Source organism: Capsicum annuum, chromosome 1, assembly GCF_002878395.1.
Source record: "Capsicum annuum cultivar UCD-10X-F1 chromosome 1, UCD10Xv1.1, whole genome shotgun sequence".
NCBI lineage: Eukaryota > Viridiplantae > Streptophyta > Magnoliopsida > Solanales > Solanaceae > Capsicum > Capsicum annuum.
In genome coordinates, this window is record NC_061111.1 from 171,288,911 (window position 1) to 171,360,999 (window position 72,089).

The window sequence follows — 72,089 nt, forward strand, 5'->3', positions numbered from 1 at the left end:
AAGATGTAGCTTATCAGTGGCATGAGTGGTAAGAACAGCTGAGAGGTAATGATATTGAGGAGAAATTGTGGGATGAGTTTTTAGGTGCCTTTCCTTATCATTTTTTTCTTTAGGAGCTGAGGAAAGCTAAAGTCGAAGAGTTTCTGAACTTGAAGTAAGGTAAGTTAAGTGTGAAGGAGTATACTCTACAATTTTAGTAGTTGTTCCATTATGCTCCGAAGTTAGTGGCTAATAAGAGATCCACAATGAGGAAATTTGCTTTTGGTCTGTCCTTTGAGTTGGTATTAGAATATAAGGCTGCTATGTTGAACAATGGTATGGACATCTCCAGGCTAGTGGTTTATATACAGTAGGTAGAGGATGAAAAGAAGAAGCAAGTAGAGATAGAATAACGGTAGAACAAAAGTTTAGGTATTCAGAGTAGGGTGAGAGCAGAACAGTGAGAGAGATGAAAGACAGTGGACCAAGAAGAAGAATTAGGGACGTAATTATTCGACAGTTGGTGCTCCTTATCCTAAGCCTATGGGTGATCGTCGTTTACAAACTAGTAGTGGTATTAAGGTACAAGGTGCCCAACATCAGGCCAATGGGGCTCAGTCAGGCCTACCTTATCCTTCTTGCTGATTTTATAGGCAACTTCATTATGGTTACTGTAAGGAGGGGAGGAACTTATGCTTTAATTGTGGCCAGCCTAATTATATATAGAGAAATTGTCCTATAGACAAAGTTTCCACTGGAACTAATAAGGTTTTGGTCTCTACTTCATCAAATCCTATACCTAAGGGCGCCACTTCAGGTACCGACACTGGATGAAATTGTCTCTATGCACTTGCTACTCCAGTAATATATGGCATCCCCCAATGTTGCCATTGGTATGTTACAACTTTTCTCCCATAATATTTTTGGTTTGCTTGATTTGGGTTCTACACTATCTTATGTGACCCCTTATGTAGTTTTACACTTTTTTTTAGTCCTGAAAAAAATTTCCTACCCCTTTTTTGTTTCTACTCTGATGGGTGATCCTATAGTTGCTAGAAAAAGCTATAGGGGTTGTGTGGTGTCCATCTTTCACAGGGAAACATTAGTTGATTTGGTAGAGCTTGATATGGTGGATTTTAATGTGATCTTGGGATGGATTGGATCCATTTGTGCTTGCTTCTCTAGATTATAGGACCCAAAAGGTTAGTTTTCAATTTCCTAATAAATCGGTTATCGAATGAGAGGGGAGTTCCATAGTGCCAAAAGGAGGATTATTTCCTATCTTAGAATCCAAAAGTTAATTTCCAAAGGGTGTCTGTATCATCTAGCTAGGGTTTAAGGATTTTAATTTTGAATGTCTTTCTTTGCAATTTGTCCCTGTGGTTAATGAATTTTCTAAAGTGTTTCTCGATGATCTTCTTGGTATTCCTCCTGATAGGGAAATAGATTTTGGGATTGATCTTCTACAGAATATCGATCTTATCTCCATTCCTCCTTATAGGATGGCTTCAACTAAACTAAAGAAACTTAAGGAGCTGTTGAAGAATCTTCTTGATAAGGGCTTTATTCAACATAGTATTTCTCCGTGGGGTGCTCTTGTACTTTTTATGTGAAATAAATATGGGTCTCTTCAGATGTGTATAGACTACCATCAATTAAACAAGATTACAGTGAAAAATAAGTACCCTCTTTCTAGGATTGACAACCTATTTGATCAGCTTTAGGGTGCTAGGTCTTTTTCTAAGATTAATCTTCATTTGGAATATCATCAATTGAAAATTCGGGAGGTTAATATCCCCAAGATTGATTTTCAAACTCGGTATGGTCAATATGAGTTCCACGTTATGTCATTTGGGTTGACTAATGCTCTAGCTACTTTCATGGATCTCATGAATCGAGTGTTCAGGTAGTTTTTGGACTTGTTTATGATAGTTTTCACTGATGACATCTTGGTGTACTCTAAGAGTGAGAAGGATTTTCCCAATCACCACTGATTATCTTACAGACGCTTAAGGACTAGAAACTGTATGCCAAATTTTCTAAATGTGAATTTCGACTAAGTGTTGTGACCTTTCTTAGGCATATTGTTTCTGGTAAAGGGATCAAGGTGGATCTACAGAAATTTAAGGAAATTAAGAAGTGGACTAAACCCACGACTCCGACCGACATTAGGAGCTTCTTGGGCTCTGCTAGGTACTATAGGAGGTTTGTGGAGAGTTTTTCTTCTATTGCTGCTCCATTGACAAGGTTGATACAAAAGAAGTTAAGTTTTTGTTGTCCGAAGTGTATGAGGTAGCTTTGAGAAGTTAAAGGACAAGCTGACTTCTACGCCAGTATTGACCTTGCCCGAAGGCTCTAAGGGGTTTATTGTGTATTATGATGTGTTTTGTATGGGATTGGGTTGTGTTTTGAGGCAGCATGGTAAGGTAGTAGCCTATGCTTCCAGGAAACTTAAGGTTTATGAGAAGAATTATTCAACTCATAATTTAGAGTTGGCGGTTATGGTTTTTTCTTTGAAGATCTAGAACCATTATTTGTATCGAGTGCATATGGATATTTATTCAGATCATAAGATCTTACAGTATGTGTTTACTTAGAAGGAATTGAATCACAGGCAGCGGCGATGGCTCAAATAGCTTAAGGATTTCCATTTGAGTTTTCACTACCATCAAGGTAAAGTTAATATTTTTTGTATGCTCTTAGTAAGTTATCTATGAGGAGCTTATTCCATTTTGATGAGGAGAAGAGAGGATTGGTGAAGGATATTCACAGGTTGGCCAACATGGGAGTCCATCTCTTGGACTCTGAGGATGGGGGAGTAATTGTTCAAGAAGTAGTTCAATCATTTCTTGGTGTTGAGGTGAAGGATAAACAGGTTATTAATCCCATACTTATGCAAATTAAGGATGATGTGGATAAGAAAAAAGGTTAAGTCTTTCCAAATTAGGGGAGACGACATTTTGAGGTATTAAGGAGGGTTGTGTGTTCCTGATATTGATAGTCTATGGGAAAGGATTTGACTGAGGCTCATGAGTCCAGGTATACCATTCATCCGTATTTGACTAAAATATACCATGACTTAAAAGAAATCTACTGGTGGAATAATATGAGGAGGGATATGGAAAACTTTATGGCTAAGTATATGATTTGTCAACAAGTCAAGGTCGAACATTTAAGGCTTGGTGACATATCTCAAGAGATAGAGTTGCCTATGTAGAAGGGGGATATGATCAATAAGGATTTTGTTATGGGTCTTCCGCGGTCTCGCAATCAGTATGATTCTATATGGCTCATTGTGGATAAGATGACTAAGTATGCTCATTTCTTGCCTGTGAGGACTAAATACTCAAGAGAGGATTACGCTAAGTTGTTCATTCAGTATATAGTAAAGTTGCATAGAGCACCAGTGTCTATCATTTTAGACTCAGGTATGCACTTTTCTTCTCACTTCTGCATTTGTTTTAGAAAGGTTTGGGTGCTCATGTGAACCTTAGCACCGATTTCCACCCTCAAACGGATGGACAAGCAGAGCGGACTATGAGACTTTGAAGGATATGCTAAGGGCCCGTGTGATTGATTTTAAGAGTAGTTGTGTTGATCATTTGTCTCTTATTGAATTTTCTTACAATAATAGTTATCATTCTAACATTCAAATGGCTTCTTTTGAGGCACTTAATGGTAGAAAGTGTAGGTCTCCTATTGGGTGGTTTGAGGTAGGTGAGACTAGGTTGTTTGGTCCTGACTTGGTTCACTAAGCTAAGAAGAAGGTGAAAGTGATTAGAGAAAGTCGTAAGACTGCTCAGAGTTTTCAAAAGTTTTATGTGAATGTGAGGTAAAGAGAGTTGAAGTTTGAAGTTAGTGATAAGTATTCTTGAAGGTGTCTCCTATGAAAAGAGTAATGAGATTTGGAAAGAATGGGAAGCTCAGTCCTTGTTATGTTGGCCCGTATCAAATTGTGAGGTAAATTAGGAACGTCGCTTATGATTTAGATTTACCAGTATGTTTCCTTTAATTCATCTTGTTTTTATTGTGTCTATGTTGAAAAAGTGTGTGGGTGACCCTTCTTTGATAGTGTATGTTAAGGATGTTTGAGTTTCAGACTCATTGTCTTATGAGGAAGTTCTGTTTGAGATATTAGATAGACAAGTTCATAGATTGAGGATAAAGAATGTAGCTTCAGTAAAGGTCCTTTGGATAAACCAAAAGGTGGAAGAACCTAAATGGGAAACGGTGGAAGATATGAATGCCAAATACCCATTCTTTTTCCACATGTTGGGTGAGAATGCTTGAGGTATGAGTTTCATTTTTCTCTTGTCGCATTTTGAATTTGTCCTTTGATTCTGATAAAATCTTACTATTAATGTGCCAAAAATGTCCTAACTCCTCATTCGAGGACGAATGATCCTAAGAGGGGGTAAGGTAAAACTTTGCAGAATTTTAATGATTTTATTTTTGACCCTCCTTCATTCATAATGTTAATTTTTGACTTGAATTGTGTATAGGGATGTTAAAAGGGTGTTTTGGGAAAGTTTCAAAAAAATTTATAGGGGTTGGGCTATTTTGAAACTCCGAGGCAGTGTGCCTCTATGATAGTAGTGTGCCACAAAGGTTAGCCTCTGCGATAAAAGTGTGGCACGGAGGATACATTCCGTGATAAGGACGTGCCATGCTCTTATTTTAATTTCATCCAGTTTTACTTTTTCACTTAGGGTAAGGGACTTTTGATATTTTTACCCCTTACACTACCTTTAAACATAGAATAACCCCATTCCCTTCAGCTTCAAAAGATCAAACTTCATTCTTTCTCTCTTAAACTCAAAATCCAAGAATACTCTAGGGTTTTATCGTGGATTCGCCAGCCTAGCTCTAAACTTCGAATTTACTTCAATTTCTTGTGTATTTTAGCCATGTATCTCATTTTCTAACTTTAAATTTACATTGGGGCATTTATTTACTCATTATCCATATGATTTGAATAATGGGTTAGAAATTGGGTTGATGGGTTTTGATTGGTGTCACTTGAATTACTTTTCCCATGTTTAAAATTGTTGAGTTATGATTTAATTTATGATTTTTGGGACTTAATGGGGCATTGTTATGGGAATTAGAATGGGAAACATGGGTTTCCCCAAATTGATGACTTTTTGGCTTGGTAATGGCATTAACTCACCCACTTTGTAAATTTGATTTTGAACATGGATAAATGCATAATGTGACTTGTCCTTTAAAACTATTGCACTGCTTAATGGATAAATAGGTAAAATGAATTTAAAAGGCCCTTGGAGATAATGGGTTGGATTTTAAATGGAACGGGGGAGACAAATGGTTACATGAATTGGAACGGCATACTTATATAAGCTTCCAACCATAATTGGTGTGAAGATACCAAGTGGTAAATGCCTTAATATAAGACTCCTAGGTTAATGGTTGGGTTTATACACAAATTGTATTAATTTGGGCTAAAAGTGAATTGTATAGCTCACTGTGAAGGTGTAGTCTCGGGGGACTAGCACTGCAACCACGTTTGCTGGCATGATGGTCTATCTAATCATGTGCTTGGTTCACACATTATATTTTGTTATATCTGGAGCCTTAGTTTCCTTATCCTTTCCTTCGGATTCCTAGGTTCATGCAGATAACACGCACTGAGGCCCTTTTAGTAGAGGGAGCTGAACCGATATAGCTCGTGGGTGCCATTAGGATGAAACAAGCTTTACAGTTCATGTTAATAGTTTAAACTCTCATGTTCATGACCCTTATCCATATCCCGACATCCTACATATGTATAGAAAACTGTAGTGTATCTAGTTTTGATATTGGCATTATTTTACCCCTTATCCCTTAGTTACACGCCAGTGCTTTCCCTACTAACCGTCCCTGTACGCTGTATTTTTTCATGATGTAGGGTCCGAGTGCTTTTCTGTTTCTACTGTACAGCTTCAGCTGATTTAGTATTCCGTAGATCTATTGCGAAGTGGTGAGCCACCATCTTCTAGAAAGCCGATTATTTCATTGTTTCCATTACTATCTTAGTACTTTTGGATTCCTTTCGTCATAGTCGGGGGCATGTCCCGGCTTAGTTTGATATTCTGATTTTAGAGGCTTCTGTAGACAAGTGTGAGTTGGATGTTTGTTTTTTACTCTTAGTTTTCATTTCGTTTATATATACATCTTATTATCAGTTTTGGTTGGCTTTCGTTGTTTACATTCATGTGCTCCTGAGGTAAGGCTAAAAGGATGGCCTCCAGCCAACGGTGGACTTGAGATACCCGTCACAACCAGGCCCTGGTTTGGGTCGTGACATGGGGCAGGGTGAGTAATAGTTTCTTTACGGTAAGCATGATTCCAACTTTCATTAGCAAAGCATCTATCAATTCTTTCCTTTATTAGGTCCTCAAGGCTTGTAAAATTACTATTGCACCAAGTATACCTACTACCCTGGCATCCAAGATCTACAAGCTAACAGTAGTTGATATACAATGCTAAAATAAATAAGATTTTGGGTTGTTAATAGAGGTCATCCCAGTTTTTTCCACTTCCTTCAGAACGTCATTAAAATCCCCACCAAGTAGCCTGGCATAATTAGGTATTTTGTTTAAGGTCCTTTTATAAGCCTCACCTATTAGTGTAGTTACTACTGGCATAGATTGCTGTAAAACAACCAAGTAAAAAAGTGAGGCCTTACATAAATGTAACATTGATAACTTGGGTAGTTATGAAGACCCCATATGTTTGTAGTTTGGCATTATTCCACGTAACAACTATGTTACTAGAGTAACCCAACAGAAAATTGGATATTGTATAGCAAAGAGTTGGCTAAGGTGCTTATGGTCAGCCATTCAAGTTTCCACTAAAATGAGCATAGATGATGTGTGGATTTTCATCATTGCTTCACACTTCTTTTTGAACTCCACACTGTTGGTGCCCTTATAGTTCCATATGATGAAGTTTATCAAGATTTTCTTGGGTTCTGGCATTTTCCTCATCAACCATTCCACATTTCCAACATAAGGAGAAATCACTGGTCCTTGCATTCTCTTGAAGGGGGTCATACTTAGGCTTAAGTTGGATGTCACACCCTCATTTTTACCAAAAAGATTATTATTTTAAGGTTGAAAGAGTTTTTATTATTAAGCGACAAAAGATAAAATTTGTTTCCAAAAGGATTCTATTTCATTTGAACTCAGAATTGCCACTTGGCATAAATCTGGTGTGCAAAGTCACCTTTGAAAATCCTTTTTCAAAATAATTTTGACCCTTTTAAAACTGGTCCACGAACAGAGGTTCCAGTTAAGGAATTTATTTATCGAGGGAAAGGTGTTAGGCACCCCTCGATCCCGTGGTTCGACTACAGTCGCTTCATGAATTATATCAGCTAGTAGACACTATGAAGTGAATAAACCACATAAAACACACAAACCAAACAAACAAAATTTCAAACGTTTATGCCCATTCCAATTTATTACGAACCAAAATAAAAATTTTAAAACTAAAACCTAAATTATTCTATTTGTCCTACACTATGCTTTACCTGATACTTCGGGCCTTGATCACGATCGGTATTTTGAGTACAAAATATTGTGGGACATTCCTCGATAACAAATATAATTTTTCTCGAGGCATTCCCCGGCCAAATGAGTACAATTGAGTCAAATGCGATAAGAAAAAACATTCAACAAACATTTCAAATATTCAACAATCCACAATTCCTACTTTTGCCTACCCAACCTGAAATTTGCCTATTAATTCTTGGCCTAAGACATGATACTATCGGATTTATAAAAATTACATCTGTTTCAAATCAAGCAACAATCAATAGATCAAACTAACCAATGTTCAACTTCATCAATTTTGATTCCCACCTGGTTACATTTTAATATAATCCCAAACTCATATTGTCATCACATTCATACTATCGAGATCAATTATTCAAAAGAAAACAACATCAAATATCAACTAAATCAGCCGAATAAATAGAACAATGATATCGAATCACATCGACAATCACACCGAAATTAAAATAAAGAGAGTGATAAGAGAATTGGACCTTAACTGAGCTTTTAATATACCAAATTGCATGATAAGAGGATGGAACCATGCCTTTAAACCTCAAATCGAACCTCAATACAGGCCCCAGCTCCGATATGCATTCCTTCTTTTATTTTTCACTGACCCAAAATGAAAATCGCAAGAAAATAGACAATCCCGAACCCAATTTTGTGTAAACCGACCTTGTTTCACTCATTTTTTATGGATCCCATTGGAATCAGGCAGAAATAGGTCGGGTTCGGTCGCGTGGTTGTTTTTCTGAGCCCGCATTACAATTTTTATCTCGTCAAAGCTCCGGGGAGCTCCAACAGTGACCAAAAATAGAGAAAGGCTACTGGCTGTAACGTTCTCCGAAGAGGATTCGCTGGAAAAATCTCTCTCCCTCTCCTTTCTCTCTCTGGTTCTCTCACCTCTTTCTCTCTTTTTTTGTGTGTTCCCGATACGTGTGTGTGTATTTTATGTTTTATCGGTGCATCTTCTCTTTTTTCGGCAAGTGTAGGTGTGTATATGTATTGTGGGGGTGAGTGAGTCTGTGAGAGTATGTATGAAGGTGAGAGTGTTTTGTGTGAGGTATTGTGTGTAGTATTCTGTGTAGTGTTATTGTATATGGAATTATCTGTATGTGTATATTTCTGTGTATATGTATTGATGAAGACGTGTGTGCGTGTATCGATGATGAGGGTGTATGAGAAATGTATATTGGGGTAGGGTGTATGGGGGTAGGGGTATGGGTTGTTATTTTTGTTAGGGTGAGGTGTCCCAATCTTTAAGAATTTGTCGGATTTGTTATTGTGTGGAACATATCATATGGGTGACGTACGTGGTAAGATATGGTAAAAAATTGTAAAAAAATAATTTTAGGGAGGGACAAAATTACGTGTCTGCATCATGCCCCTTTTTGGGTATAAACACAAAGTATTTTCTAATAAAGAAGTAGCCAACGTGATAGAATTTTGACTTGATCATTATTTAAAATGAAGAAAAAAATAAGGACAGACGCAATCGAGTCTTTACTTTGGACATCCTACCCATCCTAAGTTATATAGGATCAAATCACATGTGGTTCAAGAATTGAAAAAGAAAGGACTATACCGAGTTGGAGAGTCGAGTGAGGCCTTGTCGAGATTCCACGACTCTGTTATTACAACACAAAAATGGAAATAAAAGGTAAAAACATAAATAAAATTACAAAAGTCCTATCTATGCGGCTTTCCTTGGCTTTTGACTTGTTATTTCATCACTCTGTTCTTCAGGCGGGCTCCTAACTTTCAATTTTATCACCCTATTCTTCAGGTGACCTCCTGACATTCAATTTCATCACCATGTTCTTCAGGCGGGCTCCTAACCGTCAATTCCATCACCTTGTTCTTCAGGCGGGTACCTGACTTTCAATTTCATCACCTTGTTCTTCAGGCGGCCACTTGACTTTCAATTTCATCACCCTATTCTTCAGGCGGGCTCCTGACTTTCCATTTCATCACCTTGTTCTTCAGGAGTGCTCTTGACTTGCCATTTCATCACCCTATGCTTCAGGTGTGCTCCTGACTTGCCATTTCATCACCCTGTTCTTCAGGTGTGCTCCTGACTTGCCATTTCATCACCCTATTCTTCAGACGGGCTCCTGAAATCAACATCACACTAGAACGAAAATTATCCCATACAACGATTATGATGAAGAAAGATTCTATTTAAATGAAAATAAAGTCCCATTTTTCAGGAAGGTGCTGAACAAAAGTAAAGTCTCATTTTTCAGAAGGGTCCTGAACATGAAATCACATTTTTCACGAGGGTCCAGAACACAAAGTAATGTCCCATTTTTCAGAAGGGTCCTGAACATGAAGTAAATTCTTATTTTTTAGGAGAGTTCCAATCATAAAGTAAAATCCCATTTTTCAGGAGGGACCCAAACATAAAGTAAAGTTTCATTTTTCAGGAGGGTCCTAAACAAAAAGTAATGTTCCATTTTTCAAGAGGGTCCTGAACATATGGTACATTCCCATATTCGAGAAGGCCAGAGATAACAAAAGCATTAGAATTCAACACTTTCTCAAAATCTTTTACTCTTTTTTTTGCTTTTGAAAAGATCGCCGAACCCAAGAAGGGCGCCTACGTATCTCACCCCCAAGAGGGGAGAATCAGGTGTGCGTACTTCGTGAAGTTTGGCCATAAAAAGGTCAATAAAACTCTTTATTTTTCTTGAAAATTTAGAAGAAAAGGAAGTAACAAAGTGTCAAAAGAATTGACAAAAATCTTTTTGAATTTTTCAGCTTAAAAATTCCTATACAAAATGAAACCTATAATTACCAAAGACAGATCTTTCTGAGTTTTTCGATTTTGAATTTCATACGAAAATGAAACTTGAAACTATTAAAGGAAAATATTTTTGTAGTTTTCTTTTAAAAATATATATGACACCTACTCTAAATAAAAAGTGAAGAAAATTTTTTTGAATTTTTTTTAAATAAGATCACCGAATTCTACAAGGATTGCCTACGTATCTCACTCCCAAGCGAGGAGAATCAGGTGTGTATAGTTCGTCCAGATTGGACAATTAAACAATAACGGACAAAACCACAACTTGAGAGACACGACCTAGACAGACGATGAAAAACATCAATAAATTTTTTTGGAGTTTTCAATTTGATACTTCACACCAAAATACACCAACAACTGTGAAAAAAGAATCTATTTTGGTATTTTCATTATATGAAATGTACAAAACTTCTACCATCTTTTTTTGTGAATAATTCTTTTATAAAAAGCTCTTATTACAAAAAATGAAATTTTCAAATTATAAAAGCTTGCAAAAAAAAACAAAAGAAAAATCTTTTTGGCGTTTTTGTTTTTGAAAAATGAGTGCAAAAGATAAAAATCTTTTTGAAACTTTGGATTATGAAAAATAGGAAAAATTACCCAGATTAGCCATTATTGGGCTTTTATTACCACTTAAAACCTAATTTTCAATTAATTACAATTCATAGTCCCCTCTTACCTATTAATTATTTCTAATTACAATTCATAGTCTTTCTCATATATTTTCTCTCTTTTTCTATTTTCTATTATTCTCTTTTTTTTTTTTACTTTTTCAATTTTTTTTCTTCAGTTTTTCTTTTCGTTTTTCGTTGCTTTCTCTTTATTTTTTTATTTTTTCACTTTTCTCTTTTTATTTTTTATGCATTTTTTTCTTTCTCTTTTTTTCTCTGTTCATTTTTCTCCTTTTTTTTTTCTTCTTCTTTTTTTGTATTTTTTCTCCTTCACTTTTTTATTTTTATTTTTTCTCCTTTTTTGTATTCTTTTCTTATTTTCTATTACTCTCCTTTTTTTTGTATTTTGTCCTCTTCTTTTTCTCTCATTTTTTCTCTTTTTTTTTCTTTTTTTTCTTTTCAATTTCTCCTTTTCATTTGTGTGAACTAACAAACACAAATACAAGTGCGAACTATAAAATACAAATACAAATGCGAACTATAACATATAAATACAAGTGTGAACTATAAAATACAAATACAAATGCGATCTATAACATATAAATACAAGTGTGAATTATCCTTTGTATTTTTTAATTATTGAAAAGGAACGATTGATTTTCTTTCCACGAATACATGTTTGTATTTATTGATACGAATTGTATCTATTGATACAAATAAATACAACTCAAATTTTTATAAAAATACAATATATACAAATACATATTGTATTTGTATTTGTAAAATCATTTATTTCATTTATTTGTCATTATATTTGTATCAAGTGATATTTGTTTATTTACAAATATGAATGATAATTTTGATATACAAATACAAAATGGTACATTTGTATCAAATGATACATTACATATTTATATATTTTAGAATCAAGAAAATACAATTAATGCACTTACTTGTTTGTATACAAATGATAAATTGAACATAATCACGACTAAATACAATATGCAATCAACTTACAAATACAAATACAAAATAATTTCTTAAAAATAAAAAGGTAATGAAGAAAATAGAATACAAATACAAGTATAATTCAAATATAATCTAAATATACAAACACAATAAAACCATAATATAAATATAATCCAATACAATATACAATCAATTATAAAATACAAATACAAAATAGTTCTTTAAAATACAAGTGTAAATTATATAAAATATAAATGATGGAGCAAACTAACAAATACAAATACAAGTGCGAACTATTAAATATAAATACAAATGTGAAGTGTAAAATATAAATACAAGTCCAAACTTTAAAATACAAATACAAATATAATTGTATCAACAAAATACAAAAATATAAATGACGATGTGACTAAAAATACGATAAACAATTGTGGTATCTACGTTATCATCCATGACTTGTGCTCGAATAGTCATATTATTTGAAAATACAAAAAATATAAAATAGAACAAAAAAATAATAAAGAAAATAAGTACAAAAAAGAAAATAAAAAAAATCAAAGAAGAAAAGAAAAGAAGAAAGAGAAATAGAACTTAGAGATTAATGAGAGAAAAAAACAAAAATACAAAAAAGAAAAAAATAAAAGTAGGAAAAACTAGAAAAAAAAAAGAAGAAAAAATGGGAAAAACTCAAAAAATATAAAAATATAAAAAAAGATAATGGTAGTGATAAGAAAGAAAATATTCAGTTCAACGAGATAAGCGTGATTGAGATTTTTTTCTTTTTATCATTTTTTACGCGACTAAATAGGGATTGTATTCATATTTTATATGAATACATACTATTTGTAAAACCGAATATATCAGGCATAAATCGAATACATCGGTTATAAATAGTAATTATGTAAAATTTGGCTATGAAAGGTTGATTTTATAGCAAAATGCTGCTAATTTTGAAAGATCCCCAAAATAAAAGCCATAAAAACTCTGAACGACTACGAAACTTTTTTTTGACTCACTTTTTTTTTTTACAACATGTCCTTGCCTGCACACTTTTCTTTAATTCTAACACATGCTTGTCCCCAAATTAGTCCATCAAATGACCCTGTTACCCTCACAGATGCAACAATTATCACGTAGGAATGAATTAGGGTGAGTTTTCTAAAAAGGATCAAGTGGGTCCTGCTAGGCCTCCATATGATGCAGATAAGCATGACCTAAAGGTTGGTCTAGGCTGGGGTCCACTAACAAAGTTGTTCGGAGAAACATATGATCGATAATAGTTGCAAGAGCTTTCCACCCACTTCATATGTCCGGCGTCTCTCCCTCTTAAAATAAAGATAACTCAACTAGAGTTCGTGTACACAACGTGTACTCTGAAACTTGTTGCGAAAGAAATGACTCGAGTTATGCAAATGATGACAGATATAAAGCACTAATACATAAAGAAAGACTGTAAACAAAGAGCACGTAGACACAATGATAAAACAATAACACAAATAATAACATAGACAAAATGTTTATACATCTATAGTGTCAAACTAAGCCTATACAACTCATAAATAAACTCAAATTCTAAAAAATCCTCAGCAGAGTTGCCAGAGTTGTCACACCCCTTTTTTTACCAAAAAGATTATTATTTTAAGATTGAAAAAGTTTTTATTATTATGTGACAAAAGATAAAATTTGTTTTGAAAAGAATTCTTTTTCATTTGAACTCAGAATCGCCACTTGGTATAAATCTGGTGTGCCAAGTCACCTTTGAAAATCCCTTTTCAAAATAATTTTGACTCTTTTAAACCTAGTCCACGAACAGAGTTTCCGGTTAAGAAATTTTGTTAACCGAGGTAAAGATGTTAGGCACCCCTTAATTCCGTGGTTCGACCACGATCGTTTTATAGAATATATCGGCTAGTAGACATTATGAAGTGAATAAACTACATAAAACACACAAATCAAACAAATAAAAAATCAAACGTTAATGTCCAGTCCAATTTATTACAAACCGAAATGAAAATGCTGAAATTAAAATCTAAACTATTCTATCTATCCTACACTATATTTTACCCAATACCTCGGGCCTTGATCATGATTGATCTTTCGAGTATAAAATATCACGGGAAATTTTCTGATAACAAATACAATTTTTCTCGGGACATTCCCCGATTAAATGTGTATAATTGAGTCAAATGTGATATGACAAATCATTCAACAAATATTTCAAATATTCAACAATTCACAATTCTTACTTTTGCCTACCCAACCTAAAATTTTCCTATTAATTCTCGGTCTAAGATATGATAGTATCGTATTTGTCAAAATTACATCCGTTTCAAATCAAACAACAACCAATAGATCAAATTAACCAACGTTCAACTTCATCAATTTTGATTCCCACCCAATTATATTTTAATATAAACCCAAACTCATATTGTCATCACATTCATACCATTGAGATCAATTATTCAAATACAAACAACATCAAATATCAACTAAATCAGCCAAACAAATAGAACAATGATATCGAATCACATCTACAATCATACCAAAATTAAAATAAAGAGAGTGATGAGAGAATCATCTACAATCACACCAAAATTAAAATAAAGAGAGTGATAAGAGAATTGGACCTTAACTGAGCTTTTTAATATGCCAAATTTCATGATAAGAGGACGGAACCACGTCTTTAAAACTCGAATCGAACCTCAATACAGACCCCATCTCCGGTATGCATCCCTTCTTTCATTTTTTGCTGACCCAAAATAGAAATCGCGAAAAAATAGACAACCCCGCACCCAATTTTGTGCAAACTGACCTTGTTTCACTCATTTTTTATGGATCTCATTGGAATCAGGCAAAAATGGGTCCCGTTCGGCCGCTTGGTGGTTTGTCTGAGTTGGCGTTGTGGCTTTCATCTCGTCGGAGCTCCGACGAGTTCTAACAGTGACTAAAAATAGAGAAAAGCTACTGGCTGTAACGTTCTCCAGCGAGGATTCACCGAAAAATCTCTCTCCCGCTCCTTTCTCTCTCTGGTTTTCTCATCTCTTTCTCTCTCTTTTCTGTGTGTTCCCGATGTGTGTATTTTATTTATTATGTGTGCGTCTTCTCTTTTTTCGGCGAGTGTGGGTGTATATGTGTATTGTGGGGGTGAGTGAGTCTGTAAGAGAGTATGTGTGAAGGTGAGAGTATTTTCTCTGAGGTACTGTGTAGAGTATTCTGTGTGTAGTGTTGTTGTGTATGGAATTGTCTGTATGTGTATATTTCTGTCAATATGTATTGATGGAGAGGAGTGTGCGTGTATCGATGCGAGGGTGTGTGAGAAACGTGAATTGGGGTGGGGTATGTGGAGGTAGGGGTATGGATTGTTATTTTTGTTAGGTGAGTTGTTTCAAGTTGTTAAGAATTTGTTGAATTTGTTATTATATGAAATTTATCATGTATGTGAAGGTACGTGGTAAACGTGGTAAAAAAATAGTTAAAAAAATAATTTTGAAAAGGGATAAAATTATGTGTCTACATTGGATATGTCCTGTTTCTGTAGGTTCATAATCTCCGGGGCACATTTTTGTAAGTTTCGTGGTAGCAATGCTATCACTGATTCCATCTATGGTTCCTTGAAGAGAGACTTTTTTGTCTAAGACTAGCACTATTTGGACGTGATGCAACATTGGATGCCCTCCAGTTCCTTGTTTGATCGCTTTAGGGTTTGAATTATATCCCTCCATGGAGTTTCTATTCCCTGCATAGGGGGGATTCTTGTTTTTGCATGATCTCTTGTACCATCCAAGCTTGTGATAATAGGTTAAAAGAGGGCTGGACTATTGTATTCGAGGGTGTTATGACTGAAAAGAAAGGCATTACCATGATGTGGTTGAGCTCTACCATAGATAACACTCCCAGATTGGGGCTTTCTTGGACTTACATCAATATGGCTAGCCACAATTGGATTTTGAAGTTCTCTAGAGCTTGATTCCACAGTTTCGTCCTCACTTTAGATAGTAAGGCTGGGTCCTGTGCATGAATTGAGATGGGTTGGTCCCTAGGAGTATTTTGTAGGTTAGCTTGGTTTCCATGAATGTTAGATCCATCTAAGATCTCGGAACATGGATCGGTGATAGAGGTATCATGACCATGGTAATTCTTTGCCTGATGTTCTCCTCGGTGGCATGTTGGTTCTATTCATTTTCCATTATTTTTAGTTTTGAAGAGGAGTGGTTTCTTGATAAAGGTTTGGGGGAGATCTGATGTGGTCTTTAAAGGACCCATTTCTCTTCATATTAGAGGCTTTCATTGACGAGTGATTAATACGAGTGAAGTTTGAAGCTTCAGTGGTTGTCAAATCACTCTGCTCGAAATAATTATCAGAGTGCAAATAACCCATTACACGACGGTGAAGGGGGATTTTTATCGAAGGCATTATCCGTCTTGAATTGAAATGGGTGTGTGGGGTTGGTGAATGGCCCATATTTAGCGTGGATTTTAAGGTAGGATAACTCTTTTTCCCATTAATGTTATGAATCTTTCTATTAAATTTCCCCCCTATTGGCAGTGACTTTTGAAAGGGTGATACGATTTTCTTCCTATTTTGGAAGACAATTATTTTCCGTTCTTCCTCTTGCACGATTGGTGCACAACTGGTGCTAGCTTGTTCACCTGTTTTGGTTGCATTTTGTTTTGACTTTGGACAATTCTTCATTGTATGGCTAAGAACCCCATAGTTTTTACATAGGAGTCTCCCACCCTCATACACCACATGTTTCGTATGCTTCCCTATCGTGACTGAAGTTGTAAGGATACCTGCAATTGGACTTGGACACAAAACCTATCATAGCGTCCTCTAAGCATGGCAAAGGTGCACATATCTATTTTCAGTAGGCTCTTAATTTTCCTCTTGATCTTCTCTAGCACCAGAGTGTTACAGAATTTCGTAGATAGCTGTGGAAGCCTCAGCCAAATCGTCATTGAGGAGAATTTAGTTTCCTTTGGGACAAAGTTGGGTTCCTATTGCCTTACAGAAAGGAACATAAGCGAACTTTTGTAGACTGATATTTTTGTCAGATGTGACTTCTCTATAGGAGGGCTTCCGTTGGTGGTCCGCATCCAATTGTGATTTCCCTTTAGCAGGCGGTTCCGGCAGGGGCGGACCCATGTGTAATTTTAGGGTGCTCCGATACCTATTAAACTCGATATAAATTAGGTATAATTATATAAAATAACACAGAATAAATGAAATAATTTATTAAAATGCACCCAGAGAACAAACATATGGTTGGGTGCAATGGCTTGAGGATATGACTCCTTTATCTAGCTTTCTGGGTTCAAATTCCTACACCAACATATTATTTTTTATAAAAATTTTTTTTTAGCACTCACAACCTTGAAATTTTGGGTCTGTCTCTGGGTTCCAGAGGTATCATTTGGTGAGGGGTCCCTGTTGAACGTTGGCCACACGGTGATTTGTGGTTGTGATTTTTAGAGAACGGTTAGAGTTTATGTATCTGATGATACTTTTAACTTTCTATTGTACCACAAGTTTTTAATAAACATAGAAAAAAATTATAAACTCACAAAAAAATAGTGGTAGAGTGGTTTGGTGTTAGATATAAGGTAAAATAATTTTGAGATAAAATATAGATTTATTTTATCGTGCATTTAGTTTGAGATATTAATTAGTCTTAGAATTATTTATTCCACCATTTAATGTGAAATAACTTATCTTGAAATAGCTAATTCCAAGATAAATTATTCTCAACAAAACTATTAAGTTCTAAAAATTATGAGGATAAAGCTTACATGCATGTAGACAATTTGAGGAATATTCAGAAGTTCTAGGTCAAGTAATTAATAAAAAAAATTGCAAATTCTGTGAAAAATTAATTCAGTTGAAATCCCTGCCAAGTAGCAGTATGTCATTAGCCCACTGCTCCTTCCCAAAAATTAAGTCACAATTATTCTTACACCAATAAATTATTTTTAAAAATAGTTGTTTTTTGTCTCCCTCTCGAACAAAAAATGAGACAAGAAAATTGGTTTCCATCAGAATTTAGTCAAAATAAGTTAAATTAATAGATAGGATTAGGATTAGGATTAGGATTCGGATTAGCAGAGAGATAAAGGTACAATCATATGGTTTAGTGGCTATATTAAAATGGTAGGTACATGCATCGACGTAATGCATACTCTTTTGTGTGCAAGGCATTTTCCTTTAACGTTTCTTGCATTTTTTAAAGTGTAATTATCTAATATTCGATACACACATCAATTTAAATTTACATTACATAAGATTTATTAAAGAGAAAATTGTCTTCTATAGAAAATTTCTCCTTGTGTTTTTATATTTAGTAGTGCTTGATTTGTATTCCTATTTTACTGTTTTTTATTTTTTGAAAGATACTTTGTACACTTAATCCTTTTTAAACATTATTTGTGGCGCTTCACTAATTCTTTTTTATAGTTCTTGTGTACTCTGTGGAAAGATTTAAAAAAAAAAAAATCAAATGTAGTTGGGTAATTGGTTGAACAACTCACTAATTTTCTCATAGAAAAGATTCTGCTTAGGACCTTGTGTCCTTAGCAAATGATTTAATTTTAAAAAACTAAACGAGCCTCAATTAAAAAAATTATAGTACTAATTTTTTTTTTTTTTAGAGATATTTTGGCTTGTCTGCGGTGGGAACTTCAATTGGCAAGTACTTGGAGGTAAAAAGTGGATTCAGTCTTTTCACTAGTCACTAGTAAATAAATGTCAGATAGTACCACATAATATTCAACCAACACTCACTTGTCATATCCTATGTTTTGACTTTAAGGCGTTTTTGAAGGAAAATATGGCCTAAAATTAAAACTCTTTCAAGTTGTGTTTGTTTAATAATTATTGCCAAAAAGTAGTTGCTTCCCCCCCCCCCCCCTCCCCCCCCAACCCACCCTTCAAAAAGAGTTCTCAACAATTTTTAGGAGAGAACTCATATGCAAGCAAAAGGAAAAGCATCAAAGAGTTTTCTACGATTGGTTTTGATTATCTCCCCCATAATAAACGGAAATCATTTTGAAAAAATATGTCCAAAGAACTGCCCACTTTATGACATATAATAAATTCATGACAAGAAGTTTAAATATGCACTTTTTGTTTAAAAGGTTGTCTATTTGTTACACAAACTCAAATTTACCCTTTTTGAGTACTGGCAGAAATAAAAAGAAATTAGTTTTAAAATTATTTATTCTAATTTTTATGAAAATAATGGCCATTTTTATTTTTAATTTTAAATTATTATTTTTTGACTTAGGTGCAGACACTAAGGTAGTGTTTGATCATAGATTGCAAATATCTCTAGAAAATTAGATTTGGGTAAAGTTTGAATTGAAGTTTCAACTTGTGTTTGTTCATAGTTTTAAAAAAATTATTCCACTCTTTCTGTTTAAAGAAAAAAACATGAAACGTGATTTATATTGATAAGTTCTAAAAAATATTTAAAATACCTATAAATTTGGCACAACACAATCATAAAAAAATCATAACACAATATTTAAAAAACTGCTAATAATATTTTTCAAACTGCAATTAGTTATGAAGATCAATCAATGCAAAAAATAAATATCAACACAGTAATAACTATTTATTAGAGATATGTGATTAGACAAGACATGACATAGTTGTAAGGACATGACCTTAGAAAGGTGCAGAGAACATGAATTAGGGTAGAAGATTAATAGGTAAGAGTGCGTCTATACTAATAGGTGAGAATGCATTGCAGTATTGCCCTTACTAATAGTCGTAGTACTGTAATACTTTTGTAATATTTGTTCTTTGATTTTATTACTATCTAGTATCTCTTGCAGTTCTTATTTTATAATTATTGTATTATTCTAATACTATCTAATGTATTATTTTATTACTATATATTGTCTCTTGTACTTTTATTACATTTTTTTTCAAATTATTCTTGTTCAGATTTAACCTATTAAAAACATTCTCTCTATCTCACTTCTAATGTACATAGAAGTAAGGTCTGCATATCGTTAGGGGTGTTCATGGTCGTTTTGGGTCAATTCTTGGTCAAAATCAGAGTTGAGAACCAAACTATACCACCAAACTAAAAAAGTTATCAAAATATGTCATATATTTAAAAAAAAAAAAAAACACCAAAATAGGGTTAACTCACAAAAATGTGAGTTATGCAAAAAAAATTAACGGAAGTTAGCTAACGCCGTAAACTATTTTCGAAAAGTATATAACTCATAAAAATTGTGAGTTATCCATTTTTTTGTACAGAACTTACAATTTTTGTGAGTTATACATTTTATTTATTTTAACATAACTCACAAAAATTGTGAGTTATTCATTTTATTTTTAGCATAACTCACAAAAATTGTGAGTTATTCATTTTTATTTTAACATAACTCACAATTTTTGTGAGTTATTCATTTTTATTTTAACACAACTCACAAAAAAATTGAGTTATGTACATAACTCACAAAAATTCTGAGTCATTTTGGTTTAATTTATGCGTTTTTCTTCTATTATATAACTCAAAAAAAAGTGAGTTATGTACGTAACTCACTTTTCTTGTGAGTTATTTACATAAGTCTTTTTTTGTGAGTTATGTGTAGACACGTGATTTTTGACCCTCTCCGAGTGTAATATATATATTTTTCGATATTAAATATTTATATTTGATTCGATATTATTTTAATTATTATTTTATTTTCAGTAAAGTTTTTGTTAAAAAATAAATAACTAAATGAAATTAATTTTAGGATATTATTTTATTTTATTCCAATTTAAAAAAAAATAATACCAAAAAAAAATATGTTTCTTTTTAAATAAATAAGTTAGTAGTTTTAGTACTCTCTTAATTGTATTATTTTTAGGATATTTATAAACCTTTATTATATTTTCTTAAATATAAAAATTAATAAATATTTATTATTACTATTATTTATTCTAAATTTTTTTAAAAAAAAAAAGGATAATATTCAATTTGAATCCTAAACTATCCAAACAACTCCCTCCCAAATTCTCCTATTTAAGTACAACTAACGTACTATTCTCACACTGTACGCTGTATCAGACAAAAACTAGACACTACATAATCAGATACTGTATGTATACCTACACTATATCAGAAAAACCAGAGAAGAGAGAAAAGATAGAGAAAAAAATCAGAAAAAAAAACAAATCAGAAAAAGAGAGAAAACAAAAGCACAAAAGTTGAATTTCGGGTTTCCATTTAAGTTTCGATTTTGGTGTCGATTTCTTATTTCATCACAGGTTCTATTCAATCATGAATTATTTGTTTCTGTAGACTTTATTATGAACAAGCATGATGAATAAAAAATATTTAAGTAAAGATTATGCATTATTCGGTGTATATAGTTGATTGATTACGTAAATTTTTATATTAAATTTTATACAATCAAATTACTTGATATTTATATGTTTGTATTGTGTTGGTTATAAAAACAGTGCGTATGATATTGTCTGATTTAAAAAAATAGTAAAAGAAATGGATAGATCTGACTTGGTTTTTGTGATTTAAAGTGTCTATCCGGTCAAATTCACGGAAAACAAATCAAAACCAATAACAAATAATTATAATTAGTTCTACCAAAAAAAAAAAAAATTTAAGCTACATTGATCATTTATGTTTTATTTGTGGTTTTGGTATTTGTATTGTGTTTGGACTCTTTTTAATTTTTATATGAAAACATGAGAAGAATTATTGAATTTTATAATGTTGGATATTATTTATTTTTTTCTTCTTATCTAAGATTTAATATTAATATTTGATCAATATTAAATTTTTTGTGTTATTTTTGTTTGAAATTCTAAAAAAAAAATTGAAATTTTGGATTGAGTAAGAGTATTAAGATTATTATTTTTCTAAAACTTTCATGTTTAAAGGTCTCATAATGCTCCGTGCTGGCACCAATTTAGAAAAATAGATCTGTAAGATCATAATGAAAACTAGCATAATACGATTAGTTTTTTTTAATTATATTTCTTATTATTATTTAAATTTTATTTATTTATTTATTGCATTTTATTTTTATTTCAGAGTGTATTTAATAAATCTTGATAATTATTTTGTCAAATTAATTAATCGCGTTTAAATGAATTTTGCTCAAAATTTTATTATTAAAGTTAAATAGCGTCTCGAATAGTTAAAATGGTTACGAGTTAACAAGTCACGATCTAAAACCTGTAATGTTAGGCAAATTTAGGCATGTTTAATATATATTCATCGTAATTAAGAATGCGGCGTATGCATCTTTCCGAGATATTTAAAAAATCAAGAATGCAATCATGTACCTTGACAAATATTTTTCTAAGAAATTAATTTTCACCGATTTAATACAAGAGTTATAGACAGCTATTAGACATTAAAAAATGAGCGAATTAGGCCTTAACATAATTTATTCAAAATAATTTAAGTCAAGATAAGTCAATGAAAGCGATCATGCTAGAACCACGGGACTCGTGGGGTGCCTCACACCTTCCCCTCGATCAACAGAATTCCTTACCCGGTCTTTTGTTTTCGCAGACCAACAAAGAGATTTTCTTTTGACTAGGGATTCAAAAAGGTGATTTGGAACACCATAACTCAATTTCAAGTGGCGACTCCGTAAATAAATTAATCCCTATCCAAAACCGTCACTTTAATTGGAAAAATCCTTCGACTCCGAACTTTAGGCGAAAAAGGAGTGTGACATTATGTTAAAATAGAATGCACAACTCACAAATAAAGTGAGTTATACACTTTTCAAATTTTCCTATTTAACACTCGTATGCATTCATTCTTTGTATAAGTTTTTCAAATTCTTCTTAATCATATTCAGTTTTTCTTCTTCAACTTCAATTCTTCTTTTTCAATTTTCTTCAAACTCAATTTATCTTTTCAAAACTTAATCAAATCTTAGAGAATGAATTTTGAACGTGTTAAAGTTGCACTATAATTATTCACGAGGAAAATACAGTATATTATAGTATGTCCCCCAAGTCTAACGTGAAGTATCCAATTTCAATTGGTTACAAAGAATTTGTAGAATCAATTTTTATAAGAATGAAAATAAAAAGTAATGATTTTGATTTATTTATAGTCGGACAGTATCCAAATTCCTTCTCATTAAAAGGAATGGTAAATTATGGAAAATGGATTATCAGTGACGATGAGTCGTTGACTGAATTTCTGAGGGCTCCATTTGCCTATCACCATTACTGTTTAAAGTACTTAAAGGCGAATTATCAGAGGGCATTCAAAAGTGTCCGACTAAACAACCTATTATGGGCAGCTGCAACTGCTACCCAGGAGAAATTTTTTTTGTTACGAATGGAGTTATATAATAGAAGAAAAACGTATAAATTAAACCAAAATGACTCACAATTTCTGTGAGTTATGTACATAACTCACTTTTTGTGAGTTATGTTAAAATAAAAATGGATAACTCACAAAAATGGATAACTCACAATTTTTGTGAGTTATGTTAAAATAAATAAAATGTATAACTCAGAAAAATTATGAGTTATGTACAAAAAAAAATAGATAACTCACAATTTTTGTGAGTTATATACTTTCCAAAAACAGTTCACGGCATTTGTTGTCTTCCGTTAAAAATTTTTTGCATAACTCACAATTTTTGTGAGTTAAGCCTATTTTGGTGCTATTTTAAATATATGACATATTTTGGTAACTTTTTTAGTTTGGTGACATACTTTGGTTCTCAACTCTCAAAATCATAACCAAACCAACTTAGTTGGTTTTTAAATATCTAAAACCAAACCAAACCAAACCAAACAAAAAAATAATCGTTGGTTTGGTTCTTATAGGTTTAGTTTGGTTTGGTTTGGTTTTTTTGGTTTATAACTTTAGCTAAAGGTAAAAGTAGAAAATTTAAGAAAACAATTCCAATCTAACATATGAGATGTTAACCGAGTGTTATATCTCAACCTTGAAACTAAGATGTCAACTGAGTATTATACTTCAGCAAAGCTATAAACAACACCATATGAACGCTTCTAAAAAAATATTTTAAAACTACATTTAACAGAATGACATGATAAACCCTCCAAAAGGTGAACACATAAACTTCTTGTTCAACAAGGTTTAAAAAGAAAGTTAAAATTAGTGATTGTCTATAGTCTAATGAATCTCAGCTATAAATTTCAATATACAACAAGATATTATTTTCACAATTAGTATCATTTGTCATTCAAAGTGTGAAATTCATTTAGAATCTCATAAGGTACTATCAACTGTATGAAGACATAACTTAATGTGTTACGACTAAAGTTAAATCATGATTAAAACATAAAATGTAACAAATATTTATATTGTATTTATGAATAATACATAAATAATATATATATATATATATATATATATATCGGTTCAGTTTGGTTATTTTGTCGATTATTTTAGAGTAAAATCAAACCAAACCAAATTAATATCGGTTTTTAAAATTCAAAACCAAATCAAACCAAACCTAGCGAAATATCGAGTTTTTTAACCGGTTTGGTTTGGATTGCGGTTTGGTTTGGTTAAAAATCAAACCATGAACACCCCTACATATCGTCTACTTTCTCTAGATCTCCCTTTGTAGGACAATACTGAATATGTTATTATTGTTGCTGGAAGTAATTAATTATTAATTAATATAGAACCCGTTTGGATAAGTTAAAAAAATTGGCTTTTAAAAAGTTCTTGAAAAGTGCTTTTGAAAGTGTTGAAACTTATTTTAAAAATAAGCAGTTACGTGTTTGGATAAAAGTGCTAAAACTGAAAAAAGTTGTTGATGTGTTTGGTAAACAAGTGTTGTTAATCACTTTCTTTCTGTCAAAATGTCTGAAATACCCTTAAAGTTGTTAACAATATAGAGTTAATTACTATTAATTTTTATTTCTAAAATAATTTAAATTAAAATTAATATATATTTTAAGTTAGTTTCAATTTAAACTACTCTCTCTCTCTCTCTCTTTATATATATATATATATATATATATATATACTAGTTTAGGATACGTGCGTTGCACGTGTATTTTAACTAAAGACGTTAACCATTTTAAATAATATTTAGAAATAAAAAATTTAATTGATTAATTGATTTCAAATTGCTACATATTAGGAGTTTCAGCATAATTCAAATAAAAAAAATAATTAAAATTTTAGTTAATTTTAAGTTATTAAATTTTAAAAAAACAGTAAATAAAAAATTTAAACAACATTCAGAAAGAATTTTTTTTACTTAGAATAGTTGATTTCAAAATGCTACATATTATGAGTTTCAATACGATTCAAATAATAAAAGATTTAATAATAATTAAAATTTTAATAGATTTTAAATTTTAAATTTAAGAAAAATAATAAATGACAATTTAAAACATCTTAACATAAATAGTACCACTATGACTGAAACAACTAATAAATTGGTAAGTGAGAAGTAGAAAAAGACTAATAAGTGATAAGTGATATCTACTGTATTGTTTTAGCACAAAGTTACTTCATTACTAAAAGAAAATTGTAATTTAGACAAGTTACTCATCCAAACTATGTTCGTTATAAGGACTCCCAATCAAAGCAAGGTCATCTAACATCTTTTATTAGTCATGTATGCATTAGTATCGAATAAAGATTTTTCACAAAAACAATACACATACCTATAATCTATATCTATATCTATAATCTATAAGCTATAATCTGTAATCCATATCTATCTATAATCTATAATCTATATTCTATAATCTATATAATATATTAAAAGTGTGAAGGGTCTTAAAAATATCATTTGAACTTTTTGTTTTTCATTAAATGTCTCTACTTTAGTTAAAATCGTCTTTTCATTATTTTTCTAATATTTAAGAGTTGAAAATTAACAAAATACATTTATGGTAAAATCGTTTTATTATTAAAAGTAATTAGAATTAATGATAACTAAATTTTTTTTTCATTAGTTTAATAATTTTAAATTAACTAAATTTGATTCTAAAAAGATTTGAAAAGTCCTGAAATAAATATAAAAATGTTAGGATAAGAAAAATTTAAAAAGTACTAAATTTTTAAAAATTTTAAGTAAATAATAAGAATGTAATGAATAGTTTTATAAAGATTTGACTATTGAGATTATATGTTGTAATATTCGAAAAGGAGTTTTCAATAAAAGTTTCGAGCCTATCAAAGTTGATATTGAAAGAGTGTCTTGACTTATGGTAAATAAATAATATAAATAGTTTTGACGTTAACCTTTAAGTAAAGACCTGTATGATGATAAATTAAGGTAAGAACATGTTTTATTAGACTTGTGAATCCTTGTGTTAGTTTTATTGAATTAATAAATAATATAATTTTATTCAAGTGATTTCGTGTAAACTGGCAGGTGAACTAAGTTGATTAACAAAACAATACAATAACAGAGACATCACAAAATTAAACCTACCTTTACACTAACCTCAAAGCGGACCGACATTCATCTATCAAATATAAACTACAACAAAATAATACAATCATAGAGATATCAAAATAATACAACTAAACCTAACCTCTGCATAGAAATTTACTCAAAGTTGACCGACATTCATCTATCACATGTAAACTACAACAAAACAATACGAAAATAGAGATATCGCCTAAAATCCAAATGAACCGTCTGATAATCGAACTAATAGTTTCAATAACTCATAAATGACCTAAAGTTGCTATGGGAAGGCTTGAAATGCCAGAATCACGAGGAATCGAGAAATGAACTAGGGGGTCATTACATCTATCTTGCCAGGACTAAAAAATATTTAAGGCACAAGTTAATAATACGTTTGTACGAAGACTTTATTGGGAAACACTCAAAAAATTCAAGAAAACACAAAGTTGAAAAATTCAAATTTTATTAGTTTGGTTTAGTTTATAGATTTAAAAGCTCAACGTAAATGTTTTGGTTTGGTATTTAAAAATTCGAACCAACCTGGTCATGTACACCCCCTACTTGTAACAAAGAATTTTGCGGTTTCAATACAGAGAAAAAATTCCACACTTGCGAGTCTCTTCTTTTCACTTTTGTTGCAATTAATTTTCTATCAAAGAGGTTGTTTGGCAGGATATATAAAAATCTTATTGAATATGATGCATTAGTAATACTAAAATTAGTAAATATTAGGATTAGTCATGATAATATAATTTCTATCCACTATTTTATTGGATTTATTAATTAAGGAAAACTTTGTCTTCATTCATGTTTATTCGGGGTCGTTTGGTAGAGTGTATAAGAATAATGTAAAATATGGTGTATTAGTAATGCTTGTGCTAGTTATACTTGCATTAGTTATGCTTGTATTTTTCTTATGTAGTGTTTGGTTCGATGTATTAAAAAAAACATAAATTACATAATTTCTAAAAAAAAAAAAAAAATCTTTACATAATACCCTCAATATATATGTTGGAAAGGATGTGGAAATTTTTTTGAGGGGTAATAGGATCTTTAAGCATGTTAATGCATGCATTAAATTCATTGCATTATTAATGTCATGGATTTTGAGGTATTAGTAATACACACCTCAATACACAATAGAGTGTATAACTAATGCAAACATTAGCTATACATAGGGTAAAAAGGCATACCAAACAAGGTAATACTAGTACACATTAAACTAATGTATGCATTGACATTTTAATACATCCTATCAAACGACCCCTTAATGTATTAATAACTCATGTATATGGGGTGTGCATTGGTCGATTCAATTCGATTTTATGTATTATCGATTCGATTTATCAACTTTTGATTAAACCAATAAGATTTTTTTTTATCAATTTTTTGATCTAGCGATTTTAGTCCATAACAGTTCGATTTTTTATTTAACCAATAAGAAAATACTCAAAACATAAAAATAGTAGCAACTAACATGAAAAGAAACTGAATGTTAGTTGCAGTCAAATTCCTACATGATGTGGTTTGATTTACAAGAATCTTCAAGCTTGAATAGGTTTTCAGGAAATTGAATAGGTTTATAGAAATTAAAGAGAAATACAATATAAGTAGGGGTAAAGTACTAATTAATATATTCTTAGTGGGTTATCGGTTTATCCAATAACCTAGTAAGAAGAACGAAAACTGAACCGATAACTAATTTTTTTTTTGAAAAAAAAATTAACCCCCCCCCCCCCCCCCCCGCCCCTCCAAAGAACAAAGAAAGAAATAAATTGGGGCCTAAATCAAATAAATAATTACTTTCTTCTTTCATGAAATTGACGCTTAGCAGTAACCATAATTGAAAAGAAGTGTTGTAATTGACAAAATATTCTATATTATGAGCTAAAGCTAACCTGTTATTGTAGATTACTGAATTTTCTTTTTCAATTTTCATGTAAAAAATTGAGTAAAACTCAAATTCAATTGGAAATCGGAATAATGTGACATATTACGTCAAACATGTTTACTTTTCACGAAGAGGTAACCGTTGAGAGCATGATTATATGCTGCTCTTAATCGTTTCTCAACTAGAAATAAGATTATTAGATTATTAACTGAATTGAATCGATTGGAACCAAGTTAATCAAATTTGAAGAAATAAAGCTGATGTTGATGTCATGCCCTCGAACCATCCTCAAACTAGGATATGGCATCCAATTTTTACTATCCGTTGAGTGAACCTTATACTACTATTGCATTAAAGGTCAGCACTCGATTCAATAAATGAAACAAGCGATGTCCCAAATCACAAATATCTATAAAACCTTCTTTAAGAATATTAAACAAAATTATTATATCTGAAATCTAAACCACCAACAACAAATTATGAACCTCAAACACCTAAGTCCTTGGGGCGCCATTCCTTGGAAATGGCATAAATGTTTTATAATAGTAATGGTCTAAAAAATAGTTGCTACCATTGGAAATTTGGAATGAATCCACAGAGTACGTACTTCAAGTGCCTGTTTGGATGGTGGCTTCCCATGGTATGGTATGGCATAGTTTCAAGGGAATTATGTTTGTTTTGATTGTTAGAAAAGGTATGGTATGGTATCTTTTCATGATTTGGTAACCATGGAATACCTCAATTTTTAGAACCTCCAATTTGGTGGTATCCCATGGTTTTCTTATTTCTTTTTTGAGAGAATGGTCAAATACCCCTCAACCTATAGTTGAAATTCCAACTACACACTCAACCTTTCAATTAGACCTATTACCCTCCTGATCTATTTTTTCCTATATTTATTACCCCCTAAATGTTGAGCTAGCAAGGAAGGTGAGAACACCCACTCTAGGCGCGTTGGTTTAGTCCCAGCACGTCCAAAATTAAAAGTTCAGTCTTCCACGTGTATTATACACGTCATTTATTATTTATTTAATGAAATAAATATGAAAAATTACTCTCTCTCTCTTTCAACGGTCATCTTCTTTCTTTTTATATGACCCATGTCTTTCTCCACTATTTTCCTTCATGTTCCAGCATTTTTTTTCTTTCTTTTCTCTTTCTTTAACTTACTTTTTAGCTTTTAATCCTAATTTGTAATTTGGTTCAACTATTAATTTAGGGTTCTAATTTGATGAACGATTTTGTTGGAATTCATGAAATGACAAATTCGAAATTGAATAAGCTTTGTATGGATGAATCAGATCCAATGATCAATGTTGTTGTGAGATGCAAACATGGTATTTTGGTTGACTTGCAAACCTCATGGTCGAAGTCAAATCCGGGAAGAAGATTTTGGTCTTGCCCCTACTATGTGGTGTATAGTTTACATTGTATTTTGCTGTCAATTTATCTTCAAATTATAATAATGTCCTGATTTCTAAAAAAAAATTCAGTCTCAAAGATGTAATTATTTTCTATGGAAGGACAAAGAAAAAGTGGATCCAAGATCAAATTTTATCATTCCAAGATTGGTGAACAAAATCAATGAGTTGGAAGAAGACTTATGGGTTAAAGAGGCCCAAATTGATAACTTGATGCGGGAGAAGAAGCTCAATGGAAGATGGAGACAGTGTAGGTTGGATAGGAAGATATTTTTATGTATTTTGATTTGTGTTGCTGCTATGTTCATCAGCAACAAATGAACTGAAAGTAGTTGCTAGATATGGTCGACTATGGTGTAAATTTTTTATACCTCTCTAAATATATCAGACTATGTTCTATTATGGTGTCTTTTGCGTAGTCTTACTTCAGATGTTTGTTGTGTTGCTGTTATGTTATTGTTTGCATTTGTGCTGCTAGTATGTTAATGTTTGCACTTTCAAAATTGTGTTGTGTTCCTGGTACGTTGTTGTTTACACTTACAAAATTTTGTCGTGTATTGTTGCTATGTTATTATTTACACTTGCAGTGTCTTGTGTTGTTGCTATGTTGTTATTTACAATTGCAAATTTGTGTATTGTTAGGCAAAGCCCCGTGCTGCTGCTATGTGTTTACACTGAAATTGTGTAATGATAATGTTGTGTTACCATTATATCAACTTTACAATCATTTAACACAACAATAATGGATAATGACAACATTAATTCATCAACAAAATATTTCAACTTCACCCAACATCATCATTCATACCAACCATTAGGCACAACATAATTATTAATACCAACCATTAGGCAATATTCATCAACAAAATATATATACAGCGCTTTAATTTTTTTCCAACACCAAAATAAAATTGTTTTCATGTCATGTAATACCCCGGGAAATTTTTTGTTAATATTTTATGCGTAAACGTATTGGGTTCTATCTTCTAGAATGAATTATAAATTTTCCGTGCGGAATGTCTTAGATTATGAGGGTTTCTCCTCTATAGCGTCTCCTATGACTCATTTGACCCAAAAGAAAGTGAAGTTCTTGTGGTCCGAATCTTGTGAGAAGAGTTTTCAGGAGTTGAAGACTCGACTCACTTCAGCCCCTATTTTGACTTTGCCTGATGGTGTTGATGGTTTTGTGGTGTACTGTGATGCTTCGAGAGTTGGGTTGGGTTGCGTATTGATGCAGAAGGGTAAGGTGATCGCTTATGCTTCTAGACAGTTGAAACCCCATGAGAAAAATTACCCCACCCATGACCTTGAGTTGGCTGCTGTTATGTTTGCTTTGAAAATCTGGAGACACTATTTGTATGGTGTCCATGTTGATGTTTTCACTGATCATAAGAGTCTGCAGTATGTGTTTACCCAGAGAGAATTAAATCTTAGGCAGAGATGATGGTTAGAATTATTAAAGGACTATGATATGAGTGTGCTGTACCATCCGGGCAAGGCCAATGTTGTGGAGGATGCCCTAAGTAAAGTGTCATGGGTAGTGTTTCGCATGTGGTAGAAGGTAAGAAAGAGTTGGCTCGTGATGTACATCGTTTGGCTAGATTGGGGGTTAGGTTGTTTGACTCTGCTGAAGGTAGTATAGGGGTTCAGAGTAGTTTCGAATGCTCCTTGGTTTCAGAAGTGAAGGAAAAACAATACTTAGATGCTAGTTTGGTCAGACTGAAGGAGTCAGTCAAGGACCAAAAAGTAAACGTTTTCTCCCAAAGGGGAGATGGTGTGTTGAGATTGTAGGGTAGATTGTGTGTCCAGAATGTTGATGATCTGAGACAGAGTATTATGGCTGAAGCACACGGGGTGCGATATTCTATTCATCCTAGTGCCACCAAGATGTACCGAGACTTGCGGGAAATCTATTGGTAGAGTGGCATTAAGAAAGATATAGCAGCGTTTGTAGCTAAGTGTGCAACATGCCAACAGGTTAAGGTTGAACACCAAAGACCTGGTGGTATGATGAAAGAGTTTAGTATTCCCACCTGGAAGTGGGAAGAGATAAATATGAGGTCGATTTGCCTTCCGAGTTGTCCTCTGTTCATCCAATATTCCATGTCTCCATGCTTAGAAAGCATATTAGCGATGCTGTGGTAGTGGATTCCTTTGTGAGTGCTGACATTCAAAAAAATCTTTCTTTTGATGAGATTCCTGTTGAGATTCTTGATTTCAGTGTCCGAAGACTAAGGAACAAAGAAGTTCCCTTGGTCAAGGTGTTGTGGCGAAACCAATTTGTTGAGGGTGCAACTTGGGAAGCTGAGGCGGATATGCGATCCAAGTACCCGCACCTATTTTCCACAAACTCCGATCAAGCCGAAGGTAACGTTCTTTCCTAAATCATGCACTTTTGATAAAAGTTACAGCAGTTCAGCTGTCATTTATTATGTGTTCAGCTGTAGTTTCTTGAATTTATGCATTCTATGTTGCATTCGGAGTGAGAAACGATGCGGTGATGAGTCTAACGAATGGTTTCAGCTGTATGCTCTATTCTCTATCGAATCTTGGCATGTCTAGCGTCATTTGAGGATGAATGTTTCCAAGGAGGGGATGATATAATACCCCGGAAAATTTTTCGTTGAAATTTTGTGCGTAAACATGTTGGATTCTATCTTCTAGAATGAATTATAAATTTTTCGTGCGGAATGTCTTAGATTATGACCCACCATTGCGTAGAGAATCAAATAAGATTTCTAACGATATGTGGATCATCCAAAACGGATACCCGAGCGACGAGTTATGAACATTTCGATCGAACCGTAAATAGTAGTGAACAGTAAAACGTGCGAGAAAAAGTACTGAGGCCTGGCGTATTTTTTCTCCAACTTTAAACGATCATAACTCCTTGTACATAATAATCTGAATGATCTACTATATATCAACGAAAAGCTCTGCGAGTCCTCTTTCCAATGAAATTGGTTTCATCCAATTTGTCTATTGGAGCAAAAAGTTATGGTCGATCTACTTCATCCTATCAAAAGCGAATTTTTGAATCAACTTCAAACGATCATAACTCCTCGTACACAATAATCTGGGTGAGATACTATATATCAATGGAAAGATATGTGAGTCCTCTTTCTAATGAAATTGGTTTCATCCAATTTGGATATCGGAGTAAAACGTTATGATTGATCTACTTCAGACTATCAAAACAGTCCACCAAAGGACAGATTCGAGAATTATTTGATTTTTAGGGGCATTTTGGTTATTCCCCCTCACCCAAAATTCGTCCAAACCCTATATTAAAGCCTATTAGAAGCATTATATATTATATTTCATCAAATTCCCTCAAAAAGAAAACCCTAAGCTCCTACATCCAACTTCAAGAACCTCCAAAGTTCACCATTAATTCTGCAAATTTATTCAAGATTCCAAGTTCCTAGTTCAAGAACTCCAAGAACCATCATTCAAAGGCACGATTAACATCTAAAAAATGAGTATCGATCTAAAGTTTATCATTCAAGGTATGTGGGGTTTTTCAACAAGAACTCTCTTTCGTTCTTGTGCCCAAAAGTATTTTTTTTTACAAAGGCATGATTTTTATTTGATTTTTACGAATTTGAAGCATGAACCCATATCTTATAATGATAATTATGAAATCTTGATGTTTATGATTTTGAAAGATGAATTTACATGTGTGGAGATATAAAGCATGAATCTTGAACGATATTTATCATGATTTTGATATTTGGGTCGTGAATCCCCATTGAAAATTATATTTTTTTTGAGAAAGTGTGTGTTATAAGCACGTTGATTTTGAATATTTGAGATATTTTGAATGATTTGACCTTTTGATCTTAATGGAGTTGTTTTGAACTCCAGTGTGAAAGAAATCCACAACGTGGTTGATTTTGATAGATGGAAAGCATGATGGCTCCCGATGTATATTTATATATTACTGAAATTGTTTTATTGTGGATTGTCTTTGAAATGATCTGAGCTAAGTTCAGGAGAAATCTTTAGCACCGAGTGGGAGGTATAAAGCGACCTTACTTCCCGAGAACTACGTGCCCCCGTAGGAGTGAGGTTGAGGCTGATTTATATAGTGATCACTAGTTTGTATGGATTTAATATCGATAGTCCTACTCCGATGGCAAGGATAGGACAGCTCTCCCCAACGTGGGTTGTACGTTGGACTTCATGTAGCTCACATGATTTATGTCGATTATAGGATCTCCCAGTGTATGTGTGTTTCCTTGTGTCTATGGTGAATGGTGAAGTGATTTGAAAGTGGAAATATGAAAGTTATTCTTTCGAAAGATTTAAATGATATTTACATTATGAGAATTGATATTCTTAATGAACTGAAAGTGATTGACAAATTATATGATGACTCACATGTGTTATTGTACTTATTTTATCCTCTCATGATTATGATGATTTTCATCAGGCTATCTGATTCTTTCATACATCCTGCATATTTCTTATAAATATTTATGATGATGATGTTTATACAACTGCATACACCCCCATATACTCGGTTCCTTTCTATGGTACTGACCCACATCTTCGGATGTGGGCTGCATTTTCTCGAAATGTAGGTTCAGGTGCTCAGTTCCAGGTTCGACAGTGATTCTTCGGGCACGCTGTTCTACATCCTCTATTGTGGTGAGTCCTCATGTTCCGAGGACGTGATGTCTGATGTTGGTTTCACGGAATTTTTTACATTTGATAACTGAGTATGAGTCAGTTGGGGCATGTCTCAATAGCTCGCTGGTTTTATTGATTCTCTTAGAGGCTTGTCAGACTAGTATAGATGTAGGGAGTTGACTAATAAGTCGTATTTTGTTATGTTTCTGCAACTCTTTTATTCTTGGATGATGATTACTCTGTTGATATTTGAGGGTTATTTATGGAAGCCCCGTTGATTTGTGTTGAAATGAACGAAAATGGCTCAAAGGGTTAGCTTGGGGCTACTCGTAGCCTCAAGCATCGTGTGACACTCTAGGACCCATTTTTCGTGGCGTTACATGTCAACTGTTCTAACTTAAAATAGTGCTTAAAATAATCAACACTACTACAATTTTCAGGGCATCTTGGACTTCGAATAAGTGTTTTTTTACTTGGATTATTTGAACTGCTTCCCACATTCTTCTTTCTTTTCTTCTCTTTAATCTCTTGTAGTTTTTCTGTTGATATTGCTGCGTTGCCATTCCATTTCAGCTTACTGGTAAAAGTTGGTGTATAACCAATGTTACCAGTTATATCAGCTGATCTTGTTACCGTTGCTTGACCAGTAGAGCAGATCTTACTGCTAGGCAGTCCAGGCTATAGTGAAGGAAAAAATTTATTCAAAGACTCATACATTAAAGACTCATATGTACATAAGATACAACACAGCTAGATACTTACATTTAGGACTTTGAATCCATTTTCAGCTTGGAACACACTCATTCCCATTTCTTTTGACCTTTTTAATGGAGCTACTTTTTCCCTATCATTACCCCTTTCTCTTTTAGTAGTACCAGCCATTGAAGATAATGTACAATAATCAGAAGGTGCAGAACAGGATGCTGGGAAAATAGTAGGTGCAGAAGGTGTTGGTGTTGTATTTTTGGTCTCCCTCTTTCATTCTTTTTTGTTGTTGACATGCTATAATGATTTCTTATCTACATCAACATCTAAAAATTCTGTTACTAACCCCCCCTTATAAACTGGTTTCCTCCCACTAAAATATAAGACCCCACCATGGTACCATCTTAGAGTTATCAACGTAAAATCATTCATGTCTTACCTGACGACAATAAAGAATCAAATAAGACATTGTAGCATAGCAGAAATATTTTGGAAAAATAAAAATAAAATTCATGAACATGCTACATAATTCAACACCAAAATAACAAGATATTAACATGGCCGTGCTATTAAACACCACTGATATTTAAATTTTATCATGTTAACAACAAATCAGAGAAAAACCCTAATTTCTAATTAACCAACTTAAGAAATCAACAAAAATCGTAATTTCAGGGTTTAGCATAAAATCCTAATTAATTTTAACTCAATTTTGGAAAAAATCACTCAAACTAACAACATATTAACATGCACGTCCTATTAAACACAACTGAAATTTTAAGTTTTCATATTAGGAGAAAATCCTTGATTTCTAATAAACCCACTTAAACACTCAACAAATCATGTACTTACGAACGGATTATGCTATTAATCAAACACTTAGACAACGTCATAACAGAAAGAGTTAGTTAATTTCACTCAATTAATTTGTAAAATTGGAGATTACCTAAAAATTCTAATTTAATATTTTCAGTTTAGGAAAAAAAAACACCTTGATACAGCAACAAGATGATTGTTTGAAAATCCACAACCAAAATATTTTGATTAGAACAAAAATCACCAAAAAAACTGATGAAATCGCGGTTTAGAAAGTAGAGAATAGAGGAGAGAGGAAGATGAAAGGTTTAGAGAGAAGAGAGAAGAGAGAGGAAATAAAATTGAAAAAATAAAAGAGATATTTTGTTTTGTTTAGGCGTGGACCCAGCGGGCTAGGCGCGTGAAATGCATGAAAGTCTTTTTACTTGGTTTATGTTGTCAGCTCAGCATTTAGAGGGTTAATAAATACAGGAAAAGATAGATCAGGGGTGTAATAGGTCTAATTGAAATGTTGAGTGTGTAGTTGAGATTTCGACTATAGGTTGGGGGTGGTGGTATTTGATCATTTTCTCTTCTTTTTTTAATTATGTCTTTATATAATATTTTCTAATTTTACTTTATCCTTTACCTTATATTACTTTCAACCCTTATGCTTTTCTGCTCAATCCCTCCCCTGCGTTTTCTCTAACATTCTTAAAATTTGTAATCACAAAATCAGTTCCTCTCTATTTCAAAAGGTAAGCACAAAACTCATTTCAATTTAATTCCTCTATATTTTTTCTAATTATTCTTTCAATCCTTTTTAAAATAAATAAATAAATTTCTTAAAATTAAACCTTTGCATATAGTACTAAACAAAAGATGAAATAAAATCGCCCAGAAAATCTATTCCTGGGTTTACTTAATTTTGATTTGTGTTGTTTTTAATTGTCAACAGAATCTATTTTCTTTCATTTATTCTCTCGAAAAAAAAACTAGTTATATGTATGCGTATCTATATCTATAATATATTAAAAGTGTGTATACCCTTACCAAAGTGATTTAAACATTTTGCCCTTCACTAAAAGCATTTGTAATAGATGAAATTGTCTTTTCATCCCTTTTCTCTAATTATAGTCATTTAATTTTGTCCTAGAATGTAGAACTTTAAAATTGATAAAAAATTTATCCTTAAATCTTTCCTTATTTAACTTATAAAAATTTTAACCAATTACTTTATTGGTGCCAATCTTATTCAACGTAAAATCATGAAAAACAATTCTATTGGAATTAGAATAGAATATCTATATATAATAGAATATAACTTTCTTATGAAAAACTGAAACCTCTCAACATATTATTCTCTGTACGTTTTTTGAGTTATTCTTCAAAATAATTTATTCCTCCAAAAATATCAATGGCATCATCATCATCACAAGTCGAATCATCATCATTAGAAACTGAACAAAAAAAAGATGTTAATCTTGCAATCATCAGACAAAAATGAATTTGAGATTGAACAATCAATCGTGATTCAACCAGGAACCATAAAAAATATGGTGGAGGACGATTTCACTTTCATCCCACTCTCAAACATTGATATAGAAACTCTAATTAAAATTATCGAGTACATGAAGAAGCATGCAGAGAAGACAGATTCAAAGGAAGAAGATATCAAAGAATTCAACAAGGATTTCGTGAAGAAGACACTGAATGAACTATTTGTTCTTGTATTGGCTGCAAATTACCTTCACATTAACAGTTTAATGAAGTTGTTATGTCAGTCTATTGCTGATAGAGTTAATGACAAAACTCCAGAGGCTATTCGAAATATATTTAATATAACATATGATTTCACACCAGAGAAAGGAAAAGATTATTGAAGATGATAAGTGAGAACATGAGGGAACAAAAATTGATGGAACTCTTGATTATATTTATTTATGTTTCTTTAGGTTTGATTCAATTTAGGTTTTCTTTTTTTGGTCTTTAGTGTTCTGTTTAGTGTTTTTTTGGTCTTTAGGTTTTTGTTTAGGGTTTTTTTGGTCTTTAGATTTTTGTTTAGGGTTTTTATTGGTCTTTAGATTTTTGTTTAGGGTTTTTGGGGTCTTTTGATTTTGTTTATGAAGGGTATTGAGGTTGGGATTAGGGTAGAAGATTAGACTTATTTTGATTTATGAATCATATTTTTTGTAATGTCGTAAAAGTATAATTGTTTTTGAAAAATTGTGATTTTTTCTTATGACTTGAAACCACTTAAGCTCCCAGGCATACACATTCATTTTGTACCTCAAAAAGTTCACAAAGTTTAGTATCATACTAAGAGGGAAGCCCATTGAGAAGTATAATATTGTTGATGATTTTAAGCTCACAAAAGTAATCACGTAACATGGCTTGCTGGAACATCAAGGGAGGCACAAAATGATATGGCTTCTTAATTTTCCTGCTTATTAGTTTGTATGTTCAAATTAGACTAGAAGTCCAACTTTAGATTGTAAATTGTTTATTGATTTAAATGTTTCCAATACGAACAAAACAACTATTTTACCATTATAACATTAAAGAGTTCTCCTAATATACGATTTTCTAAAGTGTGGGTACTAACTAATTGCAAATTGATAGCGGGACTTATTGTTATATCTGGTCATCATCTAAATTTGTGGACTCAAACAAATTTAGGTAACTTACCTTGCTTTAGGTAAAAATACATGATCAGCAACAACTACTACACCTCAACCCCAAATAAGTTGGGATGAACAACAACAACTACTATATGCCTCAAGCCCAAATAAGTTAGGATCGGCCAAATGAATCTTTATTCATCATTTAAGCTCACATCATATTATCATATTAACTCTGCGGCGTGAGCTTTCTTCCAGTAGCGTTCTCAAGCCCGGATAAAGGAGGAGGCTTGCAGTAGGCCATCAGCCAGTTTAAAGCTTATAAATTCATATACTACTACTTTGAGAGAAGAAAATTCCAAAACATGCCAGACATAATTTTTCATATTCATCAAGTAAAAATTGATCTTCAAGATAAATTTTCATAATATAATAACCAAAGATAAATTTTCATAATATAATAACCACATTTTTCAAGCCAATATACTACTTAGTGCAGGGCATCTAATCATCACAGATAGACATTCTTCAATTATATATTAGTTTGATTTACATGAGTTCGTCTTCAGATATCACTATTTTCTTTAGAACATTAACGACGCATAACCAACATACTTGTTCCTCTTGTAACTATCACATTGTTACAGCCTGTCCGTTCATATTACATACTCCCTTTGACCAATATTAGTTGTACACAATTCATTCCACAGCTTAAAACATATATAAGTAGAGTTTTACTTCTAATCTTTATCTTATAATGTTATTCTGTTCTAGATTATTATGAATATTTTTGTGTTAGCGTTCGTTTGATTAGTTAGTATCTCTAAATAGCCCAATTCAAAATTTTATTTATATTAAAAAAAGTGATTTGAATTATTTATCCTTCACTAATAGATAAAATTGTCTTATAATTTTTTTAATTATTGACTTTAAAAAATCAATAAGTGTCATTTTAAAAAAAAAATTGTTGACCTTTCACCAATAAAAAGGGTCTATTAGACATTTCCTTAAAAAAAGATAGGTTGTTTGGGTTTTTACGTGATTTTTTTTCTAAAAGTCTAACTTTATGTAATGTTTTATTGTGTGTTTCATTAGATCTTTTCATTATAAGAGGTATGCATATATGGAAATATTCAAAACCTTAAAATATTAATTAATTTTTTAAATTATAATTTAATATAAAATTAATGTTGATTGGTTTTCTTTTTTATATGTTGTAAAAAAAAAATTCTATAAGAGGAAAATATATAATAAAAGAGTATTAACAAAGTTATATATCTATATCTATATCTATATCTATATCTATAATTTATATCTATAATCTATAATCTATTATATATTAAAAGTATGAAGCCCCTTAGAAAAGTAATTTAAACTTTTTATCCTTCATTAAAAGACTCTGCTTTAGACAAAACTGTCTTTTCACTATTTTATTCAATTTATTATTTAATTATTTTTTATTATACTAAACTCCTAAAATATATGGGACTCTAAAAAAGTGTGAATCCCCTTAAAAAAATGATTTGAACTTTTTGTCATTCATTTAAAGACTCTGCTTTAGACAAAACTATCTTTTCAGTATTTTATTCAATTTATTTTTTATCATACTAAACTCCTAAAATATATGAGACTCTAAAAATATATGAAAGGAAAATCAATTAATATTTTTCTTTCTACTGGTCAACTAAAAAAATACTCCTAAAATACAAGTCTATTAAGAAAATACTTCTATAAATCTTGACATCTAGAGAATAATTATTTATACTAATTTATGCACACAATATGCTTAGGTCTTTCAATAACATATATGTCTGCCCTTTTTTTACGTTTTTCTTTAACTATTTTTTTAATTCTCTCTTCTTCTTCTTCCTTTTTCTTTTAAGTTAGCTATTGATTCACTTGTATTTCTTAAATGTTAGGTAGTTGGTTTTTTTCTTTTGTAAAGTATTACCTTTTCATTTTTTTTCGATCAATGTATGGATAAATATATACAAGTCATCAGGCTTTGAATAATAAATTCAATAAATATTTTTATTATTAGTTTGCATAATAATTGTATTATTTTAATATCTCTATTATTTTATTATTTTGAATAGTTTACAGGTTGTAGACGAATATCGATCGGGTTTGAGGAATTTTTGTGTATAAAATTTAAATTTAATTGTATTATTTTGATACTTTTTTTATCATATTATTTTGTTGTAGTTTGCAGGTGGTAGATAATTGTTGGTCGACTTTAAAGAATTTTCTTAGGTTCGGGTTAAGTTTAATTGTATTGTTTTGATATCTATGACTTGAGAATTTTTTTTGTGTAAAGCTTAGGTATAGTTATATTAGTTTGATATCTCTATTATCGTATTATTTTGTTATAGTTAACAGGTGGTAGATGAGTGTCAAACGCTTTGAGGAAATTTTAGTGTAAAAGTTAGATTTAATTGTATCATTTGATGTCTCTATTATCGTATTGTTTATTGTAGTTTACAGGTGGTAGATGAATGCCGATCAGCTTTGAGAATCTTTTTCGGTAAAGGTTAGGTTTAATTAAATAAATTCTCCATCTTTACATATTCAAAAGATGTTGAAATTAATCATTGTATTCATCTTTATTATTTAAACAAAAATTTTATTTAGTGTAACGTTTGAACTCATTAAAGTGAGGTATACGTGCGATGCGCATACACCTAAACTAGTATATAATACATGACAGAGCTGAGAGATAGAGGACAAGGGGAAACGAGAAAGACCAACAACTTGTAAAAAAGTAATTTAACCTTTCACAAATATGATTTTGTACCACTAGTTGCAAATATTTAGGCGTGATTTGCAATAAATTTGTAGAAAGAAAATTATTTTAGTAATAATTATTGATAATTTTAAAATTTATAATAATTAGGGATATTTTAGTAAACTTACCCATTACGATACAATACTATACCATCAAATCAAACAATAAAACTGTTATTAAACAGTCATGAACGATACAGTCTATCCAAATATTGTACTGTACTATACTGTACAATACCATACCATAACATACTGTACTGTACATTATGAAACCATGACAAACCATCGTCCAAACAAAGTGTAAAGGATACTCAGTGAGTCTCTTGGGACAATCCCCTAAATGAAAGACAAGACTAGTCTGGGCTATATATATAAATATAATCAAGTGCAAGAAGTAATGCAAGCAATTCACATCACAACTACAAAAAAATTGTAAGCTGATTTTGAATTTGAAAAAAAAAAAACCTTAGGGCTAATACTTGTTGCGCTGATATCTCCATTGAAATCGTCATACTCCTTTGGACTTGGACTCAATCTGTCCATTGAAATCACCCCTATGAATAGCTTCTCAATTATGTCTCTTAGAATCTTGCCTAAACGTCTGCTTGTTGTGCGTAAACACAATGTTCAAAATGAACCCTCTGGTGACTAACTTAATCGTCATCAGCCAATCGATGTACAGTAAAATAAGCCAGAATCAATACAAAAGCTCAATTTACATGTGATTGTGGAGTATTTGTTAAAAATTAATTAATATTTATTATGATTACTAATAATATTGATAATACAGAAAAAAAAAAATACTATGAACATAATAGAATTCAAATCTTATTATATATACAATGTATAGAAGACTCACGTTTTCATGTTTGATGATTATTGTTACAAATTTTTCTGGACCCCCTGTTGACACCCTACCCACCTTACATATTTTGTTCACTTCTCTTGGTATTTCCTATATTCCCTCCTTTTGTCACTACTTTCTCACACATTTCTCTTCATCCTTTTCGTACTTAAGTCTCTAGTACCTTGCAAATTTTTTATTTTTTTCCTACAATATTGCATCTTCACTCATTCGTCGTATATATTTTTTCAAAAAAGTATTACCAGGGATTACTGCATGCCATTGTAAACCATATTAATAATTGCCGACACCTACTAAAGTTGTTCTTCACAAATTATACAAGTATCAAATTGCTTACCTCATTTTCAGCTTATATTAGAGTATGAGAAAATCAGTGGCATACATAAGATTTTTTTACAAATGGTGTTGATATATTAATAGAGGTGATTCCCCGTTGTTGCATTGGATATTTTTATTTGAACTCAATACTTTCGACGTAAAACATAAATTTCTACTTAAAATTAGTAGAACTTTTAAGTGGTGTGTGTGTATAGATGTATATATAGAGAGAGAGCGCTTAAATCATGGGTCCATTAATGCATTTTAAGGAATTAAAAAAAATAACAAATCATATCACAATCTATCCATGTCATTTCGTTTTTATATATTCCTTTTGAGAATTGAAGATGGAAGTATCAAGTCTCCTCATGAAACCCCACATTACTTTATTGAACAAGTTATCATTGTTACAACTCCATGATTGACATGGGTGGTATGTACTGCTCTACGTTTTTTGAGATACGAATACGAAAAGCACTTCAAATCTAAAATCAATATTCCCTTAGTTTCATTTCATGTGACATTTAAAAAAAAAAAAAAAAACTTGTTTAAAAAAAAATTACATTTACTATAATGAAAAAAGAATAACTTTAAAATTTCCTTTTTATACTTAATGAAATAATTTACGACCATATAAATATTCAAAAATCATTTTGAATCACAAGTTTTAAAGTGTTTTTCTTCTTAAACACCGTAGTACTATTTATTTATACACTTCAACTGAAAAGGTCACATAAGCAACAGTTAGTGAACTAGCTTTTCTCTTCTTTCTTTCTTTTAAATTAGCAAGTCAACTTTATGAACAACTAGAAGCAATCATCGCTGTAACACAAGTCCAATCACTCTTTTTCTGCCTGCTCATAATGTATAGTTCTTAAAGTGCTAATCTTGATTAATCAAGAAAATGAAAGGGAAATTTCTAACTGTTTATTCTTTTGGAATTTGCTCAGATTTCTTTTTCTTATACTTCCTCCATTTCATAATAAATGAATGGTTAGATCTTGATACACATATTAAGAAAAAAATATTAAAAACATAAATTTAACACAACTTTTCATTTTTATCCCCAAAAAAGAAAAAAAAAATTAATATTTCACTTATTTTGAAACACCAATAAATACCCCAACAATTCACTTATTCCGAAACGGAGGGAGTAGTATTCTTTTTGTATCTAGCCAGATGGGGAAAAGCAATATGGATCATAAGTCAATAAAGAAAAATGAATTACTATGCTACATTTCTGTACGATATTTGACATAAAAAAAGATGTTTAAGAGTAGGTTTTTGGATCAAAACAAAAATAAATCTAACACATTGACAAGCAATTACCATAGGAGTACAGGATTATTGCTTATGACATTGATATTCATAAGCCATATATACATGCACCAAATTATAAGTGAGTGATTGTTGCGTCAATTTGATAATGGAGATTTGACATGTTTGACTTGTAAACACAAGTTTGTTTTAAAATGCTTCTTGTGAGAAGGAACCAGAATAGAAGAATAACACTCCCTTTTTTTTTTTTTTCAGGATTTGACAATTTTTTTCAAAAATCTCACAATATTGCTTAATTGATGTTGAGGAGAAATAAAAATAACTTAGGCAAATAAATTTGTTAACTAATATTAAGTGATTTCCTAATTTATGCACCAAAACATTAATAATCACTTAGGGTCATTTATAGAGTGTATAAGAATAATGCTGAATAAAGTATATTAGTAATACCTGCATTTCTACTGCAAGTATTAATAATGTTGGTATTAAGTATGTAGACATTACTTCTTACACAATATTTGGTTTAATGTATTAAAATAATATATATTTAAATAAATTTTATAAAAAGATGTTTATTTACCAAATTACTCTTCGCTATACAATCTCTTTTTAAGGTATGCAAGTGGCATCAACTACTGTTGTAGAAATGAAGACCCCCAAGGAAGAAGAAAGTAGCAACAGCTACTGTGTGTAGAAACAAAAATTTCGATTTTCACTTTTCTCTAAACCCCAAAAGCCTTGCAGTAATTTTTCCGATGTTTTGGTTGGAATAAAGACGAAGAACGGTCTCACTCTTTATAAATCTCATGATAAGATAGATGATTGTAATACATCTACATATCTATATATGCGTGAATATTGAAGATGTAAAAGTGTTTTACTTAGAAATGAATAACCAAGAAGCTCTTAAAAAATAGATGTTCTCACCAAAATTTCATCATAAATTTGTTGACTTGAAAGACTTGATTATTTACAATTAGTTGCTAAATAATCAAACTTAGCGAAAGACTTTGATAGTATTCCAAATTAGCCTCTCTTTTTCATGAAAAGTAGTACAAGAAGAAGAGAAAGAGGAAGCTTTTTACAATAAAAAATGGTGCAAAAAAGAAATTGGGAAATGTAATTATAATGGAAAAAAAATCAGAAAATATTTTGAGGGGTGAATTTGTCATTTACACTACAACAAAATACATCTATAACTACAAAATATAAGTTGAGAATTTAGAAAACATAGCATTAACTAGTAATAGTTATAAAATTTTGTATTCGTAGATATTTACAAATTATTAATTTTTTTTTTGTTACAAAAATTAAAATAACAAGCTAATTTCTCATTTTTGCTATAATTACTAGCAATCGTAATCGTAGTAATAATTATCTAAATAGCTACAACTTTATTGTTACACTAAAATTTTATAGTTAATAATAGTTTCTTGCCACGCGATATAAGTTACTATAGCAACAGTGAGCTTTTAGTCACAGTAAAATATTTAAAATAAAATATTATAGCAAAATGATTTAGCCATAACTTTTTTGCTATAGTATTATGACAATAGTTGAATGATTTAGCCATAACTTTTTTGCTATAATATAATTTCATAGATAATTATTATCTTTTGCTAAAAGTTGAAATTTATTGTAGCAATCGTAACCTTCTAGCCATAATAAATTCTTTAAAACAAAATATCATGACTAAATATATATTTTTGCTTTAAGTTGGAAAAAAAATGTAATAGTTAATAATATAATCATAAAGTTTTTGCAGAGTAAAATTATATAGCTAATTATTAATTATTGCAATGTGTTAAAACTTATAATAGCAATAGTGACCATTTAGTCATGAAAAATATTATTTAAATTAAAATATCACAGCTAATGAATATTTTGGCTTTGAGTATAAAAAACCTTTGACAATAGTTGGCTTAATAATAGTTATATTTTCTTAATCCCTAAATAGTAATATTTTTTACTTTTGGTACAACTCTTAAAAATCAATCATTCCTAAAAAAAAATTGAAATAATTTACTCTTGGTAAGTATCTTGAAAAGGATGTAACTCTTTACTAATTTTTTAGTTATGTAAATTTGTATTCAATCAAAGAATGATAAAATTGGAAGAGCATTATTAATGTCTTCTTGATTATCTAAAACACAACTTATTTAGGAATAAAATAAAAAAATATTAAGACACCACTTATTTAAAATGGGGGAAGTAATTATTTATCCTGATGAAATGATTTAGCCACAAATTTGATATTATTGTAAATTTTTGTAGCTAGTAATTAATTTTTACCACAAGTTAAAATTTGTTATAGTAATATTAATTAATTTAGTGTAATTAGAGTGGTTAATCGTCCGATTCAATTCAATACTACAGGTTTACTTGTGAATTTTAAATATAATTTTAATAAATAGAGATTCTAATTAATTTTGATTAGCTGATTATGTTGAACTTAAATATAATTTCACCAAGTCTTACTGAAATTTAATCATGATAAATGCTTTTAGAATTGTTACTTGGCTAAAACTTTATCACGAAAATAATATATTTATCACTCTAGTATGATCTAAAGTATTAATCATTCGATTTAATTCAATTCTAGTGCTGACATTTTTATTTCATTATTGAATACTCTATTCTAAACATAACTTTTCGATCTATATAATTCATCTAATTTTTATATTTTGAATTCAAACAAAAGAACTATATTTCAAAATTCATATCTCTATTCAAATTCAAATTGAGATAATTTGTATGTTGTGGAACCACAATTTCATATAGTAATACACTTTAATTTGAATTTGAATTCACGTTGTTGATATAAAAATAAATGGCATTTAAAAAAAAATCTATTATAAAATGATTTTCAAACTTAAATTTTTTTTATGATGACACTTTCCATCACATTATTATTTTTCTTCTCCTATTATGTATAGATGGATTAGATAGATTTTTCAATATCGACAATATTTATTTATTTTTGTTTCTTTTCTTTTAAACTTGGCATTTTATTCATACTACTCATTTTCAAAATTCATTTAATTTTATATTTTCAATTCAAACTAAAAAATATTAATTTAAAATTCATATTCTTGTTTAAATTGAAATTGAAATAAATGATTCCACCATAATAGAGTACTTTACTATGACTTGTAATTGTTACTGTAAAAAAGAAATCAAATTGACATTTTCTTTTTGAAATTTCCATCTTAAAATAATTTTCAGACTTGAATATTATGATAATTGACATTCGTCTCTACAAATATTTTTTTACTTGTCCATTTTGCTATATAAATGTAGTAGATATATTTTCTAATATTGACAATTTTATTGTATTTAAAATTTTTTTATTTTAAACTTGGTATTTTTATTCATATAAATTATTTTAATTCATATAATTAACAACAACAACAACGTATTCGGTGTAGTCGCAAAGTGAAGTTTGAGGAGAGTTGAGTATATGCATACCTTACTCCTACTTCAAAGATAGAAAAACATTTTGAATTCATATAAATTTTTGTATTTTAATTCAAACTAAAAAACTGTAGTTTAAAATAATCACAAATTTAACAACACACTATTAAGTTAAGAATTTATTAAAATAAAAGAATAGATAACAAAACTAACAACATAATAGCCAAAAAAGATGAAAAGGAATAATTTTTTTACAATAATATTTATTTCATATAAATACTTAATGTTCTCCATTAACTTAAAATAAATACTCCCTCCGTTTAAAAAAGAATGACCAACTTTGACTTTACACAAAGTTTAAAAAAATAAAGAAGACTTTTGAATCTTGTGGTTTTAAATTAAAGTAGTGTCAAATGTACCAAAATGCCTTTTAATCTTGTAGTCATAAACATGCCATGTAGAAAGTTGAAATTAAAATATTGCCAAAAAAGGAAATGGATCATTCTTTTTTAAACGGACTAAAAAGAAAAGTAGGTCATACTTTTTTAAACGAAGGAAGTATATATTTATTCTTATTTTTATTAAATCATTTTCTTTATTATATTCAATAGATTAATAGTATGAAAAACATTTGTTAAAATGGAAACCAAAGTATATACATGATAGTATATTACATAGTACTATGTACGTAAAACATTTGTTAAAAAAAATAAATCAAAATATACATATGGTAGTATATTACATAGTACTACTATGTTAAGGATATCAAAAGCCATTTGGCCTTTTAATATCAGCCACCACACATCCCCGTTCATGTGAAACCCTTTCCCCTCCCCCCCTCCCCCCTAGAAAAAAATGAAAAGTAAAGGATAAAAATTTGCCCCCTAATTAAATAATCTGTTGTTCCTTTCCATTTAACACACACCTAGATACCTCCCCCCTCCCCCCGCCCCCTCCGTCACCCCATGTCCCCCCCTTCCCCATCTTTTCTTTTCTCAATCTTTGATTTGATTTTAAAAATTTTATGATGTATTGTTTATTAATAATTTTTTTTTGTAGGTTTTATGATATGTAGATGGAATAAGTCTTGTGATATGAGTATTGTGTTGGATTATATATAATTTTGGTTATTGTAAAAATAATAGTATGTTCTCATTGGTTTTAAAATTGATATTGAAATTTGAAATTTTTATTTGTGGAATCACACTAAATATATTTCTATTGTTGTATTAAAATTTGAAATTCATATCTACAGGGCTTATATGAAGTTAGAAAAAGTATACATGTTTGTTTACTTCTTTGATTGCTTTGAATTTTTTTCAATTTTCATTTGTTATAAATTTTAGTAGTAAAAGAATTACTTAAGATATATATTTTTTCTCCTTGAAATTCTATATACACATCCACACATTTTCATAGATAATTAGTTTGTCTTGATTTTCTTGTTGCTGAAATACTTTATCATCATTGATAGGCATATTAATGGAATAAGAGCATAGAATGACAAATTATGACAGATGTTGATCAAGTTGAGGTGCAGTTGAAGACCACAAAAGGAGCGATGGAGAAGATTATGCATCTTTGGACTCAAACAAAATGATGTCTCAAAATAATTGTATGTTGTGACTATTCTCAAAATTATAAAACGCAATTATATGTAATTTGATAGTTATTTAAAAATTTTAAAATAAATTTGTAGGTACATTACGTAAATATTCTTATTGAAAAGTTTGTAATTTTTTTTTAATTTGTAGTAATGAATTTTGTTGAATTTATTTTTATTTCAGCTACATTATAAAAATTCTTGTTATAACTTTGCCACTGATCATGTAAAGTGTGTAGCTAACTTTTAGTTACACCACTTCTTGCTATGAATGCTACAGGAAAAAAAAATTGTGGCTAAAGTGTCTAGTCATGGAACTTTGATATTTAGCTACAACACAATCTGTAGCTATATATGCATTATGTTGTAGTGTTAATAAGTTAATGTATGTGTTAAATGCTTTATATTACTAATACATGGGAAATGGTGTATATTATTAATACACACCTCAATACACAATAGAATGTATAACTAATATTTGCATTTTTTATACATAGGCTAAAAAATGTACCAAATAAGGCACTTGTAATACACATTAACTAATGCATGCATTATTTTTTCAATATACTCTACCAAACGATCCTTACTGTATATAGTTCGAAGGGAGTAGTAAAAAAGTGTCTATAGACATATACACTCTCCTTTATGTGACCGCGTTCAGATTTCGAGAGTCAAATAAATTTTTCTTTGATTGGAATTTTTACATATACCTTTAAATACTTTAGATTGCCAAGTATTGTAATTTATAATACATTTTTTTTAATATATATATATATATATATATATATATATATATATATCCAAATACAGTGTCAAATTTAAAATTTTGAATATCAAAAATAAAGATATCTCATAAATTGAGAGGAAAAAATATCAAATGCCAAGTGTTATGATGAAAAAAAGGGTAAATACGAAAGTAAAGAAAGTAAATAACACAAATTTAACGTGAAAAAAAATCTTCAAGTCGAAGGTAACAACGACGAGATCACAGAGATCCAAATTGGTTCACTATAACAATAAGAGGGTTACAAATATTCTCCAAATGGCCACACAACAAGAGCCAACACGGAGAAGCATAGCTATACCAACAAAAGCAGATCAAGAGAAATTATCCGAAACAGACCTATTATTTGAGCCTCAAAATCAGATGTTGCCGACCTCCAAATCTGATCTTCATTATTCAAATCAAACACCAAGATGTTGAAAAGCCTCAGTCAAAATTTTAGCCCGATCTAATGGTGAACGAGCCAAAAAAAATAATCTGAAGTTGGTTGATCGAATAAAAAAAATGCAGCAACTAAACTTTCTTTCTCTCTTCATTTTTTGGTGAAAGCTCTCTCAAAAGCAGCTCTTATGTGCTAATGTCTGTCAAAGAAAAATACCAATAATTTTGAATAATTCTCTCTCAAATAGTCCTATTTATAGATGATGGGTGGTGTTTTTCCTAAAGTCAAACCAACTCCAAATAGGAATAGAAATCCGAATTCTTTTTCAAATAGGATTGGAAATCAAAAGAGAATAGGATTAGGCCACGAACCTTTGGCTGGAACATGGGTCACCGCCCAAAAACTCCCCCTCTAGTCAAAAGGCTAAATAGATCTTCAAGTGAAGGAACTCATGGTAGGCTTCATGCGTGTCAAAGTTCTAAATATTCATGCTTCTCTACAATTACTATTTTTATTATCATATCTGAAAGATTGTCATCAATGTGTATCTTCTTAATCTCAAATAATTTCTCTTCCACAACCATTCTAATCCAATGATACTTTATATTAATATGGTTGGACTTAGAATAAAAAATGGAGTGCTTGGTGAGACAAATAACACTCTAATTATTACAAAATAAGATGAACCTTGATTACTCAAAGTCAAGAGCTTTCATAAATTTCTTCATCCAGAGTAATTTTTTGGCACCTTCAGTTAGGGGTGTTCATGGTCGGTTTGGATCGATTAGTGGTTAAAACCATAATCAAAATCAATTTAGTCGATTTTTAAATTTCTAAAACCAAATCAAACCACAAAAAGAAAATAACCATCGGTTTGATTCTTGTTGGTTTGGTTCATTTTTTTTTCCGGTTATTGACTAGCCTACTCCAACCATCTCTAGAATAAACTCTTTTTTTTAACCCATAGAAAAGAGTATCACATTGAACAATTTATCATAAAATATTTGTACAGTGATGGACAAATGACAGTATAAACTCTTAAAAATCAGAACAAACACATTAAACAAAACCAACATTGAGATGAAAAGCACCAGCTTTGTATTTAGGCACTAAGATTATACAACAACATACAAACACATACATGTACATTGTAAAACATAGTTTTGTATTCTGTTGCAGTGTATTGCAAGAAAAGACAGAGATGTGCAAATTTAAGTTATTTGTTTACTTTATAGACTAGCTAGGTGAGCTAATCATATAGGGAAGAGACTGAATAAACAAGGAGATATAAAACTACCATTTAAATCAGGAACCATGATAACTCGTTTGAAAGATTATTTGTTTATATAACTGAAGATGAAGCAACATATGGATTACAGTTTCAGTCATCATTCATGTCATCTCTCTTGGATTATTCACAAACCATACATCAATAAAAATCAGTAACATTTAATAAATCCCCTCTGCACCATTGCCTGGCTAAAGTTTCATCCCATGAAACTTTGAGATTTTACTATAAAAGAGAATCAAATTTAATCATCGAAAATATTCCACAAAAAATGAAGAGAAGACTACACTACGAAAGAGAGCGTAAACGAGATATAGGGGGTTAAGAAACAAAACAAGAAAATATTCTAGTAAGAATTAAAATTAGTTAAGGTAGCTAGAATAAAAAAACTAAAAATTACCTTCCCAAGCTTTAATAATCTTGTATTTAAAGTTTTCACTACCCAAGCTTCAATCTTTATTTTTTCTTTTCCTTGTGAGATGAAAAATTGAAAAGAAATTTTTTTATCGTTTGCTTTCTATGAAGAACAGCAGAACCTAATGCGGTGCTGCCTTTCAATGAAGAACAAAAGAAACAGCAGTTGATATACTATGTATTGTGAAAGCTAAAGTAGAAAAAGTGAGGTAGCGACCGTTGAGTTAACTTATTAGTAATTGTAGTCAGAGTTGGGCTTGGGTTTGGGGCTTTGGGCAATTGGGCTAGACATAGATTAAAATTTAGTTTAAGATTAAATTTAATAAAATATTTATATTTTATTTATAAATTATATATAAATAATTATAATATATATATATATATATACATATATATATATATATATATATATAAAATTTATCGTTTCGGTTTGGTTATTTTTACGGGTTTTTGTAAGTAAAACCATAACCAAACCAAATAGCATCGGTTTTTTAAAATTTAAAACCAAACCTAACTAAACCAAACCAAAAATCAGTTTTTCTAATCGGTTTGGTTCAGTTTACGGTTCGATTTGATTTTTAACCAAACCCATGAACACCCCTACCTTCAATAATAGCAATTTATTCAGTTTATATGCTGGATAGAGCTATACACTTCTGTAATCTTGATTTCCATCAAATGTCTCCCCCTGTAAAAGTGATCAAATAACCAAAAGTGGATCTTGAGTTATCATGATTACCTCACAAGTCCAAGTTTATGTAACAAAACAGTTTAGGCGTGCCACTACCAAAGAGAAACTTCATATCTACAGTTCTATTCAAATATCTTAATATCTATTTTAGAACATTTTAATGTTTTTTTCCAGGATTAGAAAGAAATCTGCTAACAGTACCAATGAAATGTGCAATATTTGATTCAATGCAAACCATAACATACACCAAACTACCAACTGTAGAGGAGTAGGGAATACAAAAAATCTCTTTCTTCTCTTTGTTAGTAGATGGACTCTGGGTCGTACTCAATTTGAAGTGTTTAGCAAAAGGAGTACTAACCATTTTTGCTTCTATCATATTAAACCTCTTCAGCACCTTATCAATGTACTGCTTCTGGGATAATGATAACTCTTTTTTATCTCTATCTCTATGTATTTGAATACCTAAAATTTCTCTTGTTGGCCCCAAGTCCTTCATCACAAAGAATTTGCTCAACTCTTTCTTAAGGACTATATTTCTAAATCAACTAGACTCTCATTATTTTGAGAATCTATTTTTTCAGTCTTGTCAATATCTTCAAAGAAGACTGCATCACGACTTCTAATAAGCTTCTTATCAACTGGATCATAAAAGTGATACCCAAACTCATCTTGACCATAATCATGAAGATGCACTACTTAGTTTTGACATCCAATTTTAAATTCTTATCTTTTAGGACATCTACATGAGCTTTACACCAAAAAACTTTCAAGTAATCATAGGAAACATCCTTAGCAAACCAAACTCTATTAGGAACATCACCATCCAAAGCAATTGCAGGAGAAAAATTAATAACACAAGCAATAGTATTAAGAGCTTCTGCCCAAAAGGAATTTGAAAGTTTAGCCTCTGAAAGTACACATCTAACTCTCTCAACTAGAGTTCTATTTATCCTTTCTCCTAAGCCATTCAATTGAGGCATCTTGGGTGGAGTTGTATGATGACGAATTCTTTGTGATTTATAATATTTATCAAAAAGACCAATATACTCACTGTCATTGTCAGTGCCACTATATTTTAGCATCTTCCCAATTTGTCTCTCAAATAAGGCTAGAAATTTCTTAAACACATAAGTACTTAATCTTTGGATTTTTAAAAGATATACCCAGAGCTTGAGAGAATGATCATCAATGAAATTTGCAAAGTAAAATGCACCGCCTTGTGATTTCACTCTAAAAGGACCACACAAATCAGACTAGCTCTAATATTTCAAGCTTTCTTGAGGGAGAAAGACAATGAAAAGAAGCTTTCTTCTATTTTTTTCAATAAACAATGAACATATTTTCACCTTCACTTGTTTCACACCAACAAACATATTCTTTGTCTTAACCCGAGTCGAAGTTTTGACCGCGATGGACATCCCAAACCATGAAGGCCTGAGAAACCCCTTACACATTATCATAAGCATCATTCATACGAAATAAAGGTGCGGAGGAATAACTAAAACATTAAAAGTCTCATAATCAAACTTAAATACATCACATTATCTAAACATAAATTCAAATCTAGTCTACGAAGCCACTGCTGAATACTAGTCTTTCTAAATCGGAACTCCCTATCGGATCATGAAACTGAAAGACATCAACATATGGATAATATGCCTTCTGAAGTAAGGGAGTCTCACCAACTCTAGATTTTTGAAAGTAATCTGCTGCTGCGCTGGACCACAGGACTATTCCCCAGAACCTACATTATGAGACAATGCATCCGCCCGAGGACGATCAATAGTTGGAATGTATTGATATGCAAAACAATCTAAAACAATATATATTTCATATAAAAAAATCCAGAGCATTGTGAAAGCAGTTTAACATAGTAGAGATCAAAATAAATGGGCATAGTTAAAAAGCTGCAATCAATCTTGTAAAAAATAGACTCAACTCTTTACTTTAATTCTGAGCCAGATAGTACACCCTAAATGTCTACAATCCCATGAGCTATATGAAATCTACCAGTAACTCATTAACCAAGCCCTAATCTAAGTTTTCCACATGGATCAGAGTTTTTATATGATGGTATGCCCCTTTTAGGCACACCGTAGGCATCCCCCCTTCAGGATACCTAAATTATCCTTCTTTCAGAATAATACATCATAATTCCCACATCAACAAAACATAATTTCTAAAAATGAGCTCTTTCACTCAATGCTTTATTCAGATAATCATCTATCTCTCTTTAAGCCTAAAATTAGCCCGTTTAAAATCATGCTTTATGATTAAAAACATTTACTTCTTTCATTTTTAAGGACATTCAATATTAGGTATCGTTATACCTAGACTTTTAATCCATAGTATATGAAATCATGTCCATAGCCCTTTTATTCAAAATCATGTTAAAGCCCACCAAAAGAGGTAAACACCACATAAGAGTTCTTATTTCAAATAGCATACGAAACTTATGTAAAAATATTCTTTTTTTTTAAGATATTAACAAATGGTGGCCATCTCTTACATAAGTCACACGAAATCTTTCGTTAAAATAAAGAGCATTTAGAAAATAAGAAAATACACTCTCATTGGAACATAAAATAATGTCAAATCATAAATGATAGTAAAGCATTTAAACTCAAGCTTTTAATCATCTATTTGAACATACATGTTTTAGCAAGTAGATTTCATCATGAAGGAAGGAATTTCATAAATCACGATCTGAAATCAGTTTTAGAAATCCATAATGTATATGCACATGAATATAACCCAAGTTTATGGAAAAACCTTATAATAAATACATAATTTCATCATAAAAGGGGTTCATGATACATGCTCTTGACAAAATTTTAAAATCTATACCATGTACATACAAACACCCTTTAGAGTACTATAAAACATGTTTCTCACACCTATAAACAATAGGATATTTTTGCTTTCCTTGTAATGGAGAGAATGTAGTGTAAATTTATCTTTAGAGCTTAGAATTCTCAAACCCTAGGTATTTTCTCCTCTTTTGATATTAGAATGATGATTAGGAAATTATTGAGGTGTAAATATGTTTTTAAGGCCCTAAACTCGTACATAAGGGATTGATAATGATTTAAGGGTGCAAAAAAACCTTAATGCCCTCAAAATATAACAAAAATGGAGAACTATCGATGAAAATGAAGGGGATTTGTGGTATGTCCCCCATCGCAAACTCTAAGGTTCGTAGACCGACCCCCGTTGAAAACCACAGGGTGCGTGGGGCAACCCTCATTATGAACTACAGGGTTCGTGAGGCGACCCCCACTGTGAACCCGAGGTAGTAGCCTATCGCGGTGGTATTCATGGCACGAGTCTACCGCGGGGTGCCTATTTTGCGATGCACAAGTCTTGTATAAACCTAAAAACATCCCCCAACCCCTTAAAACTCAATCTTAGGTGATTTATCTTTGATATTGGGGTCTTACAGGCTCATTTCATGCACTTTTTAAGCATTAAAAAGGCTGGGGTGTTACATTCTTCTTAGCCAAACATGTTATCTCCCTCTCACTCATATGACTGAGCCTCTTGTGCCACAGTTCTGATAAATTATCACTGTCCACCAAATTCATAGAGTCATTGACGATAGATCCTTGAGTCAGGTACTTTCTTCCTCGAGCCACAACTTATGTACCTTTAGTGAGCTTTTATTTTCCATGGAACAAGTCATTATGGTAGCCATCATCGTCCAGTTTCCCTATAAATATCGAGTATAGAGGAAAGTTTGGAGCATGTTTGGCAATCTGAAGGACTAATGTTGTACCAATATTAGTCTCCAAGCAGACCATGCTAAAGCCAAGCACCTTGACTTTACCAGCATTATCCATATTCAACACTCTATAGTTAACATGAGTATAAGATGTACATGAGATGTAACTCCAGAATCTACTATCCAACTAGTGTTATGGGATACAAAATTGATGACGTATCTATCACAAGAAAAGAGAAGGTTATCTTGGACAACATCAACAATAGTATTTCTGTTATTTTGGTATTTCTTTCCTTCTCTAGTATCTTGATTCAACTTATTGCAAGACCTTTTAATATGTCCTTTTTTGCCACAATGATAGCATGAACGACTCTCATATCTTGACCTTGATTTGCTTCTACTTTTACCTCTATTCCTTGTATTTTTTGTTTTGTCTCTTCATAGGTCTTCTATAAATAGAATATCTAAGTGTAAGGATGAGCTTTGAGATTTGTTTCTCACTTTTTTATTCAAAACACCACTCTTGACAAATTTTATAGTCACCTTTCACCATGAGCTAAATTTGTTAAAGTAACAAGAAGAGTCTTCCAAGAATCTGGTAGAGTATTTAGAAGCCAAAGTTCTTGTGTCTCATTATCAAAATTAACACTCATTCAAGAAAGTTAATCAAGGACACCTTGAAAATCATTTATATAGTTAAGAATAGGATTCCCCTCCTTGTAGTTAAACACCATCAATTGTTTTAGTAGGAACAACTTTTTATTACTTGTTTTTGAAGAGTAAAGTGTTTTCAACTTTTTTCACAATGCTCTAGTATGTGTCTCATTCATTATTTGATTGCGAACATTCTCTACAACCCATTGCCTTATATATCCAAATATTTGTTGGTGCTCAAAATCTTAATTTTCATCAGTTTTATTCTTGGGTTTATGAGCAGCAAAAATAGGAAAATACAACTTCTTCACAAATAGAAGATCTTTCATCTTGCTCTTTCATATATTGTAATTGCTCGTATTTAAACATATCACCTTGCTCATTTTCTTTCATCCCAATATCCTTGATAGAAAAACAAGGCTCCGATACCACTTGTTATGACAGAATGAGGGTAAATACGAAGGAAAAGTAAGTAAAGAACACCAAATTTAACGTGGTAAAACTCTTCAAGTCGAAGGTAACATCCACGGAATCACAGAGATCCAAATTACTCCACTATAACAATAAGAGGGTTACAAATATTCTCCAAATGGTCACACAACAAGAGCCAAAAATGAAAAAGAAATAGCTACACCAACAAAAGTAAATCAAGAGAAATCAAAGCTATAGTTCCAGACACAAAATCGGATGTTGTGAACCTTTAAATCCGATCTCCACTGTTCAAATCAAACATCAAGATGTTAGGAACACTCAATCAAAATTTTAGCTCGATATAACGGTGAACGAGCTGAAATTGGCTGGTCGGAGAGAAAAACTACAACAACTAAACTCACTTTTGCTCTTCTTTCGTGAAAGCTCTCTAAAAAATCTCTCATATGTGCTAATGTTTCTCAAAAATAGATACTAATGAGCATGAATAATTCTCTCTCAAATAATCCTATTTATAGATGATAGGTGGTGCTATTCCTAAAGCTAAACCAACCCAAAATAGGAATAGAAATTCAAATCCTTTTTCAAATAGGATCAGAAATCAAAAGAGAATAGGATTAGGCCATGAACCTTTGACTGGAACATAGGCCACTGCCCAACACCAAGAACTGGCCAAGTTCTTGCTCCCGTGCAGTGTTGATGCCTTTTGAAAAAATCAAAATATAACTCATGTAATTTGAAGGTTAATAATAATTGTTTATCAGAAGGAAGAAATAAGTTAGAAATGTTTATGAGAGGAAAACAGGCTTATTTGCATACAACTTAACTTCAAATGACTATATCTCCTGGTTTATAAGTTAGCGTTATGATACATATATCAAATTCAATATCTTAAAGTTTAGTTTCTAACAGTTCAAACCATTTGTGGTTTTGATATTTTATAAAAATTTATGGGTCTTTTACGGAAGGGTATATTATCAGACAAAATGACAATGGTCTTGAGTGTCATAGGGACCGCGACACAGTGACTATAGTGCCCGTATTAGAAAATTTTAATCGTTGGAAGCCGTAAGAACAACACGAGGCCCGTAGCTCTTGATTGAAACAAGTAGACGACATTAAAGAGGTCTTCGTAGAGAGAGAAAAGACATTTTGTTATATAAAAATGACATAATAAGATGAAATTTCAAATCATGTTATGAAATTTTCAAATCAAGCTTTTTAGAGAATTTGGAATTTCATTTCATACAATAAATACAATACGTCACTCATTATATTTTCAAAGCAATTTTTTTTTTATATTTAAAAGGTGATATAGTAAAATCACCCATTTATTTAGGTGATATAGTAAAATCACCCATTTATTTATTATTTCTTAAGATACATGTCAAGTTAAAAGTGAACAAGTATTTGTGGACGGAGGAAGTATTTAATGAAGAATTTATTTTCACTATAGTGCAAGGTTGGGAGACTGTTTTACCTCACAAGGTAAAACGTGTCCCTTAAACGTGTTTCTTACCTTATTAATTTTCTTTTATAAACCACCTATTTTATTAATTTCTTGTTCACATTATTTGTTTGTTCACTCATTTTACTCTCTTCATTCGCATCATTTTGGGTGTTGTTCCTGTTCTTGTTCAAGTCCATTTTATCAAAAATCTTGCACTTTAAGGTATATTTTAATCATTTTTTTACATAATTATTTCAATACCTAATAAACAAGTATGTAGTATTAATATTACTAATAATATTTTTTGCTTACTAATTTGCCAAATGTTATTGTTATCGTTCCAACTTGTTAAACCTAGCTAAACCTACGTTAAGTCATTAATTTATTTTTGAATTTATTGTTTGCACAACAAATATGTTAAATTTGATCATGGCTATGTAAAAAAACTCGTCCTTTAGGCTCTAGACTTTCTTTAGTTACATGTATGTCTAAATTGGTCAATTCATCAAATTATTACTTGAAATAAATGTTCATGAAATACGTATCAAAATTAATTTAATTTTCTTTTTTTATAGATATGAAATATCAATAGTTTGTCATCCAAAACTATCATAGTATCACATATATACCATGCAAAGTAAGCAGCGTTCTGAGGCTATTTGAAAAGGCACATTAAAGGGAGAAAAAATATGTTTGTCGAACATTCTTGATGCTAATATTTGTGTCCTTTTTACTTTAAAAATGCAATGAGTGATGTATTGTATTTAATACTAAGGGTAAAATAGGTAAATTTGATAAATTATCCATTGATTTTATAAACTGGACAAGTGTTATTGGACATCCCAAAATAGAAAAGTGGACAAATAAAGATGAACGGAGGAAGTACATTGGTGTCATTAAATTTCCAGCCCCTACCAAGTTTTTCAGTCAAAGAATAAAGTAAGTGACTCCATTTACCTTGTAAGGTAAAATCACAATTTTACCCTACACTTTATCAAGTAACTAACAACATTAACTTTTAATTGAAATTTTGTCATTTTCATATGTCCCATTGGAATTTTAAATGAAAAAAAGTGTCCTTTAAACTCTGAACTTATAAATAACATGTACTGATTACCGCAAACATATAGCATTATGAAAACTGATTAAATTGATCAAAAAAGTTTTGAAAGATTGTTTACAATGCGTGTACAACTTATACTTTACTAGTTTAGGTGTACGCGCTTCGCACGTGTACCTCACTTTTATTGAGTTCAAACGTTATACTAAATACGATATTTGTTTAAATAATAAAGATGAATACAATAATTAAATTCAACATCTTTTGAATAATTTATTTAATTAAACCTAACCTTTACCCAAAAAAATTCTCAAAACCGACATCAAAACAATATAATTAAATCTTACCTTTAAGGAAATTTTTTCTCAAAGCCGTCCGACACTCATCTACCACATGTAAACTATAACAAAATAATACGACAATAGAGATATCAAAATAATACAACTAAACTTTACCTTTACACAAAAAAAATTTCAAAACAGAGATATAAAAACAATACAATAAACCTAACCTTTATCTAAAAAAATTCTTCAAAGCCGACCGACATTCATCTACCACCTGTAAATTCATCTACAACCTATAAACTACAACAAAATAGTACAATAGTGATCACAAAACTTCAATTTTGATGAAAGTAATTTTTTTCTGAGCGAAAATTTTGACACTAAAGAATGACTTGAATGAAAATAAAGAAGGTATATATATATATATATATATATATATATATATATATATATATATATATTTACGTTGAATTTTGTTATGTTGGGCTTGAAAATTAAGCATCCACCAATCTAGACATGCAACCGAATCAAGTTAGATGAGTATCAATCATATTTATAGAAGTATTTCCTTAATAGAGTCATATTTTAGGAGTATTATTCTATCCTATTTTGGAAGTATTTTTCTAAGTGATCATTAAAAAGAAAAATATTAATTGATTTTCCTTCCATATATTTTAGGAGTCCCATATATTCTAGGAGTTTGGTTAATATAATAAAAATAATTAAATAATAAATTGAAGAAAATAGTGAAAAGATAGTTTTGTCTAAAGGAGTGGGGGAAACTGAACATCAATCAAATAAGTAGGTTTATTTCAGAGGAAGCTCTGTCTTATTGAATTTATCCTTGAATTCCATCTGTTTTCTTCTTTGTTTGCGAGAATTACTCATAGGACGACCCACCGGTATACCAAGACTTGAACGGATAGAATCATACAACCGCTGTCGATGCCGGTGCTGCTTGCTGACGGCCCTTCGCTTACTTCTCTGGAGTCAGTGATGTTGTTTTTTCCATCACGGAAACTGCTCGCTGTGCCCGGGTCAAGGAGATTCGATTTGCTTGGTTGGGTCTTCACACTTTTAATATATTATAATATATATATATATATATATATATATATATATATATATATATAATATTATAGATATAAATTATTCAGGAGTGTACTGAATCAGTCAAATGACCCGCCCCAAATTCTACATACCCGATCTTTTTACAAACCCACTAGTTTGACATTGCAAGCCTTAAACTATAAGAGCAAACAACATATTTTTTGATAGTTTAGAATTAAATTATAAATTTTTTTGTGATTTTGTATAATTACTGAAAATTTCAGTTTTGTTCTGTCGGGATACATGATTAGCTCTCGATATATTCAATAAAGATACAATTTTTTCTTTGCAAAGATAAATAATTAGCTCCTGATGTATTTTTTTGATTTTGGGTCTGTTAAGGTATGTAATACATCCAATGAAGATACATTTTTTTCTTTGTAAAGATTTATAATTAGCCCCCGATACATTTTTTCCTATTTTGAGTTTGTTGAGATATATAGTTAGCTCCCGATACATCCAGTAAAGATACATAATTCATTGAAATTTTTATAATTACTATGTAAGAATAAAAATTTATATAAATATAATAAGTTAAGTAGTACGTATTAGTATTATTTTTTCAAGAATATATTCACGTATGAGTTTGATTCAACCCTTTCTTGGTACCTCAGTGTTAGATACAAAATGGGGTCTACGTTTGGCCAAAAGAGAAGCTGTTGAACAAGACATGTACCGAAGTTTCATGTCAAGTCTTTAATCAAAAAGTTGAAGAAAAAAACGTAGAAAGTATAATTGGAGTCGTTATCCAATAGGGAAATTATTGATTTACCTAAATTCACTAAACATAGTGCGTAAAGGACTGTCCATCACTTCCCCATTATTTAGAGCGGGATACACACTCGCTCTTTAAGGTGTCAGTCATTGCCATAGTTATATCTTCATGGTGGAAATAACGTCTAATCAAAATAATGGGTACTCAAATAAAGCACATTTATTAGCATGTGTAAAAGCAAGTCATTTTTCGGAAAGGACAAATAAAATTTAAAAGGTTAACAAAGGAAGTACATTCCAGCTCCACTATAGCGGTAATATTTATTTGAAAATTTGATGATGTTATATATGTATTTGTTAACTAATTTAATAAAAAAAAATTATGAATGTGAAAAAAACAAACACCAACGGATGGAAAATTTTAGTATGGACCTCATGCACCAAGTCATCTTGCATGAGGCACCTAATATTTTGACATAAATCTTTTTGGGTCTCACTACTTAAAAGAATTCTCATTTTTTATTTTGTTGTGTTCTCATTTATTTAACTTTTTTATTTTTTCAACAAATCACTTTTTTTCTTTTTCTTTATGGGGTTAATTTTTATTTATTATTTTTTTGTTTTTCTTTCTTTGTTCTTTTCTTCAATTTTTTTTCTCGTATTACCATAATAAATAAATTCAAGTTTTTACTCTTTTGCTTCGTTTTTATTTTCTCCTAATTTTTATTTGTTGATATTTGTAACAGATTACTTTTTTGGTCACTCAATCATGGTAATAATTTATATTTTTTAATTATTTAATTTTTTTTTAGTGTAAAAAAATTTGGATATTGAAAACTTGAAATTAAATCTCATAAGTAATAAATTTATCTTTCTTAAGTCTATATGATATTATTTAGTATGGTTTACTATTATTAAAGGCATCTTTAATATCTAGAAATTAAAGAATCATCATATATTTTTTTTTTATTAAAATATCTTATAAACCCCGTTTGGATAAGATTAGAATCTGGTCAAATCAATTTTTAATTTCTTTTGTAACTTTTTTGTAGATGTGCAGTAAAATAAAAAAGTACTTAAAAAAATCAAATTTGATTAAAAAAAAGAAAAAAAGAGACATCGGGTACCCCAACTTTTTATATTTTATATTAAAATTCTTTTTAGTTTGATCAAGACATTTACATTTTTATCCCTTTTATTTTCTTCTAATTCCAATAATACCCCAAATTTGTAGCCCTTAAATATATAAAGAAAAACAAAAAAAAAATAAAGAAAAAAAACAAAAAAAAATTAACCCCAAAATAAAAGAGCAAAAAAATGAGTTTATTTAGACTCTGTAGTTAGCCGTTTTTATTTAGACAACTCATTGTTTTGCTTTTTTATTTTGGGGTTAATTTTTTTCTTTATCTTTTTTTTTTTTTGTTTTCCTTTATATATTTAAGGGCTGCAAATTTGAGGTATTGTTGAAATTAGAAGAAAATATAAAGGATAAAAATGTAAATGTCTTGATCAAACTAAATAGAATTTTAATCTAAAATGTAAAAAGTTGGGAGTATTCAATGTCTCACTTTTTGCCCCTTTTAATCAAATTTTAACTTTTTAAAGTTATTTTTTATTTTACTACGCATCTAAAAAGCTACAAAAGAGATTAAAAACTGATTTGATCATATTTTAATATTATTCAAACGGGATCTACAAGATATTTTAATTTAATTTTTATGTCTATTTATTATTTAACGATGGGGAAATTATAAAATATTTGAAAAAGAATATTAAGAAAATTAAATCAATATTTACATTTATTTAGGTGCCACTCCATTTCTTGACCCTAACAATTTAAATTTTATTATAGAAATGTCCTTAATAATAAAAAATATATGATGAGTCTTTAAAATCTAAATATTAGCGATGCCTTTAATAATAGTAAATCATAATAAATAATATCATGTAGACTTAAGAAAAATAAATTTATTACTCATGAGATTTAATTTCAAATTTTTAATATCCAAATTTTTTTACACTAAAATAAAATTAAATAATAAAAAAAATATAAATTGTTACCATGATTGAGTGAACAAAAAAATAATTTGTTTACAAATATCAATAAATTAAAATTAGGAGAAAATTAAAACGAAACAAAAAATAAAAACTTCAATTTATTTAGTATAGTAATAAGAGAAAAAAATTGAAGAAAAGAACAAAGAAAGAAAAATAAGAAAATAATAAATAAAAATTAATCCCATAAAGAAAAAGAAAAAAGTGATTTGTTGAAAAAATAAAAAAGTTAAATAATTGAGAACACAAAAAAATAAAAAATGAGAATTTTTTTAAGTGGTGGGACCCAAAAGGTCCATATGTCAAAAAATTAGGTGAAAATTTTCCAAACAACAACTATCTTTCTTTTTTGAAGTCATGACTATAATTAATGGATACGATTTAAATATAATTTTTTATTTTTAGATATTCATACATGAAATTTAGTATTATATGCATGCCATTTATAATGATTATCATAAATATTTTAATATTATATTTTTATATATTTCTATATATTTCAATATTAAGAACAAGACTAGTAATGTAAAGAACAAAACAAGAGGAACAATAGAGAACAAAATAACAAGAGAACAATATAAGATGAGTTTCTTCTTTCTTTCAAGTGTGTAAATCATCTTCCTCAAGACCTCTATATATAGTATTACAAAGAGGCACTTCAAGAGGTGTCATAAACATGACATTAGTTCATGAGAAAGAGGGAAAAAAATGAGGAGTGGATGATCAATGAAGAGGCAGTGGAGGTGTGGGAGTTACTAACTTAATGGAGGAATTACACCTACAAGTTGTGGAGGAATTACACCAAGAAGTTTTGGACATTCATATTATTACAATCATTTACAATACTACCCCTTGGATGTCCATTGATATAATGTGCCTCGTTAAAACTTTACTAAGAAAAAACTTCGTGAAAAAAATTTTTTAGTGAAGGAAAAAAAGTACACATCTATTCTTATATGCATTGTTTGCTGCCTCGTTAAAAACCTTCCCATAAAAATTCATTGAGACAAAAACTAGGCCAAGGAAAAAAGAGTGCAGCGTATACTTTACTCTCCCTGATCCAAACATCATTTCATTTCTCGGAGATGGCACATCCCAATCTTGAATACTAGGTTTTCAAATATTGAAGTTGGTAATGCTTTAGTGAATAGGTTTGCTAAATTCTCGGCCAAACGAATCGGTTGAACATCTGTTTCACCTTTCTTCTCAAGATCATGAGTGAAAATTTTTTTTGGTGAAATGTGTTTTGTTCTGTCTCCTTCAATGTAACCTCCCTTCAACTGAGCTATCCATGCAACATTATCTTCATATAATTTAGCTGGAATATCCTTATTCAAAGGAAATTCACAAATTTTCTGAATATGTTGAGTCATTGATCTTTAACCAAACACACTCCCGGCTCGCTTCATGAAAGACAATGATTTCTGCATAATTTGAAGAAGTTTCAACTAATATTTACTTTATTGAATGCCATGATATAGCGGTGCCACCATATATAAATAAATAACCATTTGAGACCGAGCGTTTTGTGGATCAGATAAGTATCCTGCATCTACATAACCAATTATTTCTGACTTGAATTCATTAGAATAAAATAATTTAAAGTCAATGATTTCCCGAAGATATTTGAATGTAAGTTTGACACCATTCCAATGTCTTTTAGTTGAGGAAGAGCTGGATCATGCCAATAAACTTACTACGAAATAAATATCCGGTTGAGTATTCTTGTCAAGATATATTAGTGCCCCGATTGCATTAAGATATGGAGTTTCATCGCCAAGAAGTGCTTCATCATTTTCTTGAGGTCGAAATGGATCTTTATTTATATCAAACGACCTCACAACCATTGGGGTACTCAATGGATGTGATTTATCCATGTAAAATTACATTAAAATCTTTTCAATGTATGTTGATTCATGGATAAAAATTCTATTTGTCAAATGCTCAATCTGTAGGCCAAGACAAAATTTTGTCTTTTCCAGATCTTTCATTTAAAATTCTTTCTTCAAACACTCAACAACTTTTGAAAGCTCTTTAGGAGTGCCAATGATATTCAAGTCATCAACATACACAACTATTATAGCAAATTCAGAGACAGACCTTCTTATAGAAACATAAGGACAAATGAGATCATTTTTATACCCTTCTTTAAAAAAATATTTACTAAGACGATTGTACCACATTATCCCTGATTGTTTCAATCTATATAAGGATTTTTGAAGCTTTATTGAGAAAGTTTTTTGCAAACTTTTATATGCTTTAGGTACTTTGAAGGCTTCTGGTATTTTTATAAAAAATATCATTGTTCAATGAGCCATACAAATAAGCAGTGACAATTTCCATTTGGCGCATATCAAGCTTCTCATAAACTGCCAGATTTATTATACATATGAAGGTAATTCCATCCACCATAGGATAATATGTGTAATACCCCGTAGTATTCTAAGCTTGATTCATGTAACGCCCCGAATCTGGTACCCGAAATGTTACACGGTGCTTATGACCCTGAAGGACCACAAGCTAACCCATGACTGATATCTATAACTGAGCACTGAATAATATATTATAAATATGCAGAATATAAGCTTTAAGGCCATAAGGTTCAAAACTAAACTAATACTGAATATAAAACAATGTCTGTACTGAAATAAACTGTTTGAAATATGCTGTAGTCTGAAAGCCTCTAAACTGTCTAAAATCTGTGGAGTTGATGGGACATGACCCCAAATAACTCCGAACTACTGAAATAAAATAAAATAATCATGCTATCCTCGAATGATGAGGACTCACTGCTAGTATGGCTGCTGAACGTCTGATCTACTAAGGATGCTCGGAGAGCTCTTGCTTCTAAACCTATGGTATAAAATATCATAGCGTAAATGCGCCAGTACGTTGAATGTACTGGTATGCAAGTGAGGTGGTCGAATGCAATGGTTCATATGCATGAACAATACTAACTGACTGAACACATGAACGTGAGAATACATGCATGAATACGTGACTGTGACTGAGATCATGATAACACTGACTCATGAATTCTAATAAAGTGGATTTTCTGATATCTGGGAACTAATACTGGGATACTGAATGACTAAGTCTATTGAGTACTGAGGAACTAATATTATATTTCTTATAAATGAATGACTATTTTTGATAGTTTTGATTATAAAGAACTGGTTTGATTGACTGTATCTGACAGTCCTCAAATCTGAATATTGGTAACATGAATTTCATATAATTAATATACTGTTAAATATATCTGACAGTCCTAAAATCTGATGGAGCTAGTTGAGTTTCGTATTGAGCTGTGACTATATCTGACAATCCTGATTTCTATAGAACTGGACTGAGTTCTATTCTGAAGACTGAATCTGAAATTGAGACTATGGGAGGTAATCATTTAACCGACATGCCCCGAATCTGAACTGGTGGGGTCTAACATGTAACCCCAACTGAAAGGGTATTAGTACCATACCATGGGTAAAGACAAGCTGTGAGAAAACCCTCTCTGACAGGGAGCTCTTCCGTTAACCCCTCCTGTAAGGAAAAACTCAAATGAGATTTATAGTCCCTAGACTCTTAGGGGTACATCTCAACCTACACTGGCTATGTAGTTCTGGAACGCAGGGATTGCTACTAAGGATCATACCTTCTACTGGCTGACAGTATGTGTCATCATCTCTAGGTTCACTCGGTGCTGAATCTTACTCCCAACTGAATATACATAGAACTGATTTCTTGGTTCATACTAGGCTGGACTGATTTGTTACTGATTTTACTGATTAACTAGATTGAACTGAGTTCACTGGATTTCCTTTGACTGATGGAATACTACTGAATTCTGTTAACTAACAAAATGCTACTGAGTTCTGCTAGCTGACCTAGTTTACTAAGATTTGAACTAAATACTATTGAGACATGATGACTGACTGAGATCACTGAGATTCTTGAGATTTCTGAGATTATTGAATGAAACTGGACCGATACTGAGTTTATTGAGTTTTCCTAAGTCACATGACTGACTGAATTCTACTGATCATGGCTTGGCTGAGAGTATCATGAAAACATGACACTGGCTCTAGGCACACAGCTAAATTATCGGGTATTTAATACCCCCAGGACTCGATAGCATAAAAGTAAATCATGGCACAAGCTTGAAAGCACAACAATGGCTACATATATCCATAATTCATTGACTAAGACGTTTCATCAAACACTTTACATGCACTAACTTGAACATGAATGGGGATTTCATAATAACATGCTATGAAGACACTATTTTCTTCGCATAGGCATTTTATCAAACACATGGGGAGCATGTATTGGTTATTCAATAATCAATAAATTAAATTATCATGGCTACATAATTCAACTTGCAAATTGAAAGTTTTTTCATGAATATTATGCAAAACATCACATACTAGGATCAATCATTGGAACATATAATTTGAATCATGAATCGAAGCCCAACAACAACATGAACATGAATTTCAATTCAACTAAATCATGAACATTCATGAATACAAAATCTTTGGATTTTGAAAAGAGATTCTTGAGCTTCATGGGTGAAAGGGACCCATGAATCAACACTTGACATACCTGAAAATCTAAATTCTTGAAGTTCTTGGAAAAATTCCTGGAATTGGCCTTGATTCTTGAGCTAGGGTTTTTGCCTCTTAAGGGAGAATGATTTTGTTCTTGAGAGAAAGTGAGAAAAAGTGATATAATAGGGTTTTTAGGCAAAATTTCATGGTTAAGGGCTGATCTGGGTCATGAAAAAAGACCCAATTGCCCTTAGAAAGTTTTTTTATTTTTGTCATTGAAAAACCGATTTGGGCACCTGGTGCGACGCGGCGCTATCACATCGTGCCACTAGAAATTGCCAATTGGGAACTGGGATGACGACACGATGCGGTGCAATCGCATTGCAATATTGGATGGGACTTGGAATCTTATCGCGACGCAGTGGTATCACGCTGAGACACTGAAAATTGATAACTCTGGATTTAAGCCACGACGCGATGCACCATAATCACAAAGGCCCACTGGATTTTGATGATTGCCAGTTTGGCATGCTCCGCGATGCATTGATGGCTCAGGTGGCATACTGTCTTACTAAAATGGCTCTAACTCTTTGCCTTGGTGTCGGATTTGGGCAAATTTGATATCGATAGAACGCTTATTCAATTTTTCACACAATAAAAAGTCAAAATCTTGAAAATTCCACATGTATAAAAGTTGATTCATCTTTTAAAGTAACTCTTTAGTATTTTTAGGACAATTTTAAACTAGGTAGAAATACGGAGTATTACAATTCAGCTCTTAGTTGCATGCTTAAGGGGTCTAAATGTCGAGGTATTAGTCATTTTCAAGACCCTTACACTTTATGAATTTTTATTTTGGATTTTCCTACCCTGAGACATTGGTTTTTAAGTTGATTCATGTTTGTAGAGGCTATTGGTATGTCTCGGAGGAGTTTCAGGATTTTTGGATATGGTTCGGGGCGTGTTTGGATAGCTGAAACAGCAAGTCCTCACGATGGGCCCATGATACTAAGGCCATTCCTATTTTTTCAGGGCTTGCAGTACGAGGCTTTCTCCCAGGGACTGGGTGTCACGACGCGAGGCCATTCCCACTTTGCTGGGTTTCACGATGCATTACGTGTTGTGCGTCCAGCTCCTTAGCTATTGAGATCAAGGGGCAATTAGGTCTTTTTCCTTAACCCAGTTCATCCATAACATGATTTGGGGCATCCTTAGAGGCATTATTTTCCCCTCTATCTCAAAATCACTCATTAGAAACCCTCCTCCTTCCCAAGAACAAAATCCAAGCTCTTTCTTCAAGAAATCAAGAGTTCAAGCTTCCAAGTTCAAGAATCTCTCAAGAACTCCTCAAGAATCTAGACATTAAGGTATGTGGGATGTTTATCCATAGGTATTTTTCACCCATGGATCCCCAAGACCCTCTTTTCAACTAAAGAATGAATTTTTCTCTTATTATGAAATTTTGTATGTTCAAGATGGATTAAATTCTTGTATTTCATAGTAGTTTGACTCAATTCAGGTTCAAGAATGATTCCATGAAAATTTAGGCTAATCATGCTTTAAGTTTCAATCTCCCATGTCATATTCAAGTAAATTTCATGTTATATTATGAAGTTATGATCTTAGTCACATAATTATGCTGTTTTCACATGTTTTAAGACATTCCCATGTTCAAGTTCATGATTCTCACACGTTTGATGAAATGTCTATGTTTTGGGTATTTCAACCATGATTTCATACCACAATTTTAAAGCATTATTATTGTATTTTGTAATCATTCAGTGCTGGCCGGTTATGAACACCCGATACCTACGTGTTTACTTACGTTTCAGACCTCCCAAGTAATAAGCCAGTCAACTCATGATTTTATAATTATACTCAGTTTGTTATGACCATGATGGACACTATTAGTTTACATATTTATAATTACTTTAGAATCTGTGTGCACTATTATTTTCAAGAAATTATGATCTGAGCATATCAATTATCAGTGCATACACCAGTTAGCACTTCAGTGTCTTTCAATTGGGAGTAGGATTTAGCACCGAGTGAAAAGTGTGGGTTCAGCACATCCTATTTCCCAACAAACTACGTGCCACCATAGGTTTAGGGGCCTCTCCAGAGAGTGTTTCCCCTTGCCCTATATGGGCTCAATTTAGTGATCACTCCAGTTTAGGTTCTACTCCGATAGCAACGATAGAAAAAATATCCTCAACGTAGGTCAGACGTTGGACTCCATGATTGTTTACATGGTTTATGTCAGTTACATGATACCTCCCACAGTTTCAGTACAGTATTCAGTGTATCTCAGCTCAAGTTTACTTGACCAAGTGTACAGATTTTTAATTATCAGTTGTACAGTTTTCACTTTTTCAAATTATAAATTATCTCAGTAACATATTTATACTTGGTCTTGCATTCTCAGATACTACATGTTTATGCAATCATGCTTAGTTATTTCATGCATTTTAGCCAGTCCTTATCTCATATACCAGTGTATTTAAAGTACTGACCGCATACTTTTCTTTGCGCTATATCATCTTATAACATAGGTTTGGATGCTCAATTTCCCATCCATTCTTAGACAGCTCAGCGTTACTCAACAGTAGTAGTGGTGAGTTTTTATCCATCGAGGACATGATATGTTTACTTCAATTATTTCAGTACTTTTTATGTTCAGTCAGTCAGAGTTAATTGAGGGTTTGTCCCATCAACTTCCCACGATGTTTAGAGGCTTTCAGACAATTGGTTAGTCAGCCAGTCAGTTATTTTGATATAAAGAGTTGTTTTAGATAGACAGTTTAGTTTCTAGTATTTTATTAGATATTTCATACATGCTTTGCTTCGTGTTCCATTATTTTATTTTACAGTACCTTATCATTGTATCTTCCGCTCATGCATTATATTACTATTTTACTCAATGCTCACAGCAGGTACTAACTTATGGGTTAGCTTGGGGTCACTTGTGGCCGTAAGCATCATTACCATGACTAAGGGGTAGCCTCGGGTCATAACAATATATCTCGACATAGTCAATGTCAGTCCTTTGTGAAAAATCTTGTGCCATAAGTCTTTCTTTATATCTTACAACTTCACCTTTTTTATTTTGTTTTCACTGAAAAATCCTTTTGTACCCCACTGGCTTGACACCTTCAGGTGTTTGATCTATTAGTCCAAAAACTTCACGTTTTCCAAGTGAAGTTAATTCCGCTAGAATTGTATCCTTTCATTTTGACCAATCATTTCTCTGTATACATTCATTGACAAATTTTGGTTCCAATTCCTCATCTTGTTGCATTATTTTAGTAGCAACATTGTAAGCAAAAATATTCTCAACCAAAATATTATTTCGATCCCACCCATTTCTCGCTGAGACATAACTTATTGAGATTTCTTTATTCTCATTAGTTTCAGGTATTTTGGCCTCCTCAGTGGTCTCATCATTTATTAGATCTCGAAGCTCTTTTTAAGTAATTGCCATCATTCATGATCATTCTGATCATTTTTTTTTGAGGATTTTTATTCTTGGAACCAATTGGTCTACCGTGTTTCAAATGTGGTTTAGACTCATTTGCATTGACCACTTGTCCTATCGGGACATCAACTCAAACTAGATCATTCACAGCTAGAATATAAGATTTAGTAATCATTGGAAGGTTAGTAAATATATCTGGTAGCTGATTTACAATATTTTGTAAGTAAATTATCTTGTGATCCTTTTGCTAATATTGATCTGTTCGAGGATCTAAATGAAATAGTGATAATTCATTCCAATCTATCTCGTGTTTCAGCTGCTTATGTTCTTCCGCTAATGTAAGGTATAATGATTCATCAAAATGACAATCAGCAAAT

General features: G+C 31.3%; 1 long non-coding RNA gene and 1 pseudogene across 1 annotated transcript; both read left to right on the forward strand.

Moving 5' to 3' along the window:
* Positions 1-12,646: 12,646 nt before the first annotated feature.
* LOC107841346 lies at positions 12,647-15,381 on the forward strand. Its single transcript, XR_001665394.2, has 2 exons — positions 12,647-14,644; positions 14,773-15,381. It is a non-coding gene; the product is annotated as an uncharacterized LOC107841346 (long non-coding RNA).
* Positions 15,382-37,188: 21,807 nt separating this feature from the next.
* Positions 37,189-39,210, forward strand: LOC107859577 (annotated as a pseudogene).
* The last annotated feature ends 32,879 nt before the right edge of the window (positions 39,211-72,089 follow it).